The following is a 72,089-nucleotide window of genomic DNA, read 5'->3' as shown; positions in this document are numbered from 1 at the left end:
GACACAGATAATGCAGAATAAAATTAAGCATGTATGTTTACATTCAGGTCTTGGCAAGGAGTGGCAAAGCAGAGCATCAAACGTGAGAATATCCACATTTGTTAGTAGGCAGGCAGAGTGCAGTCATCACTACTTGATCAGGTGGGTTGGAGAACACAGTGATAAGCAACTGCAACAGATGTGGCAGGGTCATTGAATATGAATGTGGTAGAAATATACTGGGTGAGGTTATGGAAAAATCAGGTATCTCATCCTGTTATGAAGGGATCAAGCGGCTAGAAAATGAAAACTGGTGTTGACACTGCATTGGCTCGAAGTCTATGGCATAAATTGGACAATGGCAGGGAAGGTGTAGAACATGCAGCCTGATAAGGTGTATTGTGTGCTGATCCTGGAGAATGTCATTGCCCACAAAGTAGTTATCAGCCATGAACTGAGATGGTAGGCTGTGTACCCTCAAACAACAGGGAAGGAGTAAAACTATATGAATGGGGGTGTGTGCAGCAATATAAAGCATTTCAGATGTTGGGCAGTGTGATTGGCATCGACCAAGACATAGAGGCCTGCCTCAGTGTGACTCTTATCCATCACACAGTTTGTTATTTTGGCTGATGTACTTTACCAGACTGGACTCCTTCCTAAATTCTGCACAGCCTTCCCAGATTCTATAAAACTACAAGTCTGCAGAATCTTTATTGAAATTCGTCTGTTCTGCAGTTGTAAATACTACAGATTCTGTAAAACTACAAGTCTGCAGAATCTTTATTGAAATTCGTCTATTCTGCAGTTGTAAATACTACAGATTCTGTAAAACTACAAGTCTGCAGAATCTTTATTGAAATTCGTCTATTCTGCAGTTGTAAATACTACAGATTCTGTAAAACTACAAGTCTGCAGAATCTTTATTGAAATTCGTCTATTCTGCAGTTGTAAATACTACAGATTCTGTAAAACTACAAGTCTGCAGAATCTTTATTGAAATACGTCTATTCTGCAGTTGTAAATATTACAGATTCTGTAAAACTACAAGTCTGCAGAATCTTTATTGAAATTCGTCTATTCTGAAGTTGTAAATACTACAGATTCTGTAAAACTACAAGCCTGCAGAATCTTTATTGAAATTCGTCTATTCTGCAGTTGTAAATACTACAGATTTTGTAAAACTACAAGTCTGCAGAGTCTTTATTGAAATTCGTCTATTCTGCAGTTGTAAATACTACGGATTCTGTAAAACTACAAGTCTGGAGAATCTTTATTGAAATTCGTCTATTCTGAAGTTGTAAATACTGCAGATTCTGTAAACCTACAAGTCTGCAGAATCTTTATTGAAATACGTCTATTCTGCAGTTGTAAATATTACAGATTCTGTAAAACTACAAGTCTGCAGAATCTTTATTGAAATTTGTCTATTCTGCAGTTGTAAATACTACAGATTCTGTAAAACTACAAGTCTACAGAATCTTTATTGAAATTCGTCTATTCTGCAGTTGTAAATACTACAGATTCTGTAAAACTACAAGTCTGCAGAATCTTTATTGAAATTCGTCTATTCTGCAGTTGTAAATACTAAATTGAGATGCACAAAATAGAGAAGACTTTTTAAAGAGCCAATTAGCATGGAAGTTATGCTAAGAATGTTACTTCTGAATTACTGCCACAGAACGTTGCAGTAACTAAACACGTTGGCAGCAATGTGCATGTTATTGTGACTATGACACGTGACCACTATGTTCTTCCATTGGCATGCATACGTAGGATCATAGGAGGTTACTAGGCTGATGGCCCCAGGGCCCTTACAAGCCTAGCCAAGTTCAAGCCATGTTCTCAAGGGTGTCTGGTTCAAGCAGACCCTAAAATCAGCACCTATTGCCCTTGTCCAAGAGGGACACAGGTGGAACCCATGGGGTAAATTTCCAGTTACACATCCAGTTATTCAAATTACACTTAAATAGGGCCAATGAGGGCTTTGTTTAACATGAATATGAAGCTTGTTCCAAAAATGGGATAACCTCTGTGAGACAAACCTGTCTCTCCAGCCAGTTCTGTTGATGTCACATATCAGGTTAAGGTCCTTTGGGCGAGTGACCCATGTGCCATTTGACTTGTGAATGTGCAGCATTTCCATTAAAGCTGGGTCAGAGATTGCTCTATATGCTAAGCACAGGTCACCTCTGATATGACACAGAATAAAGCTATAATGATTTCAGTCTGTCTCCATAAGACAGATCTTGAAGACCCTGAATTTTCTTTGTAAGAAACCTTTGTCATCTCTCCAATTGCTGCAGGTGTTTGGAAAGGAACATACCAAAGGGAGCATTGTACTGTATTATTGGCCTGATGAGGGAAGATTACAGGGAGGGTTATAATCTCTTTTTTTCTTGAGATTTTCAACATAAAATGCCCTCTTACCACTGTGGCGACTTGCTGATCGAACTTAAGGCTGCTGTCAACCTGGGTGCCCAGAGCTATCACCATTGACTATCTACTTAGGGTATTGGTATTGATGTGGTAGTTTGCAGGAACATCACCCTTGCTGAAGGGGATGATAATGCATTTTTTTACATTAAGTTTAAGACCATGACTTTGGCACCAGTCATTAGTCTGCGTAAGACCTTATTTCAGGATGTTGACATCGCTAGTGGTTTCAATGATTGCTCCCATGTTGCAGTCATTAAGTCACAGTCCTTTAGTTTTAGCCTGTACTTCAGAGAAGTAGGTTCTGAGCAGTAGGGGTCTCAGAAATGATCCCCTGTGATACACCACTGGTTAAGGGTCTGCTGGAGGAGATGGGGTCCCGTATTTTGACAGTATGAGTTCCATCCAATGAGCCAGTTTGGAATCCACCTGACAATATATCAATTGATACCCAGCTGGGTGAGTTTATCAATGACGCCTGAGTGGGGAATTCTGTCAAAGGCCTTGAATAGGTCTAGGTAGGCTGTATGCACAGATTTACCCTCATCTAGGGATTTGGTGACTGCCTCAAAGAAATCCAACAAGTTTAACAGGCATGATCTCCTCTTGACAAAACCAAACTGGGTGGGGTTAATATGTGGAGATTTCCTATATCTTTGTTAATAAGGTCCATGATGACACATTCCATGGCCTTGCAGATAAGGCTGCTCAGACTAATGGGTCTATAGTTCCAGAGGTCTATGGATGCACCCCCTTTGTGCAAAGGGATGATGGTAGCTGTTTCCCATTCTGCTGTAATGAAGCCTGTGATTAGGCTGTGATCGAAAAGCCTGCCCAATGGTGATGCTAATTCCTATTTTAACCCATGTAAAACACAGCTCAGGATGTTGTCTGGTCCCATAGAGTCTGTGTGAATGGGTATTTAAGACCTACTCCTTGGAGATACTAGGCTGGGGACAGGTGTAAGGGATGCTTTGGGGTATATGTGGTGTGGACAGGGAAATGAAGTTTTCACTGAACCTGTCAGCTAGCAGGTTTGCTATATCACAGTTTATGTATATGTAGTGCCATTAACTATGAGTTTAGTGCAAATATGGACCTTACCTTTTAGGCTAGGGATGTAACTAAAGAACGCATTGTGGTTACACTTAGTTAGGGAAGCTAATTTGGATTCATAGTTAGTTTTGGAGGACTTCATTAGGAGTCTTATTTGCTTGTTTAAGTTGAGAAGGGAGTGTTCCAGTTTTGAGACTGTTCCTTCCTACTCATAGACAGCAATTTCTTTCTCCTATTGTATGACATATTAATGGTAGTTGCCCACAAGGCAGGTTTGTTTTTCCTTGAAGGTCTTGCTTTGGTTCTATCAGGTACAGCAGACTCAATACCATTGTATAGGTTCTTGTGTAAAGCATTGTTGTATAACTCAGCATAGGTGTCTGTTCCATCAGTAGGAGTAGGGGCTATGAAGCTATTTATGCTGTCATGTAAGAGGTTGTAATTGCCCTTGAAGAAGTTCTTTAGTTTAGTCATTGCTAAAGGGAGTCTTGTATTATAGTTACTTATATCAAGACTGATCTTTGGTCAGATCTCACCAGGGATGCCCACACACTGGGAGTGGTACAGTGGTCCCCCATATTGGTGAGCACCAGATCCAGGATGTTTAACCCCTTGTGAGTATGTCAAACAGCTGGTCCAGGGCATTGGAGTTAACAAAGTCCAGGAATCTTTGGGCAAGTGAGTTTAGAACACATATAATTTACCCAGTCAATGGATGGGTAATTAAAGTCACCCAAAACCAAGGTGTTTGATTATATCTTGATTGTTCTTGATAGATCCAAGTAGGCTGAGTGGATGTCCTGATTAATGGAGGGGATTGTATAGCTGGCAATGACCTGAAGAGGTGTCTTACCTATAGTCAATTGCACCTGAAGTAATTCAAGGGAATCATGCTGTTTAACCAATCTACAGGTGTATTTATCTTTAATGAATATTGATACACCACCTTCTTTAATTCTTACATCTTCAGTTTGTGGTCTGAACATGTGGAAGGAAATGCAACCTGGTATAGCTGGGGTGCTCTCCGCAACCTTAACCTAGGTCTCAGTCACTGCACAAATGTCAGCAACTTCTAAGGTGAAGACTGCTTCCAGTGAGTGCAGTTTCTAGTTTAAACACCTAGCATTTAGCAGCATAACCCTGAAGTTGCTTTTAGAGGGTATTTTTATGTCAGGAATTTTGTTCTTGTGACATTCCCTAAAAAGGCACTATGGGGGTGGCAAGTGCCTTAGTCAGTAACCAAAATACCCCCAGTGGCATGGAATTATCAGTTGCTGAAGTGTTAGCTGCATTAGCTGCTTCGGTTAAGGACTTGAACAAAAAAGTGGATATTTTATTTCAACAGGAGAACGTTGAAATTAATAGGACTTGAAATGCCTGCACCACCTCGGAAAGTATTGTTTTGAGTGATTCTTTCAGTATCACTCCTACACAGAGAACCTGCAATAATCTTGTTTCAACACTTGAGGGTGCTGTTGGATCGAATTTCCCCTCTAGTAGATCTGCGTGTTTGGGTCCTGGCTGTGATGACATCAATCCGACATCTTTGTCGACGGAGGAATGGCTAAGAAGTGTGATGAGGTTAGATGACAATCAGTCACAAACTGATGTCCATTCTTTGAGTTTGGAACAGCAGATGAATTGTTTTCAGGACTTAATCTTTAAGGATAAGAAATTACAGCTCGAGAACTCATATCTGCGACAGTGTGTTGAACATGAGCAAATTCTGAAATGACTTAGACTGTGGAAATATCCTTCATGGTTAATCAAGAACTCTCAGCTACACCGGGACTTAATTATTTTTTTAACAAAAAGGGATGTGAGTTTTTGAGAATTCTTATAGCTGATAATAATAGAAAGATGGCGTTGCTTATTAGGGATATTGACAAAATTGAATCTAATATTAAAAGCGATTTACTGTTTGCTAGTAGAAGAAATTATTTTGTTGGTATTTTTAAACATGAGGATGATGGTTTAATTGAATTCAAAGTTAGAAAACAATGGAAATTAAATAGAGATAAAAATGAATGTGAAGCTGGTAAAGCCTACCACGACCCTCCTAGAGGGCAAGATTCTAGTTATTTTAATACACTAAGTAATGTTGGGAATGTTGAGGCCACTGATAATTTTGGTGATAATGAATATTTAAATGGGGATGTTCCTGTCGACCCCAGTCCTTTGAGGAGATCCGAGAGGATCAGGGAGCGGGGGGGGGGGAGAAAGGGCCAATTTTATTACAGCAACAACTACCAATACCAACATTGGAGGGGATGGAGGGGGGCTTACCAGAGTTAATTGAACCGGAGTTTATTGAACCAGTTGAACAAGTTTTACAGATTGTTCACAATGTTGATGCTGATTATACCATTTACAATTTTAGTCAAGTTAATGTTGACACTGACTGGGCTAATTTGTTTTCTAAAGGAATGAATTTTGTCCCAGGGAGACCTGCTAATATTGTGAACAGTATTTTGAACCTTAAAATGTATATTAGGAAACTAAATTTAGGGTTGCTTTTTGGTAGTACTTCTAATTTTGATAGTCTATCAGTTGCGTAGACCAAGCACTTTTATTCCACCTGTTCACCCTCTATTAGACATTTATGAGACATTATATGAAAATTAATTTAGGAAAATCATTCCTAACAACAACTGTAGGGGCTATGCTAACTTGGATGAAAAAGAAAGACGATTATTGCAAGATATTATTAGTAACAACAGTATCAGTCTTATGAAACACGACAAGGGGGGAGGTCTGGTAATTATGAACAATTTGGACTACAACAGTAAAATGCTTGATTTATTGTACACTCACACTTATTGTGAAGTGTCTATTAATGAAATTAATCTAGCTTTTAGGAATATCGATCTGACCATTGAGGAATTGTTACTTAATTGACAGATTAGTATAGAAACACGATTATTTGGATTGTAAGACCCCTAGGACTCCCACCATTTTTGGCATACCAAAGATAGATAAATCTATCCAGAATCACCCCTTACGTCCCATAGTGGATGCCAAAGCATCAAATACTTATGGCTTGGCCAAATATGTGGACCATCAACTGAAAGGAATAGTGGAGAAGACCCCTTGGATCATTAAGAATTCATGGGATTTTCTAGGTAGAATACATCCAGATATGTATGCTAATGACTTTATTATGATTACTTTGGATATCAAATATCTATTTTCAGTAATCCCGTATGAGGAGGGGTTGGATAGATTTTATGAATATCTTTGTAAATATTTGGATTTTGGTTTTGACATCAACCATGCCATCAGGACCTGTATGGAACTTGTATTAGAAAATAATTTTCTGAGCTTTGATGGGCACCTCTTTAAACAGGCTCAAGGGGTGGCCATGGAAGCATGTTGTGCCCCAGTGTTTGCTAACTTGGTTTTGGCAAACTGGGATGAGGAATTTATTATGAACTCATGTTACAAGGACCATTGGGTCCTGTACGGCCGATACTTGGATGACATAGTCCTTTTGTGGAAAAGTGGGAAGGACAAACTAGATGAGTTTTTTCAATACCTTAATAATACCACAGAATTTTTAGAATTTACATTAAATTCTGATCTAGATAGGTTGAATTTTTTGGATGTCAGTTTAGTTAAGGATTATTCAAACAAAACTTTTGTCTCTAAATTGTACAGTAAACCCACATATTCTAATACACTACTACATTTTGGGATTTGGCACCCGATTCACCAGAAAATATCTCTAGTCAAGGGACAGTTTATTAGAATTACTAGAATGGTGTCAGACAAAGGCGACTTCCAAGTAGAATGTGATAAACTGATTAACATGTTTGAAAGAAGGGGATATCCCTCTAATTTTCTACAAGAAATTAAAAATTAGGTAGTTGTAAAAAGACGGAATGGGGTAATAGTTAAAATCTTATTTAGTGGTAGTGGAATTAATAGTGAGTGGGTCAGAGACAAACTATATAATGACAGCTATACAAGAGCCTGTATTTTACCTTTCTCCTTGAATTTTTATGACATCAAAAATATATTGGTGAGATTTTGGCCAATTTTGTTATCAAATCAAAATGTTTGTAAAATATTAGGAGATAAACTGGTTATTGTCTATAAGAAAGATCATAGTTTCAAAACATTCTTAGAAAGGCAGAAAAGGGAGAATAAATCCAGTAGATGCCTTAAATGTGGTAGGTGTGGTCAATGCCCTTTTGTCATGGAGGGGGATTTTATTTATATTAAGAATTTTGGTCATATCTACCCTAGCAAGAAATTTTCTTGTTATTCAAAAAAGGTGGTATATATTGCTAAGTGTTGGCTTTTGCAATATATTTTATGTGGGCAAAACAAAAAGGGCATTTAAGCAGAGAATTTACGAGCACTGCTACTACATTAGAAGTAAGAATCAAGGAAATGCATTATATAATCATGTAGAACAATTTCCTACACTTTTTTTAGGTTTTTTGCCATTGACCATGTTGATTTAGGACCTAGGGTTGGCCCTGAAGATGATTATTTAGAGCTATTGGAGTTAAAAAGGCAAGTTAAGTTGAATGCAGGTTCATATCCTGGCCTTAATGAGCGTATTAGTCTCATGCCCCTTTTAAAGCTTAGAGCTATGTTCTGTATTTAAATGGCATCATTAGTTCTTTCAGATGGGTGTTAATGTGTAATTGTTGGCACTCATAGTATGTATATATACATATATATATATATATATATATATATATATATATATATATATATATATATATATAAAATGCATATAAAAATACATATATATTCATATTCACATTGATGTGATTGTATATAAATATATATATATATATATATATATATATATATATATATATTTTTTTTTTTTTTTTTTTTTTTTTTTCAAATGGTTTTAATATGTCAATATTGTTTTTACTTTGTCTTAGTATGATATTCATTAAGCTTATAATAGTTTGGTTACACAATTTTTACTACTGGCAATGTGGTTAAATTTTTTAATAGCAGGATGTGATGTCAGGGTACCTGTGTGTAGGGGAGGGTATATAAGTGTCTTTAATTGTGTAATGTTTATTCTGATGAAGTTGGTGTTACCAACAAAAACGTTTAATCAGTGTGGAGGTTATTGGTGTGGATTTATTTACCAGTGTGGATTTTATCAGTCAATGGATTAAAGTGCGTTTCCAAGCAGCCGCTGAGTGGTTTGTCTAGTACTATTCTTCCTTTTGTATTTACTCAGTAACCAAAATACCAGGGGTGACAAATGAAGACCACCTTGGCTGTGACAGATACTAGATCCCCTTTGAATGACACCAGAAATTAAGCCAGTTGTTGAAGTCAATCATTTTTTGTTTGTATTGAGGTATCATTCTAGGTGAAGGTAAAATGCTGCTTAAAGCTGGGGACATACCTGACTGAGACACATAATCACAGAGCTCAGTCATGTTTCTCTTCATATAGTCCACTGAGGTATGTCTCAAGTAGTTCACACCAGCATGGACTATGATGGAGTCATAACAATGCCTGTTATTGAAAGACTTGAGTGCATGTGTGATGTGGTAGATCCTGGCACCTGACAGACAGCCGACCATGACTTTTTCCTTATCCACCCTGGTGAAAGAGACATCTGTGTGCCTCACAACTGAGTCACATATGAGTACGATGTTTGCTTTTTGTTATGCTTTAGGGGCTTGACTGGTGAGACACTGATGTGTGATATATTATATGTACTATGTTCTGGAGAGGATCTATTATGTGAATCCTGTTTATGTTTGTGTTTGAGAGGTCTCTGATGTTTAGGTAACCTGATAAGGACCTCTGCATATATATATATCGGTGTATGTGTTGTTGGTTTGGTAGGTGCAAGGTGAGGTGTGCATGCTGACAAACTGCTTAGTATCAGATGGACTGACTGTTGAGTGAGAGAGCCTGGATTCCAGGTTCTTGATATAGATGTATCTCTCACATAATGAATTTGTATGGGCTACAAGAAGTAGGCTGTCAGCGTACATGAGGCAATTCCTACATTGCCTCAGGATGCCCATGTCGACCAGGCTGGCTGCAAAAACTGTGGGAAATTGTCCATCCATAATGCTAGGTAAGTTGATGTGGTCGGAAAACAGAGAGTGGGCAGGAAGGACCAGGTAAAGTAGAGGGCAGGATAAGTGGACAAAAAAATACAAAGGACTATTGGGTAAGATCAGTGTTTGTACCTCAGGAGCTTCAGTGAATGACTCACCCATCAGTGAGGAACAATTGTGAGAACTCATCAATGGAGTATCAGCAGAATACTAAGGGAAAATTTGCAGGCAGACGTGTTTGCATCTATAACCCCCAATGATGCCCACTGCTGCTCAGCAGTGAGTGATGTGCAAACAAGTGCAAGCCCATGCAAACACAGTGTCTCTGTAGCAAATGGGAGAAAACTGATTTAAACAGTTACAAGTTTTTTAGTTTAGTCATTGCTAAGGAGGGTCTTGTGTTATAGTTACTTATAGCAAGACTGATCTGTGGTCAGATCTCACCAGGGATGCCCACACATTGGGAGTGGTACAGTGGTCCTCCATATTTGTGAGCACCAGATCCAGGATGTTTAACCCCTTGTGAGTATGTCAAACAGCTGGTCCAGGGCATTGAAGTTAACGAAGTCCAGGAACCTTTGGGCAAGTGAGTTAGAACACGTATAATTTACCCAGTCAATGGATGGGTAATTAAAATCACCCAAAACCAAGGTGCTTGATTATATCTTGATTGATCTTGATAGATCCAAGTAGGCTGAGTGGATGTCCTGATTCATGGAGGGGATTGTATAGCTGGTAATGACCTGAAGAGGTGTCTTACCTATAGTCAATTGCACCTGAAGTAATTCAAGGGAATCATGCTGTTTAACCAATCTACAGGTGTATTTATCTTTAATGAATATTGATACACCACCTTTTTTAATTCTCAAGTCTTATGTTTGTGGTCTGAACATGTGGAAGGAAATGCATCCTGGTATAGCTGGGGTGCTCTCCGCAGCCTTAACCCAGGTCTCAGTCACTGCACAAATGTCAGCAACTTCTAAGGTGAAGACTGCTTCTAGTGAGTGCAGTTTCTGGTTTAGACTCCTAGCATTTAGCAGCATATCCCTGAAGTTGCTTTTAGAGGGTATTTTTATGTCGGGAATTTTGTTCTTGTGACATTCCCTAAAAAGGCACTATGGGGGTGGCAAGTGCCTTAGTCAGTAACCAAAATAGCAGGGGTGACAAATGAAGACCTACCCTGGAAAAGCATCAAGGTCTGTCAACCATGTCATCCTAGGCTGTGACAGATACTAGTTCCCCTTTGAATGACACCAGAAATTAAGCCAATTGTTGAAGTCAATCATTTTTTGTTTGTATTGAGGTATCATTCTAGGTGAAGGTAAAATGCTGCTTAAAGCTGGGGACATACCTGACTGAGACACATAATCACAGAGCTCAGTCATGTTTCTCTTCATATAGTCCACTGAGGTATGTCTCAAGTAGTTCACACCAGCATGGACTATGATGGAGTCATAACAATGCCTGTTATTGAAAGACTTGAGTGCATGTGTGATGTGGTAGATCCTGGCACCTGACAGACAGCCGACCATGACTTTTTCCTTATCCACCCTGGTGAAAGAGACATCTGTGTGTCTCACAACTGAGTCACATATGACTATGATGTTTGATTTTTGTTATGCTTTAGATGCTTGACTGGTGAGACACTGATGTATGATATATTATATGTACTATGTTCTGGAAAGGATCTATTATGTGAGTCCTGCTTATGTTTGTGTTTAAGAGGTCTCTGATATTTAGGTAAGCTTCTGGTAAGGACCTCTGCATATATATTGGTGTATGTGTTGTTGGTTTGGTAGGTGCAAGGTGAGGTGTGCATGCTGACAAACTGCTTAGTATTAGATGGACTGACTGTTGAGTGAAAGAGCCTGAATTACAGGTTCTTGATATAGATGTATCTCTCACATAATGAATTTGTGTGGGCTTCAAGAAATAGGCTTAAAGTGTACAAGAGGCAATTCCTACATAGCCTCAGGATGCCCATGTCAACCAGGCTGGCTGCAAAAACTATGGGATATTGTCCATCCACAATGCTAGGTAAGTTGATGTGGTCGGAAAGCAGAGAGTGGCCAGGAAGGACCAGGTAAAGTAGAGGGCTGGATAAGTGGACAAAAAATATAAAGGGCTATTGGGTAAGATCTGTGTTTGTACCTCAGGAACTTCAACAAATGCATCACCCATCAGTGAGGGACAATCGTGAAAACCCATCAATGGAGTACCAGCAGAATACTAAGGGAATATTTGCAGGCAGACGTGTTTGCATCTATAACCCCCAATGGTGCCCACTGTTGCTCAGCAGTGAGTGGTGCACAAACAAGTGCAAACCCACGCAAACGCAGTGTTTATGTAGCAAATGGGAGCAAACTGATTTAAACAAATTAACCAGTAAAAAAGCTCAAAACTGAACCCTGGTCCAGTAACCTTCAGTCAGATGAGTTCTAACTGCACACTCCTGCCACTAGGCTGCATGGGAACCCTCTCCAACAAAAGATGGCTTGGTTTAGTTCTCAAGTTATATAAACAGAACTAGATTTAGCAGGTCTGAATCTAGTCTGTGCTACAGCAAACAAAATGCAACAATTTCAGGAAAAAAAAAACAGCTCAAATAAGCAGTGATATGGTAAAAATGCAGTTTAAAAGTACAATGTACAGTGAAAAATTCTACTTAAGTTTTGCAGAGATCAGCAGATATCTTGGATTGATCAGATAAATACAGCAGAGTAGTAGCTGGTCACCAAACTCTGAGGAGCTTTGCTAAAACAAGTGCAAACCTACACAAATGAGGTGCTCATTTAGCAAACAAGAGCAAACTGATTTAAATAAATTAACCAATCAAAAAGCTCAAAACTGAGACCTGTTCCAGCAACCTTCAATCAGATGAGTTCTAACTGCACACTCCTGCCACTAGGATGCAGGGGAACCTTTTCCAAAAAAAGATGGCCTGATTTAGTGCTTAAGTTATACAAACAGAACTAGATTCAGCAGGTCTGAATCTAGTCTATGCTACAGTAAACAAAGTAACAATTTCAGAAAAAAAAAAGTTCAAATAAGCAGTGATATGGTGCAGCGCTATACACATTCTTAGCACTATGATGCAGCACTAGTGAGAAACAGTAGTACCACAGTGCAATGTCACATTGAACGACACCGTATCTACAAAATTAATCAGATGTTGGGTCAATTGTTGTAAGTGTGTTAGAGTGGCAGAAGAACATATTATGGTGGAGTCATTTGTGTACTGAATAAGAGTACCTTGTCCTGAGGCTGTATGAAAGTTATTGATAAATATGTTAAAGAGTTAAGGTCTGAGTATAGAGATAAGAGATTTATTTTATTGTTTTCTACTTCAGTTAACTAATTAGAAAACTACTGCTTTATTTTTGCTTTATTTATTCATTTTGACTTTAAATCATTCTAAAATGCTAAAGGTCCCTAATACTTAAAAGTGCTTTGTCAAGGCAGTTTGTTTTGTTGTAGCATTACGCTCGCAAGCAATCTTTCTTGGTGTTACTTCATCAAAAGGTTAGCATTGCCCTGTATAGATACAAACACCCAGAGTGTAAATTTTAAATATAAAACTTCCCTTATAACTAAAACCTGTAACTCAATGTGCCTCAAACAAAGTTATTGTGCATAGACAAGCTTTGAGCAGCTAGTTTACCCAGTAAAGAACACCTCTATCAAATCTTAGCACTATGTGAGTGTATTGCCAAACCTGAGAGACCACCCAAAGAGGCCTCTGTATAACCCACACCATGACCTAAAGTAGCTCACCAAATACAGGCCTTAACAATATAGGCATGCAGTTTCCTAATGGCTTAGTAGCTGGCTTGGTAGTTATGGGCATCCTGAGACAATGTAGCAATTGTCTCCTTCCATTTAGTCCTTAAAAAAACAAACACAGTATGAGAGATATGCACATACATAATTTCACTGGAGGCAAAAATCTTGTATACAACAAAAATTGTCAGGTGAAGAATACATACTTACACACACTACATCAACCACACAGTGTCCACCACATACATAGACCAACGTATGCTGAGGCACTAAAAAATCAATCTTCTCAAATCCCAAAGACCTCCTAAGCCTCAGCACTCTCTAAAAGCAGCACCAAACATCACATTTACTTCTACACCCAATGGAGCCCAAAGATCAAAGCCCATAAGGAGAATATAGACATATGTGCCATCACTGAGACAGGGTTTAAATCTGCAGAAAGTACTCCAGCAGTGCAAGGCTTCAGTGCCTTCCACGCATTTAGACCATCAGCTGCACAGGCAGGGACAAAAGGTGGAGGAGTCTCAATCTATGTTTGCAGCAAGCATAACTGTACATTGGTTAAACAGGATGATGCCCTGCAATTTATCCACATGCAAATCACCATAGATAAAGTCCTGCACAATATTCTTCCAAGCTATAAGTCACCCTCTCTGTCCCTGGAGTCCCATAGCTCATACCTAGACATACTGGAGACAGTCACCAGTAAACCAAATGCCCTCTTCATGGGAGGCTTTAACTACCCCTCTATACACTGGGAAACATACACTGCCTCATACTCACAAGCACAATGATTCCTAGACTTTATTAACACAAATTTCCTTGACCAGATAGTGCACACACCCACCAGACGTTCAAACATACTGGACCTGGTACTCAACAATATGAGAGACAGCACTGCACACCTGGTGTCACATCAGTCAGACAACAAAGCTGTCTCCTTTCAAATAAAAATCAACTTGGTAAACCCAGAAAACCCTGTAACAGTTAGGAAGTATTCCCAAGCAAACTACATCAAATTAAGTGATAGTTTATCAAAATTCAATGCACTTCCCAACCCCAAGTTCACAACATCCAATGCAAAATTGTTCACATAGACCCTGTACAACCATATAAATAAGTAAATGGCTTTTTAGAGGATGCTGTACCTTCTAGAAATAAGCTGAAAAGAAACGCTTAGAAGTAAAAAAAAAAAAAAAAAAAAAAAAAAAAAAAAAGACCAGTGGAATTCTAACCTTAATAGGGTATATCACAAAAGGAAAAAGTCTTGGCTAAAACCAGGAACAGCAACTCCCATAATATGAATAAAGTTCTCTAATTAAACTAAACAGGAAACTAAGAGGCTTAATTAAGTCCAACTTAGCCAATTACAAGGTCAAGTTAGCTTCACAGGCTGATGACAGCCACAAGGCTTTCTGCAGCTATGTCCAAAACCTCAAAGGCAGCACATATCGGTATGCTTAACTGGTGGTTAATGGTGCCACCTTCACCGAGGAGAGCAGCATAGATAATTTGCTGACTGACAAATTCAGTTCAGACTTCACCTCTACTCCTCCCCTCCTGCATCCCTCCATGTAATGCCTATTAGTATAACCCCCAACTATTAACAGGGAGCAGGTCCTGGTGGAGGTAGCTAAGGCCAAAAAACAGTCTCAATGAACCCTGCCAATATCCTGGGATGCTCCTAAATAGCTGGAAACATTTCCTATCAAGACCACATGAATCAGTTTTCAACTATAGCCTCAAAACAGAATGGAAGACTGCAATGGTAATCCCACTTCATAAGGGTGAACAATCAGTTGATCCCAGAAACTACATACCTTTTAGTCTGACAAGTCTAATATGCAAAGTCATGGAATGAATTATCATATAAATGATAAACAAAGACATTGGCAACCTTCAGACACTGGACCCAACCTAGTTTGGTTGTCAAGGGAAGATCACGCCTATTAAATCTGGTGGACTTCTTTGAGAAGGTCACCAAGGAAATGGATGAGGGGAAAATGGTGCATACTGGGTAATGGATGAGGGGAAAATGGTGCATACTGCCTTCCTGCACCTAGCTAAGGTGTTCAATACAATACACTATTTAAGCTGACAAACTCACCAAACAGGGCATAAGCTCCTATATAACTCACTGGCTTGCTAGCTGACTCACAAACAGGACCTAAGATGTCAGGATTGGTGATAATACTTCCACTAAGAGACAGGTCACCAATGCAGTACCTCAGGAATCCTTGCTGGGATTGTGTCTAGTTGATATCTACTTCTCAGAGGTAAGGGCTAATGTCAAGGGATTTTGGCTGACATGCAAATTGGGAGTTATCATATATTCCCCCCATGACACAAACATCTTACAAGCAGGTCTAAAGGAGACAAAATAACTGGTGCCAAAGTCATGGACTAAAACTCAGTGCCAATGAATACATTGTATTGCCTTTTAGGAAAACTGCCACCCACCCAAGCTAATTACTCCATCAATAAGACACCTCTAAGTGTTGACCCAGGAGTCAGGGATCTGGAAACATAAGCAGACAGCAATCTGACCAACATGTGGCCAAGGTGGTATGGATATCATTCTATGTCACCCCAGTTATAAGTAAGAGAATGGCATGCAGGTTCAACAAAGTCATAGTGTCACTTTATTTGGCCCTTGTCAGACCCATCATTTAGTATAGGGCCCTCTTCAGCATGTATCTGATCAGACACATGCAACAGTTGGAAAGCCCACAAAGGTTCCTTCCAGGAGAATCCATATTATGAACACATTGTCCTGTACAGATTGCCTTAAATCCATATTTCTGTACTGTGGCTCCTATAGTTTACTGAGAGGCAATCTATGCCTGGAATACAAGGTATGCTTGGATCCTGCTTTGATCGGGCTTTTGCACATCTGTAAAATAAATAGCACCAGAATCTCTAGATCCAAGGATTTAAATTTTGTTTGTGGCATAAACAATTCTTATTGGTGAGACAGATATTTGTTTCAGAGGATCCCCATGCTCTGAGACAGGCTCTCCATCTATGTGAAGAAGACCACATTGCTAACTCTACCTAAGCAAAACCTTTACCATAGGATGAAAAATCGGAAATGCACCCTGGATCTGGCCCCCATGTCTCTATTAGACAGAGGCAGACAGTAATGCCCAAGCTAACATACCCCCCCATAACTTCTAGAAACTTTCTAACTAACATACCCCCTCATAATAATCACCCATGATACATAGGGAGACAATTAAGTTGGCTTGCATGGTTAGGCTTATAAAGGCCTGGTGGTCATTGGCCAAGTATATAACTATGAATCTATGAATCTATGAACATGATGTCATGCAAACCTGAACTTCTTTGACAGTGGGAGTTAGAAATTCTAGACAGATCTAGAAATGTTATGTAGGCATTTTTCAGTGCTTTATCTTCTGGCATATTATCTCTTTTATATGAATATTTAGGAGTGCATATATTGTTTTACAGAGGTGGAGGAGCATAAGCATAACTTAGTTGGATGTTGTACAAGGTTGAAGTGACTCTCTTCAGCAGGATGCACATTATATTTTTGACAGTCAAGTGGACAACTGTAACTCAAATGTTAGCATATGTGTGCAATCATTATTTCCCTTTGTATCACGTCCTAATGCAAATTCATCTGTGGAAGAAGACAACATGATGCCATGCTCACCTTTGCCTGCACCAGCCAAAGGGTTTAACACTGGTTCACTGGTAGTAAACAGGGCTGCCTCTTTGAAGGGAATGATGATTTGGTAACCTGAAAGATCACTGGTGCCCACTGTGACAGTTCTTGAGGGATGGCAAAGGCACCTCTTGTGATAGTGGTCTGAAGGGGTCTGCCTTGGTCTCCCAGCATCAGTTGCCTAGACTGCTAGTGTCTGAGATGCAATGATAACCGGATGAATCCCAACAATATGTACAGAAATCTAGCATGGCTTTTGGTGTCATATGTCTTGCAAGCCACACTCATCAGGACACTGAGAGAGCAACCACCACCCTCTAACATCAGGAATTCAAAAGAGTAATGTCTGATTCTGTTGCCCACTGGACAAACATAGCATTCTGCAATGCCAGAACACCACCTTATCCTCATCCTAGTGTTTTCCATCCTTTATTAGTCACTCCCCATTTCTTGTTTTTTGTCCAAACCCCTGATCACCATCTGTTCACTCTCTGAATGTCTGTGCCAATTCATTCTCTTTCCAAACCTTTGCATTCCTGCCACCCATATATCTCTGACTATGAACATCATATGTCACTGCTTATGTTATTATACTTAGGCGGCACCTGAAATAAATCCCTTTGGATTAATGCTGGACTCTGGTCAATAAATCTAAATAAATAATTGCATAACTCACAGAGCAGAAGGACAAGAGGAATATGATGCATAAGTTTTTTTCAGAAAATTGGATACATACCGTGAACTACTAGGTAATATGATAAGTATGTTATTGAATCTATTACGTTTTATAACACTGATTGCTCACTGTTTATTATTGACTATACCTGCCCATCTCTCTCCTTTTCATACAGAGACTTCACTAGTTTTCTCAGCAACCCTTATTTTATATATATGAAAAAACACTCTTTCCTTAAAAGAATTGCCATTTCTTCCTCCCTAATTTTCATGCCTTAGCTCTACTCTTGTGCATTTCTCCTTCATTACTATTCTCTCCTTTCTGACATTCATACCTTATATGATGAGCAGGGTTGTTACTTTGCTGTATATCTGATGGTTGTTATGCTGCCCTTCTTATTCTCGGCATGTACAAGCTGCAGTTATTTGCTGCTGCACTGCAAACATTAACATGCATTGACTTGGACCTCCTAGCCTGCCTTCCTTGTGACATATGTCACATCAGTCACATGACACACTTTAGCACTGCTCCAGCTGTTGAGCAGCAAAGTGTGGAAACTCCCTTTAGTGCTAAGATAGGCTACTGGTGCTATTCAATGCCCTGTACATGCCTAATTAGCTGTGTAGATGTTCATACCGTGGCCCCCCTTGAAAGTGATTGCTGCAGTCATGTACAGTATACACTATGACTAAAATCATGCCCTAAATTAAAGCACAGCTCTACTTTTTGAATGATACAGATCTCAACTTAATATATTTCTATGATATTAAATACATTCTGAAGATATCAAGGCATTACATATTAATTACTCATATAAATGTTTTCCTACTAAGTAATACATATCTTACCTAGCATATCTAACATGAAACTAAACTTGCAATGTACATTTCTATATAATTAATCACAACTTCTTGTAAATATGTCAGTATATATGAATACAAGTACTGTATTATTTTATACTTGCATTTATGTTTCATTTATATGAGTGCATATGTATTTGGCAGTGTACTTATCTGACTGAAAAAAATATATAATCTCACTGTCATAAACATTTAATCATTCTTCTCATTTTACTGCTTATGGCTTAGGACATGGCTGAAAATAGTCCATGGACCACCCACATGTCTTGTCAACAAATGCCCAATAAATCAATTCAACACAGGAGGGACTGGAGCAGTAAAATTCAGAATAGTCAGGAGTATGCCTTGTCAGATGAATTGTGACTGTGACGGTGGATGCTACTCTGTAGTGTCTCAGTAACTGCAACCAGATCAACACTAATGAGTTATGCATCTTGGACTCTTTTTATAAAATAATCCATAGCAGTCATGCCTAATGAGAGAAGAGGCTTCTTTGTCACCAGGGTTGGGTTATAAATTCATTTGACACTGCTTTGAGAAATGATTCTCAGTGGCTCCATGCACTTAAGCAGAGTCTTTAACTGTGCCAAATGTGTCATTCATAAATTATGTCAGTTCCGTTATCCCACACCCTTTTCTCCATTTCTAGGTTTGTTTATTATTTTAGTCAGTTGTAAGACAATTATCTTTTATTTACCTTGTTCATTCATACCTGGAAAACATTTCCATCTGATTGTCAATCTAGTTTTCCTACAAGTGGGAGAGGCATACCTGTCTACTTTGTTTCCATAAGCATAGTTAAAGTTATTTTTTATCAATTGCTTTTCTACTGTTTCTGCTTAATCTAAGACCACAGCTGCTCAGAGTAGAGGAGATATTTTTCATATATTGTTCACATCGCTCTTTCTCCTAGCTGGTATAATATTAGAAGGAGAATAATAGGTAAGGTGGTTAATCATAGTGAGTCCCCTGCAAAAATGGAGTTTTACTTCATGGTGATGATGTTTATATTGCTGATTAGGTGAGATGAGGTTTGAATGGTAGACAATAAGGAGTTTCTCCTCAGGAGTCTAATGTCTGATGATTCATAGTTAGACTTCATAATTTATTGCCAATCTCTGTCTACCTGACTGTTTATCTATCTATCTATCTATCTATCTATCTATCTATCTATCTATCTATCTATCTATCTATCTGTATATCTATCTATCTATCTATCTATCTATCTATCTATCTATCTATCTATCTATCTAATCTGTGTGTTTATCTCTATCAATTATTCTGATTGCATAGCATTACTTTATTAATTTGTACATTGTGACATGCTAACTTATAGTGAGATGATTTTCTTTACCAGTATAACCTGATGAGGTGTGGAAGACAAAATAATACACTTGAACAATGTGTTTAATAAAAACATAAGTACTACTAACGAGGCACGATAATGCACTAAATTAAGCTTATAGTGAATGGTCACATTAAAAAATTGCTTAGAGTACATGTGGGCAGTGGTGTTTGCATGTTTCTCTGATGCTAATATTGATATTTACATATTAAGATTTATTCTTCATGTATATTAAAGTTCTAGAGAGCTATCATATTGTAGGCATGCTGTTTATGATATATATTGTATTTACATCTTTAAGCTGAGATAAGTTTACACCTTTTCTGCATGAGACAACATTGTGTAGATTTAATATTACATTGTATATTTCTTTATGCATTTATTTTGTATTGCAATCTCTACATCTTATGGGCAGGCTTGTGGTATTATACCTGAGGTGCATGAAATAAATCCCTTTAGATCAATGATCTACCACAGTCAATAAATCATATAAATAGTTAAATAAATAAATAACTCATTAAGCAGAAGGGCAACTGAAACATGCTACATAAGTTCTTTCAACAAACTGCATGCATACTGCGAACTACAAAGTAATATGATAACTATGCCATTAAATCAACCCAGTTTTATAGCACTTCTTGCACACTGCATTCTGTATTGATTAAGTTTCCTTCTTTTCTGGCATTTTTCATAAAATATGGATTTAATATGCTGAGATGCCATTTGAGTTTATGTAACTCATGCAGTCTACTTGCCGGATGAAAGTATACATCAATATCAAAATCTAGTAGAAATAAACTGTATAATGAAGTATATATTATAATAAGTAAGGAAACTGCAGTGCAGTGCAAGTTGTTTAGCTAATATACCATTCTAATGGATGTGTGGTTAGTTTTATATATATATATATATATATATATATATATATATATATATATATATATATATGCTTATATAAAATGGACTAAAAGCTAAATTTTGCATGAAGTATTTACTATTCAACAACTTAGTTAAATACATTATGACCTGATTTCTGTATCTAAAACTCTCTTTTTATAATACTTTGTTTTAATTAAATGACCAATTACGTGTATCTTTGTATCTTAATATTCAGGTCACTTGAAACAGAAATTGCATATGCATTTCTTTGGATTTGCAGAAAAGTAACTGACAGTAAAATGCAGGACTGATTCACGTTACACTAATCATTATCTTGCTCAAAAAGAGATGTTAACATATATCTGTTGGTAACTTTCATGACTGCACTTCTTCTATTTACCATTCAATAAGCAAATAGATGCAGTTCATCACAAAATGCATTCAGTGCATTTCTACTGGCACCATACTGCTAGTAGTTCTAATCCTATTTGTGCAGGGTTGAGGAAGGGTGCTAGCTATGATACGTTTTTGAACATTTCTTGCTTTAATCATGTTACTCGGGGTAGGAACAATGATATTAAAAGCGTGCAATGCTCCTGCCTTCATTCAAAAGCTTTTAGCTCAGTCATATTTGCTTATGCATGAAGCTGACTTTATGACACTTGCATTCATGTTCTCTTGTCAAGAAATGTAGAAATGACATCGTTCATTTCTTCCATTTAGAATTATATTGCACTTCCAGGAGTTACTTTCAGTGTCTAGGGCAAATCTAGACTATGGAAGAAAAAATTAAGTACATTAGGAAGGGTTCCAATATGTGCTGAAATTGCTAATAAATCAATCATAAAACTCATAATCTTAAACAGCATGCAGCTCAACAGTGAAATAGAAAGCAGCACTAAATTATTTTAGATGTGTACTACTTTATGTACACATTCCAGTCCAAATACTGCTGTTTCTCTTGTTTTGCAAAGGTCAAAATAATGTAATTTCCAAATTTAAGGACAGCCAATATATGTTGCATTTTCCTCAAGGAAATACATGCATTTGTTTTAAGTAGAGTTCAATATACAAAGCAATACATGAATAAAAACGTTTCTTATCCAGGAAAAAATGTTGATGTGCCCATCTGTTTCTCTGTGAAAAATGTTTTCTCATATTCTCCCTACAGCATATACATATTCTCCCTACAGCATATACACTTTATCATCAAACTTGCTCTCTTGTCCTATTCTATCTTTTTCTGGAAGAGCTGAATGCCTTAAATTATTGTGATGCATCTGAAATAGTTAACTTTTCACTATATTTCTGATTTTTTCTATTCTTTTCATCCACATTCAGAAGCTCAATTTGGACATCTCTGTTTAATGGCTGGTATACTCCAACATTAGTTAGACTGTTGTCCTTTGAGTTGTTTTAGTTTTTTGTGGTCTCTATATCTTTAACCAAGTAAATCACCAAGACAACCTACAACATTTTCAGTGGGACCTCAAATGTACAGTTCAGTTGTATAAGTGCACTATAACAAGCTCGGTGAACTTTTATTTGAGCACATATGGTAAGTAATTCAAGATTTTGGGGAATAATGGTATATTCCTGACTGATTATAGTGGATTAACACACGTAAGAACCCACAATACTTATTTCAGCACAGACACACAAAAAATGTGATTGCTTACTTAATTAGTAGGCTATATTTCTACTGTAGAAGAATGCTCAAAATTGCCTTCAAATAAATAAACTTTTTTTCTGGAGTGATTTTATTGCCGGTGATGGAATTAATTCTCCAAACAGTCATAAACAAATAATTATTCGCTCTCACATGCATAATTTCTTTGGATCATTCTACCAGTCAGTTATTAGGAAGGAAGAGCTTCAAATAAGATGACTGCTTAAGTCCTAAGCTCCATGGGAGATCAGAGAAGTGCAATATGCATGCACAAATTGGAAAGTTGAAAGAGTGATAAGTTGAAAGAATGAGAAGCACGAAGTGTCTGGGAGTGCACATCGATGAGGACTTGTCTTGGAACACAAATACAAATGCCATAGTCAAGAAAGCGCACCAGAGGCTGCACTTTTTAAGAAGGCTGAGGAGAGTGAATCTCCCATCTGCAGTTCTCAGTACCTTCTACAGAGGTACGATAGAAAGCATCCTGACGAACAACCTCATAGTATGATATGGAAGCTGCTCTACCTCTGAGTGCAAATTCCTCCAGAGAGTGGTGAAGACAGCTGAGAGGATCATTAAGACCACCTTACTACCTATACACAACATGTACTTATCCAGATGTCTCAGCAGGTCTAGAGGAATAATTAAAGACTGCAATCACCCTGCTCACAGACTGGTCCTGCATCTATCATCTGGAAAGCACTTCCGAAGCATACATTGCAGGACTATGAGATTCAGGAACAGCTTCTACCCTAATATCATCAGGCTACTGAATTCTAATAACCACTACACTCCATGATGTCCAACTGGGTCAGTAGAAACTGTCTCACTTTGTGCAAGAACCTGGTAACCAGTCTCACCTAATACTTAGTGCAATATTCACCTTGACTGTAACTTACAGGTCATCTAGGACAGTAGTAATGCAGTAAAATATATCTTCTTTCAGTGCAATACATACAAATTCATAAATTAACCATAGTGCAATACTCTAAGGTCCATAGTGCAATCCTCTAATGTTCACAATGCAATACTTAGGTGTCTGTTTCTATGCAAGGATCAATGCAATGTCTTAACCAAGTACCTGTGCAATACTAAAGTCTCATGCAAGTAAGTATTCAATACAAAAAGTGTTAAAATGTGTTTCTAATTATGTGCAATATTAGTCTGTCTACCTGCATGTCTGTGATATAATAGCTAGGTGTTATATGTGTAAATGTCTGTGAAAATAGTCTATATGTTGTCTGCACATTGAGTCTGGTGATATGGAATTTCGTTCAGTTTTTGCACTTGTGTGATTTCTGAATGACAATAAAATTTACTTTGACTTTGACAAGTCAGAAGGATCCAAGGTAAAAAATGGTCTTAATGGAAGCTAAAACTACCTCAAAAGTGGAATAAAATACATAAAAAACTAATAATGCGTACTATCGGTAGGACAACAATTAAATGTAGAAGATAACAAGGAAGACGTTCAGTGATAATTAAGTAATTCAAAACTAATTTGAAAAAAATGTTCCTAATGGTTGCAGTAATCCAGTTTGAAAAGTCAGTTTAATGATCAAGAGAGAGAGAATCTGAGAATGTTCAATATCTCAGAGAAAATCCTAAATTATTCTCTAGTGATTGCTTTAAAATAAATATTCTGCCATCTAAGACCACCAGAGCACCTGCCTCAAACCACTGACAAAATCAATAACATTAGAAATAAAGGGTTTCCATGACAGATCTTCTGTACAAGTACACCTTTATGGAAAAAACGTGGGTTCTTATAACAGCAAAATAATGCAATATAGTAAATAAAAATAAAAATATCAGCACTACTGAAAACAGTTCCAAAATGGAGTGAATCATATGACTGTACAAAAGATGATGTGATCACAAAGCTTAGCAATGTCTCAACCCTATGACTCAACAAACACATTTCTGGTTCATGATTATGGGACAAGAATACTTTTCAGAAATGTAAGAGAAGTTAAGGATGTATAGACACTAAAAGGAAAAATCTGAATGAAAACAGTTTACAGTTGATAGTATCACTTAGGGGTTAATATAATGGTTATGATGTTTCCCTTACATACACAAGGCACAAGATTTGATTCTCACATTTGAAAATATATTGGCTAGGCTTAAAATGGCCTACTGGGGAAGCTAGTCTCACACTTACCTATGAAGCAGACTGTTTAAAGGCCTGGGACTTATTTTCTATTGGGAGTCACCTGGTCTTTCTGATTACAATGGAAGGCTTTAAGTAAGACTGCTTGATTGTTTGGAGAGCTATTTGCTGTACTTAATCATTTGTTTCTATGCTTTTTGGCTAAGATCAAGTCTGTAGTTTTCTCTGCCTCTATAAATTTGGTGTATTTGCACAACTCTTGACTCATTTCCATAAAGCCTTTTTTAGGCAATGCCAAATTGACAGACCTTCCTACATAATAAAATCAGCCCTTGGAAATCTAAAGATGTTACTGCTCATTTTCAAGAGTTTAAACAACAAGATCCACTGCCTCCAAGTTTTCCTCAGCCTGGATATTGCAGACATCTTTGCAGTTACTGAGACATGGTGTATAGCCGCACATTACCCCAGCAGCGCAAGGCTTCAGTGCATTCCACACATTTAGATCAGCAACTGCACAGATGAGTACTAAACGTGGAGGTGTCTCGATCTACATCAATAACAAGAACACATCAGTGTTGGTTAAAGAGTACGATGTGCTACAGATTCTCTATGTAGAGATTACCATAGACAAAGTCCCATACCGTATACACTCACCACTTACACAAATACCATACACATGGGGGACTTCACTTACCCCTCTTTCAACTGTAAAAATCCAACACAACCCCAAATTTGCAGGCACAAAGATTTCTGGACTTTGTAAACACAAACACCCAAGATCAGATAATACATTCACCCACTTGAGGTACAAACATAATAGATCTGGTACACCCAAAAACAGGAACTTACCCAATATCATGTTCTGTCTGGTAAGATCAGATCACAAAGTGGTCTCCTTTAAAAAAACAAATTGATTCTGCAACCCCAGTAAACCCTGTAATAGTTAACAACTATTCCAAGGCAAAGCACATTTTATTAAGTGAAAACCTCTCAAAATTCCAAGCCCCTACAAACCCGATAACACAGCAGCCAATGCAGAATTGCTCACGTAACTCTGTACTACCATGGCACTGGTAACATCGAGGCTACTCTATCTACCAGAAGTAAGCCCAAAACAAAATGTAAATACCAACCAGGTGGAATCCAAAATTAAACAGGCTGTGCAACAAAAGAAAGGACACACAGCTAAAATTATGAATAGTGGGTCTATATTATATCCTCAAACGCTTAAAAAAGAGAACGCTGATTGATCGAACTTATTTTCGCGAAACTGCAAAATATCGAAGCAGCAGAAACTCGAATTTTTCCTAGGGAAAGAATTTGGTTGTCCGTTTCTGTTGCTTTGGTATTTTCAGTGTTATGGTGGAAAATTACCGGTCGGATTCAGGTAAGTGTACGATTGTATGGATGTAAGTGTTAGGGTGATTTAGGTGAGTTAGGGTTAGGGCTCGGGTTAGGTGTGTGTGCAATTGAGTGGACATGAGGGTTAGGGCGGATTTAAGTGAGTTAGGGTTAGGGAGCGGGTGAGGTGAGTGTGCGATAGTGACGGACCTTAGGGTTAGGGTTTGGGTTAAGGTAAGTGGGTAGTTAGTGGTGTGTGCATAGTTTAGTGTAGGGTTAGGTATCATATTTTAGGTGTATGTGTGTGGATTTCTGTTTGTTTGGTGTGCTTGTGTTGTGTGTATGTGTTTTGGATCAGCGATTTTTTTCTCTGGGAAAAAAATCACTGATCTGACAGTTCGAGATTGTAAGCTTTCGCTTAAATTATGTCGATCAATCAGCGTTCGCTTTTTTAAGCGTTCAATGATATAATATAGACCCTGAATAGTAATAGCAAAAAATAAAACTTCTCTTATAAAACTAAATAGACAACTAAGTTGGCTAAGTAAGTCCAAGAAATCCAGTTTTAAGGTAAAAATAGCTTCTAAGGCCAAGGGCAACCATAACACCTTCTTTAGTTATGTCATGCATCTCAAAGGCAGCATACAATAGTGTGCCAAACTGGTTGTCAGTGGATCAATGTTCATGCATCTGGGAGGTATAGTAAATCTAGTGGCCAACAATTTCAGCTCCAAATCCCCCTGCTTGTCCCCAGCCACTTCCTAGAAAATTCCATCTAATATAACCCCTTCATCTATCAACAAGGAGCAGGTCCTAGCTGCAATCTCTAAGGCTAAGAACACTGTTTCAGTGAGCCATGATAACACTCTAGGATGCCTCCTAAATAGCATGAAATATGACCTATCAGGACCACTATAGTCACTATTCAACTATATTTTGTGAACAGGCTTTGTGCCACTTGAACAGAAGACTGGTAATTGTTGGTCATCACACTTCACAAGGATGAACAATAAACAGATCCCAGGCACTACAAACCTAATAGTCTGACTATTCTCATATTCAAATTCTTGAAAAGAATTATCATGGAAATGACTAATAATGACATAGTAAACCTTCAGACACTAGACCACACCCAATATAGTTTCATCAAAGGCTGTTCAAGCCTGCTAAACCTTCTGGACTTCTTTGAGAAGGTTGCAAAGGCAATGGATAGGGCAGAAATGTGCATACTGCCTAACTTCATCTGCCTAAAGCATTTTATACAATATCCCACTTGGGTGTTGCAAACAAACTCAAGGAACTAAGCATAAACCCTTATGTTACATGCTGGATAGCTTCTTCTGACACACAGAGAGGACTCAGGAATTTATAATTGGAATGATCACCACCATAAAGAGAATGGTCACTAGCAGAGTTCTGCTGGGCTCTGTGCTTGGTCTCCTCCTTTTTGGCATTTACTTCTCAGATTTTAAGGCCAACAACAAGGGCCTGTAGCTACATAGTTTGCAGATGATTGCAAGCTAGAAGCAGTCATTAAATCCCCACAAGATATTAAAATCTAACAGGAATGTTTAACGCAAACAAATGACAGAAGCTATAGCTTAAAACTCAATGGTAAGAAATGCACAATAGCACCTTCCAGGATGTCAGCCACTCTAGGAAACTACCTTATTGATAAACAATACCTAAGATTAGACCCAGTAGTCAGAGGCTTGGGGATGAATGTAGATAGTAACCTTGTCTTCAATCAACATGTGTCTAAGGAAGTAAGAAAGCAATTATATGCCACTCAACTTACAAGCAAGGACACTGCATCTAGGTCCATGGAGGTCAGCAAGCCACTGTATTCATCCCTCATCAGACCCATCATTGAATATAATGCCCCCTTCAGCATGTACTTGACCAGGCAAATACAACAACAGGAGTGTTTACAGAGCTTTCTCACAAAAAGAATACAGGGCATAAACACAATGACCTATACAGATCACCTCAGAGCCTTATCTCTGTACTCTATTTCCTACAGACTGCTGAGGCTAGATTAATGTCTGGCATTCAGGGCATCCTTGAATCTCACTCTGATAGACCTTTAACATATCCACAAAATAAACAGTACTAGACCTACAAGATCTGAGGACATAAACTTTGCTTACAACATAAATAAGATATTTGGAAGGGAAATGTATGTATCACAGATAATTTTCATTTTTTGGAATAGACTTCACATCCATGTGAAGCAAAGCCCTTCCCTAACCCTATTTAAGCATGACTTGGACCAGTGGATGTGAAATCAAAAATTTACCCCAGGTCCTGTGCCTATGTCCCTGGACAGAGTCAACCATTAAATCATGCACTAGCTAACATGCACACTTTAAAATACCCTCTAAGATACAATAACTCTTGAGATACATTTGGGGTGCATAGATAGGTATATGAAGGCCCTTTTGGTCATTAACCTTGTATACACCTAAGAATCTAAGAGATAAACAAGAGACTGACAGTTATCAGCATCCATATGTTGAGTCTCCAAATTTAAAGGAAGATAAGAAAAGGAAAAGAGATGAGAAACCAACAAGGAAAGAGGAGTTAAGCTTGAAAGGAGGGAGGCAACAGGACAGAAAGCTGTGAAGACCAAAGACAGAATATCACTTAACTGATTATAAAGAAAGAAGTCCCACAAACAGAGAGCATGGAAAAACTGCAACTAAGTGAAGCCATTTTAGAAACATTAAAATATTAGTGAGTAAGTGATCAAAGTAACCATAAGAGGCCTTTAGCCAGCTCCCCTATTGAAATGTCATCACTGGAAATGCTTACTGCTGAGAAGACAAGACAATAAAAAATGATACAGACTATGGGAAATGAGTGTATCTCAAACATCACTTGTCTCCTTTAAACTTATTTTTTGCAGAGGGCAAGTTCTCTTGCATCCTCCCCCCTGAACTTATATATATACCAACTCTAAGATCACAATACTTCAGAGAAAAGGGAATATTCTGGAAATGGCCATCTCAGACTTAGTATATACAAGTCCATTTTTTTCTGCCATTCAAGTGGGTCCCAACATTTCAGGTTATTACCAGTTTAAGCATAGACACCTTTAAGTAGACACATTTAAACGTTCTTGCCAGACTTTAAAAGTGCTTTGCGGTGCCCCTCTTCCAAATCAGGCAGGGTCATAACATGATAATCCTGGTGTAAAACTATGTCTACCCATCCAGTCATCAAGACTAGCCTTAAAGACATACAAAGCAGTACCTCTCTTGACCTGTAGTGGTAACTTATTCCATGGACAGGGAGTACACTGAGTTAGGAACTTATTCCTCTAATGAGTCATATTTGTTGGTGTCAATTCAGGTCACAAGTACAGTTGTAGAGCCACTGGTTTTGTGAAAGACTCAGAGAGGACTGGCTTTTTTAATGGCTTGAAAATTGAGATGCAAGTTACCTCAGAGCAGCCAGTAAGAGTATAAGATGAGTTGTGTTAATGTATCAGAATATTTTGCATATTTAAGGCCTTCATTTTTTTTTCTGTTAAAAATTGTAGAGGTCTTTCCAGATGAGTGATATGCTTGGATTTATACATACCAAAGGGACATTGTATTCAGTGAAGTGTGATAAGGGGAGAGTATAGTGGTTGTTGTTGTTGTTTGTCTTTCGGCTTTTCCCAGTTAGTGGTCGCCACAGTGGAACTCTGGTCCACTAATGATTGGCAGTAGATTTTCACGAACGCCGAGGTGCTAGTTCGACGTTCAACCTTCAACGAAGGCACAGCCATTTACGCATGTCTTTCGAATGCCCATCCAACAGTGGGGAGGATATGCAGACTCCACACAGAAGGCACTCCCTGCACTCCAGAGGAGAATCGAACGGGAGAACCTCTTGCTGTGAGGCAACAATGCTACTGCTGCACCACCGTGGGGAGAGTATAGTGGTAAGATGACCTATTAAGATCTTGAAGCTATTCCCTTGGGAAGTAAATGGACCAGCAGAAATATTTCCTGATTATGGTAGAGATATGATGATCAAATGAGGGAGATTTGTCCACATAAGTACCTAAGTCTCTTATGATAAATCTGTTTGAAGAGGAGTACCACTTAGATGAGAATGGTGTTTTTGCAGAATGCTACTATGCTGCTCCTTTTGTTTCACAAGAAGAATGATCATAACTGCAAGGAGAAGGGTAACAAAAAAAAGCAAAACTAAAGTTCATGTGATACAAGGTTCAGTTGTGACTGGCTGACTAGCCTGTTATCAAAGACAAGATATAACTGTGGAAAAAAAATGGGACAGTTGGCAGGTTCAGGTATAGAACTTGAAAGTCTGAAGAAGCATAGCTTTAAAAGCAAAAAACTGAAATATAGATCATTACACCATGTACGGTGAAGTGCCCAGAAATAAAGCTGAGTGTATACTACTTCAACATTTGGCAAGAGGGCTACCGTCTTGGAGTGTTCAGATGTACAGCTTGGTGGGCTACTGCCATGAATTGCAAAAAGGACTTTCCACATACACAGCTACATAACTATGTAGGAGAAGGATGTGACTACAAAATCTTAGTTCTATACACACACACACACACACACACACACACACACACACACACACACACACACATACACGCACACACACACACAGACACACATATATATAATGTATATATATATATATATATATATATGTATATTCATAGGTTCATAGGTTGGTACTAGGCTATCAGCCCTAGGGCCTATACAAGCCTAGCCATAACAATTCCCTGGCTATTTCTTCCCACACTATTTACTTCCCTGGACCCCTGCCTAACAGGGCAACTGACATGATCCCCGGGGTGAATTTCCTTTCACCCATCCAATCGTCAAGGTTCCTTTTGAAGAGGGCCAAAGAGGCACTCTGCTTGACATGTATGAGCAATCTATTCCAGAATCTGGGGAGTCTCTGGGTCAGGAACCTATCCCGCCAGCATGCTTTGTTTTTTGTGATGACAAGGTTTAGATCCCTGGAGCGTGTGGCTCTGAGGGATTGGGATTTCTTTAAGTGTAGCATGTCCAACAGCTCTGGGTTTGACATGGCCTTGTATGTTAAGCAGAGATCGCCTCTGAGTAGATGATATGCGACAGAGTATAGCTGGTGTTTTTTAAGGCGGTCAGCATAGGGCATCTGCTTTAGGCCTGTGATTCTTTTAGTGAGGTATTTCTGCGGCCTTTCCAGTTGTTGCAGATGTCTTGAGAGGTACATACCAAACGAGGCATTGTATTCTATAATGGGTCTAATGAGGGATGAGTACAGCGGGACAATGACCTCCTTTTTTGTGGATGAAAAGCCCTTAGTCATGAGGTGTGCTACATAGAAGGATTTCCTGACTGTTGCGGTGATGTGGTTATCGAAGGTGAGGCCACTGTCCACCTGTGTCCCTAAGCCTCTTATCCACATTTTCGGTGTTTAGTGTACTGCCACCTATATGGTAATTCATGGATGCATGTTTTTTTCTCAAAGGGGATAACTATACATTTCTTGGCATTGAGCTTGAGCCCATGGCTCTGGCACCAAACATCTGTTTCTGTAAGGCCCTTTTGTAGAGTATCCACATCATTTGGGGATTCAATAATGGCTCCCAGTTTGCAGTCATCTGCGAACATTGTTAGCCAGAGTCCCTTAGTGTTGGCCTGTACTTCAGAGAAGTAGATGCCAAACAAGAGTGGTCCCAGGACTGAACCCTGAGGTACTCCACTTGTCACTTGTCTGGAGCTGGATTTGGAGTCGGCTACTTTTACAGTGTGGGTTCCATCAGTAAGCCTGTTAGCAACCCATTGGGTGACATAGGGATTAATGCCCAGCTTAGTAAGTTTATCTATGATTCCAGAGTGGGGGATGCTGTCAAAGGCCTTGGCAAGGTCTAGATAGGCTGTGTGGACCACCTTACCCTTGTCCATGGCTCTGGAGACTGATAAGAAGAAGTCAATCAGGTTCAGGAGACAAGATCGTCCCTTCATGAACCCAAACTGGGTGGGGTCCAGTGTTTGAAGGTTGCCAATGTCTTTCTTTATAAGTTCCATGATAATATGCTCCATGGCCTTGCAGATAAGGCTTGCCAGACTGATGGGACGGTATTTTCCAGTATCCAAGGTGGATCCCCCCTTGTGGAGTGAGATAACTGTAGCTCTGCGCCACTCTGTGGGCATGAAACCTGAGGTGAGGCTATGATTAAACATGACACTTAGGTGAGGTGCCAGTTCATATTGTAGTTCATGTAGTACACAGCACGGGATGTCATCTGGTCCCATGGATGCTGTATTCTTAGCTTTGGAGAGTGCATTTTTTACCTGTTTGGCCGTTATTACCGGAATTTGGCAATCTTCCGGTATTGAGATGGGCCATTTCGGGGGTGAGAGGGGGGTGAAGTTGGCACTGAATCGATCTGCCAGGATATTGGCAATATCCTTGGGATCAGTATATTTAATGCCATTCTGTTTTAGCTCAGAGCAGATCTGAGCATTGCCATTTAGATTCTTGACATAGTTATAGAATGCCTTGTGGTTGTCTTTGGAATCTTTGGCAATTTTATTTTCGTAACTAGCTTTGGAGGATTATATGAGGGATCTCAGTTTCTTACTGAGGCTGGTAAGGGAGTTTTTTGCATCCTGGGATTTTCCTCTTTTCTGCAACAGTTTCTTCCTTTTGTTGTAAAGTTTGTTTATGGCAGGGGACCACCAGATTGGCTTCCTTTTTTTGGAGGAGAGCATCTTGGTTCTATTTGGGATGGCACGATTCATGCATGAGTGGATGTGCTCGTACAGTGCCTTAGTGTAGGATTCAGCAGTTGAACTTTCAGTTCTCGTCTGCATGGGTGTCATGAAGTTTGTCACTTCTGACTTGAGTAGCACGAAGTTGGCTTTGGAGAAGTTTTTTATGGAGGTTTCCTTACTGGGGGGTGGGGGTGGGATGTGGATGTTAAGGGTGATTAGCTTATGGTCAGACCTGACTAACAAGGGGGTGACCATAGGTGTGGAGCATCAATTTCCCATGTTGGTAATGACCAGGTCTAGGATATTGGAGCCCCTGGTTTGAGTATGGATTAGTTGATCCAGGGCGTTGGAATTTATGAACAGTGTTTTTGCAGAATGCTACTATATATACATTTATATATATATATATATATATATATATATATATATATATATATATATATATAGAGAGAGAGAGAGAGAGAGAGAGAGATAGAAAGATAATCATAAGAATAGGAATAATTACTGCTGTACATGGGAGGTATGGGGAATTGGAAAACATATTATTTGTAGGTAGCTAGTTGTTCAACACACCTGATATCATTACTGGAAGGTCAGTGGTGTCTTGTAATGCTAATTTGCCTTAATGAAAATCATAGAGGTGAGTGATACATATAGCATTTTTTCTCTTCTCTGGGTTTGTGCAGTCTTGGTGTATATATTGATTTATCGAAATACACTCCCACTCTGTTATTATAAATAAACTCTCAAAACTGGACATAAATCCCTTACATCACCAGATGGATAGCCAATTGGCTCATGGACAGGACACCATGTGATTAAAGTGCGTGAAGCTAAATCCAGTAAGAGGCCAGTTACTAGTGATGTGCCATAGGGTTCAGTGCTGGGACCACTCTTGTTCAGAATATACTTCTCTGAAGTCAAGGCTAATGTGGAAGGCCTCTGGATTTTCAAAGTTTGCCAACAAATATAAGCAGGGGACAATCACTGAATCTCCCAATGATGTTGATATTCTTCAGGAGGGTCTAGATTAGGCAAACAATTGGTGCCAGAACCACAGCCTAAAACTAAATGCAAAAAAAAAAAGCATTACCATACCCTTTGAGAAGGGAAATACCCCTAAAATTACAACATTGATAGCACCTCCCTTAGAGCAGACGTAGAGGTGAGAGATCTTGGTACACAGACAAATAGTAGCCTGAACTTTGACTGCCATGTGACCACAGTGATGACAAACTCCTTTTATGTTGCACAACTTATAAGTAAATGTATGGCATCCAGATCCAACAATTTTTTGGTCCAGCTATACTCAGCCCTCATTAGACCATTCGAGTACAATGCAGCATTTGAATGTACTTGACTAGCAGTTGGAGTGACTTCAGAGGTTCCTCATAAAGAAAATATTTTGTGTAAACAGCATAAAGTATGTGGATAGACAAATAGCCCTATCCCTTTACTTTGTCTCCTACCGATTATTAAGGGGAGACCTATGACTAACCTATGAGGCACTCACAAATCCAGCCCTTATTGAGTTCCTACACATCTGCAAGTCAAACAGTATGAGGGCCACCTGATCTAGAGATCTAAACTTAATGAATAACTCAAACACAACATGCTTGAGAGACAGCTATTTGTCTTAGAGACTGACACTTCTCTGGAACAGGCTTCCTATTCACATTAAGTACAGCCCCTCCCTGCCCTCTTCAAATGTAGGTTGGATCAATGGATGGGGAATCACAAATTTAGACCTGGTGCCTATGTTACTTATGGATAGGGGCAATCTGTAAAATACTCAATGCACAGGCACAAATTCTTGCCATTCTCTTGACCCTAATGACCATATATTGTGTAAAATTGGGTTATGTAGGCTAAGCTTGTAAGGGGCCTTCAAGCCATTGGCCTCGTAATCTCCTATGAACCTATGAACATATTAACACTAGAGTGATTAATACCAGCACTTCAAGAATTATCATAATGAAAAAAAATGTAAAAGGAAACAAAGTTTCTTTTGCGATCTTATCTTCCAAACCACACCACACATTCAGGCTTAATTGTATGAATAGTAGTAGCGTAATGGAATGGGGTTTTTGAAGGTAAACTGCAGGATAAGCTTAAGCAGGGTAAGGTTAGCAGTTCTATATTACTACTTCGAAAGACCTTTATGTTGAACACATCTCCATCGACACAAAACCATCGAAATTTATTTTATCTATTTATTTTATTTATTTTACATTTGTTGACTGGGCTAGTCTAGCTGGATACATGCCCATTTTCAGTAGAGGCCCAAGGAGATAAGCTCCAAACATAATAAAATTACAAAATAGAAATTAGACAATAAAAATTACAAAAATAGAAATTACAAAATAAAAATTAACTACTTACACTAATAGCTTTCATGTGGAGATAAGCTCCAAATATAGCAAAATTACTATATGTAATACTTAAAAGTTACTAAAGTTCTACTATATAAGAGAATTTAATAGTGTATGGGTTATAATTAAATAAAAAGTTTGTCTAAGAAGAGGAAAAGTAGTTTAGAGTCTTTGCATGGGTTTCAGATATAGGAGGTACAGGTACACTTGAGGTTCTAATGTTGCCATTTGTAAGTCAAAGTAGGGGAACACGAGTTGAGGGTAGAGAACAAATGTTACACATGAGGGCTGGAATAAAGTTAGCTTCTAGGATTAAAGTTAGAGAGGGGACAACGCCAATAAGGAGGGTATATGGCAAGAAGAGTTAGTAATAGGAAAAGTGAGGTTCAGTCAGGTTTAGTGCAGGGACAGAGCCAATGATTTTTCATAAGTTCTTTGAGGTGTTTTTTGTAGAGAGATGTAGATGAGAGAGATGTGAGTGACATAGGAAGCTTGTTCCATATTTTTCCCACAACGTTCTTAAAAGGGGAGTCTCCAGCTTTATTATTAGATTTGATATTGGCGATTAGTAACTTATTAGCTGAACGAAGTGTCGCAAGATTTTTATATAGGGTGATTAGGTTAGAGAGGATTGGAGTATTATTTGGGTGATGAAGGATTTTTTGTGTGATCACTAGTTGATTATACACCCACTGCTTTTGTAGTTCAGACCACCTGAGTTGTTTAAGGTTGTGACAGTGGTGGGTTCTAAAAGGGGTGCCAGTGGCAAATCTTGCTATATTGTTATAGCTAGTTTCAAGCTTACTTAAATTAGATTTTGATAGATTGGTATATATAGCAGAAGCATAGAATAGGGTAGAAGTGAGGTGGGTCTGGGCAATGGTGGTTCTAGCTATAGGTGTGAGGTAAGGTTTAATTCTATACAAGGAGCCAAGTTTTTTTATTGACCATCAGTATAGTATTGTTGATATGATTGTCATAGCTGAGGTTATTATCTATAATAATGCCCAGGAGATGTGTAGTAGTATCAGGGGAAATAGTGGTACCATTGTTAGAGGTAATTGTGAAGTGGATAGATGGAGACTTTTGGGTGGGAGCAAAAAGTAACAATTTTGTTTTTTTGGGGTTAAGGAGGAGGCAATGGTCAGAAAACCAATTTTCAACAGTGTTAAATACTGTTTAGGTAAGGGTTTGAAGAGAGATTGATGAATTAGAAGAACATATTAGAGTAGAGTCATCGGCATATTGAATACAGGTGGCTTGAGGAAAAACAGTATTGAGGTCATTAATAAAAATGGAAAATAAAAGAGGGCCTAATATAGAGCCTTGTGGGACTCCAATGTTTACGGGAGGGGTATGGATAGGTTATTATCCCAGAGCACTGCTTGATGTCTGTTTTTTAGATAGGATGTAAACCAAAGTATTGCTTGAGGGTCAAGAGATTGTGCTTTTCGTATACTGATTAGTAAGTCGTGGTTAACCATATCAAAGGCTTTTGATAGGTCAATAAATAATGTGGAAGACAGATAATTATTATTTCAATTTCTGTTTATACAGTCAGCAAACGTTAGCAGGGCAGTGGTTGTACTATGAAAGGGCCTAAAGCCATGCTGGCAGTTAGCAAGTAAATTGTTGTTGAGCAGGTGTTGAAGTAGTTGATGGTGAATACATTTTTCCATTATTTTGGCAAGTGGGGAGAGTAATGCAATTGGATGGAAATTGGAGATATCAGTGGATTTGCCTCCTTTTTGTAAAGGGATAATGTGGGAGACTTTCCATATGGATGGGATGCTACCTTCTGTGATGGTACAGTTTATAAGGATGGATATGGGATAAGCTATGACTTTGGAAGCTATTTGAAGATATTCAGCTGGCAGGCGGTCAGCAGAAGGGGTGCAAGGCTTAAGTTTTTGAAGGAGTTTGCCGATAAAGGATGTTGGTACAGGTTGTATGTGGAAGGTGGGCATTGGACTGTTTATGTTTTGTAAAGGGTTGGGAGGACTGGGAGGGAGTGTCTTTGCAAGATTTTGAATAATTTCAGTGAAGTAATTATTGAAGGCATCAGCTATTTGCAAAGGATTGTCATGAGGAAATGAAGTTGGGGCTGGAGTTTTGGAATGTCCTGGTCGGAGAAGTTTATTGATGCCTGACCAGAACTTTTGTGGATTTTTGTATGAGATTGTTGAAGGTGGAGATAATATTTTTTTTTGTCTACGATAATGTCCTTTTTGGTTGCATTTCTTAGCTGTTTAAAGAGTAGATGGTCTGCAGAGCTCTTAGTGGCTCTCCATTTGGCCCATATTTTGTTTCATAGGAAAATGTTTTCCTTTGTGTGTTGCGTGAGCCATGGAGCTGCTTTGGTCCTGACCCTGGAGGATCGAAGGGGGCATGGAGATCCAGGATTTGTAGGAATTTAGTATTAAAGTAAGAAACAGCGTCATCTAGTTTGAGGTGTTTCAGAGGTGACCAGTTACAGGCTTTTAGTTCATTTTGAAAGCTATCTACTTGGAAGTGTTTTGTTGTACAAAATGTTATAAAGGTGTTATTGGTAGGATTATGAGCCTTTTGCCTTATTATATAGGTTAAAACATGATCGCTAATGTCATCAGGTAGTGTTCCTGGTATATAGGTTTCAGGATGACTATTTACAAGGATCCAGTCAAGAGTGGTTTCTTTATTACTAGGTTTGTGGATTCTTGTGGGGGTGTTTATTATTTGGGTGAAACCATAAAGATTAATGTGGGTGTTAGGATTAGGGGAGCTACAGGTCGTCCAGTCAATATTAAAGTCACCTAGTACTATTGTTTCTTGAGGAAGTAGGGTGGAAAGGCTACTAAGAATGTTTTCAAGAGTATTAGTATTATTTCCAGGCTGGATATAGGTACAGATTATAAAAAATAGATTTAGATTTATTAAGTTGTAGTTTAATAGTAAGGGTTTCGGAATTGGTATTAGGAGGTAGAGGTGCATTATAGGATGAAACATGAAGTTCTGATTTATACAAGATAGCTACACCACCACCCTTTTTGGAAGTATGGTCACATCTGAGGATGTTGTATCCAGGTGGGGTTATTTCTAGGTCATGCATAGAGGGTTTTAACCAAGTTTCTGTAAGACAAAGGATATCAAATGCATGAACTTGTAAAAGAGCATGTAATTGACTGAGTTTGTTGTTAATGCTACGGATGTTAAGTTGAGCTATTTTGAGAGAGTTACCTAATTGTGTGGAGGTAGAAATTACATTAGATGTTTGTGTTTGTGGATTATTGATATTTTGTTGGTCATTGTAAATTTGTTGATTAGGGCCAGGATTAGGATGAATATCTCCATCTAATAAAAGATGAATAGGATGTTTTAGTACAGTCTTTATGTTTTTAAAGTACTTGGGTGAGCTTAACTTGCTGGGGAGGTAGGTAATATGAGAAGATCTATGACACTTTGGGAGTAAGTAAACTGAAGTGGAGGTTATATTATATTATGGGAGAGGGAGCTGAGATGGGACTTTGGTATAGTTTGTTGGTGGGGATGTTTATTATTAACTAGAGAGAAGTGCTCATAGAGGGTTAGGGTGTAGGGTAAAGTTAGGAATAGTAATGAAGAAGTTATAAAAAGATAATTTTTAAGGTTAGAGTTATGTAAGAAGGTCATTTAAGAAAGTAGGTTTAGTGAGGTAATGTAAAAAGTAAGATAAAGTAAATAAATAAGGTGTGGTCTGGTAGTTTAGAGGGATAATTGTACCTTTAGTAAAAAAGGGTGGGGATGATTAAGGAGATAGTTAGTTATGGGAGGAGTTCTCAATTAGAAGTCTAAGGTGATAGGGAGATTAAATATGTGGGTGTGGCTTGTTATGTTCAAGTTTAACAGCACTGGGGATGGGTGGGAATTGGGGGTAGGGTAGGGGAGCTGAGTGAGCCCGCAGGGTGAATGGAGCGGGTTAGAGCAGGTAGAGTAAAAGATAGCAGAGACAATCAGAGATGTATCAGGTTCCAGGTGCAGTGAAGGTGGGAAAGTGGCAAGTAGAGTTTGGAAGAGCAGGTTGGAGGTAGAGATGGATAGAGGGGTGGGGTAGATAGAGAAGAAGTTTATGGAGCTATAGGGTGTAGAAGGAAAGGAATAAGAGCAGCAACACAAAGCAGGCAGTAGAGCAGCTAGTCTGGGGAGCAGTCAGGGACAAGATGCAGGGAAGAGGCTAGGAAAAAGTGGGGTAAAGAAGTAATGGCCTGAGGCTACCTAGGAGCACCACCTAGTGGGCAAATGACAGAATGGAACAAGGTAACTGAAATAAAGGTAGCAGTGAAGGGGAGCGACAGGTAATGCGTACAGGGGGTAAGGGAAAAGGGCAGTAGGAAACACAGACAGAAAGGGGTATGGCTGCTGGTACTCTGAACTCAGTGGCTTAAGTACTATCTCTGCGTGATACAGGATAAAGATGCACAGAAACAGTCTACCACCTATGCACTGTAAAATTAGGCATACACTCTTAGAGGTACATGATTAGGGTGTGACATACTTTCTAGTCCGTTAGGAACAGGTCATAAATAACAGATCACAGGCCAGGAGAAACCTTTGGCCAGGCTTTGGAATGGCTATAAAGAATGGAAGGGGTCCTTAAAGACCAGTCAGGTCTTTTAGTTCAGAATAGGAGGTAGGGAGTTTCTAGTCCGTTAGGAACAGGTCATAAATAACAGATCACAGGTCAGGAGAAACCTTTGGCCAGGCTTTGGAATGGCTGTAAAGGATGGAAGGGGTGCTTAAAGACCAGTCAGGTCCTTTCGTTCAGAATAGGAGGTAGAGAGTTTCTAGTCTGTTAGGAACAGGTCATAAATAACAGATCACAGGCCAGGAGAAACCTTTGGCCAGGCTTTGGAATGGCTGTAAAGGATGGAAGGGGTCCTTACAGACCAGTCAGGTCCTTTAGTTCAGAATAGGAGGTAGAGAGTTTCTAGTCCGTTAGGAACAGGTCATAAATAACAGATCACAGGCCAGGAGAAACCTTTGGCCAGGCTTTGGAATGGCTGTAAAGGATGGAAGGGGTCCTTAAAGACCAGTCAGGTCCTTTAGTTCAGAATAGGAGGTAGAGAGTTTCTAGTCTGTTAGGATCAGGTCATAAATAACAGATCACAGGCCAGGAGAAACCTTTGGCCAGGCTTTGGAATGGCTGTAAAGGATGGAAGGGGTCCTTAAAGACCAGTCAGGTCCTTTAGTTCAGAATAGGAGGTAGAGAGATGACAAACATTCCTCTGGGATCAGGGATACTCAGCAGCCAGGGCAGGAACAGAGTAGTAACTTACATGAATTGTGGAATTTTTCCCAAGGTAAGGAAGTAGTTAGCCAACTCCACATCTTTGACCTTTTCCCCACTGTAGTGTGATCTCGGAGTTGGCATATATAGTTGGGGGTGAAGTCCCCCACTTGGGTGGGGTTGATTTAGTGCAGTGTGTGTGTCCCATTGTTGTATGCAGCAATTGTTACACTACCCTGGGAAAAATTCTATGATTCATAGAATTGAATTTCAATGGTTTCATGTTGATGGAGAGATGTTCAGTGTAAAGGTCTTTCTACATAGTAATATAGGCCCAGGTTAGTGTTAGCAGTCATTATTAAGGTAGGCAGCGTGTCAGTAACCAAAAACTCACCCTTTCATTTGATAGCATTATCAGTATACTATAATTATCAACATAGTATAACTGCAGGTTGCTTTGATTTACTTCAAGGAAGATCTTAGGTCAGTTATTAAATTTAAAAGTGCCACCACTGATGTTTTGGGAATATGCATTGTTATTCAGCAACTGAGATGAGACATAGTTTTTATAAAAGCATCAAGCTAGATGTTGATTGTGCTAGTACATTTATTAAGGAGTTAGGGGTGTGTTTAAAAATATTCAGAACTGGCTGTGGATTTATTTGCTGAAATACCTGTTGTTATACACAATCATCTCATGAATCCTTTGAATATGAATTCCTGGAAAGCAGGAAAATACCTAGATTGTTAAAACTTCTAAGATAACAGCATATCCTGGACATAGTATGCATGAGTAAGAATACACTGGCTTCCCGATATTCCTTTGTATCCCAGATCCATGAGTACTCTACCTTTACTGCTTTCTATAATAAATGATCACTAGCATGGTGTCTAAGTGAGCATCAGAAGCATTTCCTGTGTTTTAGGAGATTTGTACCATCTTTGGTTTGCTACAAGTATGGAGTGGATAAATCAGAGTAAGGGGGTTCGGGGGGGGGGCATCTTTTTTTGAAATAATGTTTAATTCTGGTAGCCATTGTTTACTTAAGTTTATGCTTTGTTTCCTAGTACTTCCTGAGTTATTCAAATTTATGTCTAAGTCAAAAATTGTCATTCTTTGTGCATTTGATGTGTAATTATATTCTGATTCTTTTTTTCTTTTTCTTAGAAATAGATTCAAGTTCAGTATTTAACTATTTTTCAATCACTGCTATAACTATAGCATGTAAGTTTGCACTTTTGCAGAGTTTAATATCTTTTTCTTAAACATATGGCTGCAAAGGAATTAGGTACTGACATCCTTTATTACAGAAATGTTTGTAGAAATCTGGTCTTCTTTCTAACTCCAGATTTTACCCTGGCATAGTCTAACCTGGAAATATATGCTAAACATAAAGCATCTTATAGAAAGAAGTCAAAAATGCTATCATTGTATGAACACAAACTAACCCCTTACACCGATAAATAAAATGTGCCTTCTGACAAATAATCAAGTACTTTTCCAGGGATTATCTGGAGAACATGATGGCCCAAATGTACAATGCTGAGGTAATCAAGAGAAGCAGTGTCACAAATACTTGGTAACACAGGTTTTGGTTGCCCTATAAATGTGGTTAATACTTCAGTTGTTTTGATTTATCCTGTCGACAAATATGCCCTTCAGTATCTGAGGAATGGGCCCAGTTGGTTTCCAATGAGAACATATCTGACTGTGTTACTCAACATGATATTCTTAAAGGCTACTTTTTATGCAAGATTATACAGTAGTTCCATGTGACACATTTGCAACAACAAAATATATCATCTGGATATGTAGCAGATATGTGGACATCAGCTATAGTGGTCACATATGTAAGGACTCCTACAAAAATGACAAGAATGGACCTGACAAGCAATTCTATGGAAAAAGTTAGAGAGCATAGTACTGAATTTAATTCCATCCTGACAAGCAATTCTATGGAAAAAGTTAGAGAGCATAGTACTGAATTTAATTCCATCCTGACAAGCAATTCTATGGAAAAAGGTAGAGAGCATAGTACTGAATTTAATTCCATCCTGCTTTATACTTTTTTACAGATTTAAACCATCAGGAAGTTTCTTGAGGGGACCCTGTTTAATAATCTTGCTAAACTTTTATAATAGTTTAATTAATGATATAAGTAATACTTTACCTGCTTGTGTGATACATATTGATGTTTTCAAGACAGTAAAAACCATTCCTTACCATTTCATAATTCAAAGACATGTTGTCCAGCTGAAATGTGAATACTTTTATTGTTAGATGGACAAATAATTATCTACAAAATTGCACGTATAAAAAGATTACTGAGAAAAATGTCATCCTTGCATCCTGTGGCTATACATGACTTATGTGATAGCACATTCATTTTTGATACTGGAAAAACATAGTACTGTGGGTTCTATTCCCAAAAGCAGATGACTGGATTCATTTACCAGTACTGATGCAGTTGTACTGGAAAATAAAATCATGCACCTGCACTGATGCTGCCATGCAGCATAATGGGGTATAGCACTCCTAAGGGCGCTATACCTAGGACGAGACTTTAAACCAGGAAGCTGTCTGCCTGAGTTATCGTTAGCATGGGTGGAGATAAATGATCACACAGCACAGATAACAGTAGTTGTTCTTTTTTAAATATAAACATGAAACTTGCTTGTTCACAAGCAATGAAATACATTAACTTTTATACATACTTGCATATATACATGTACATCCATATGCAAGTCATCAGTTTTTATCTACTAACTCCTACTTCCACAACTAAAATCTTAAATCATCTTATATCATTAACATGTCTTTTAAATCCCACTGCCTTATCTGGATTCAGTACTAACAAATGTTGACATCTTTCATGAATTGCATTTTTATGGAAAATATACTAATGTGAGTACAATTTTAAATACACACAGCTGTTTTAAGTCACACTACACTAGAGGTATACCCAAGGCACATTCTTGCACACATGTACAAATACTATCATTAATATCCAATTTTAGTAAAGCAGTGTCTAAAATGTATAATAGGTTTTCAGGGATGCACTACAATGTATTTGCATTACTCTACCCTTATGTGCCTTAGGACTCAGTAGCAAATAATAAGGTCAACAGAGGTGCTGGAGTAGGAAGACTAAACATTGTCATTACAGAGTATTATTACATATCAAGATTGTAACTCAAAATATTGAGAGTATTATTATCCTTGGTGGGTACAGAACAAGAATCAAGATATAATATACACTATTTTATATCAACAGTTATCAGAAGTAGAGTTATATCGGTAAAAATGTGCTCAGTAAATATTGGGAATAGTCATCAACATGATGTAAATAATTTATACAAGAAAATAAATAGGTATAACTTACAGAAAAAAAGAGAACAGTTTTTAATTTTGCTGCAGATAATTACATACAAATATATTTACATAGAGCACTTTAATGCATTATCATTAGGTAATAAGTTATTTCTGCAAATGGTGCTGGCATCAATACACTGGGTGCCATGATAACCTTAAAACCATAAGAACTATGATGTTCAAATGAAAAATATGTCTGCAACCTAAAAGAGTTTAGGATTAAATATTTCTTTAGCAAAATGAATCGACTAATGACATGATTACCCCAGACTAATAGCTAACCAAATAAAACATTCCAAAATGAAATTTGAAGTAAGCTGGCATTTTATCTTTAGCACATCATCTCTGTTTTTTGCAAGCTTGTATTATAAGGGTTAGACAATTAATGGTCTTTTAATATGTGATATTAGTGGTAACACTGGTTGCCAGGAAACATATGATATCATTGTTAATGTCCAAGTATACCTTTACTGAGTAGTGACTGCAACATAGGACAGATGAGACGAAGGATGTTTTTTTCCTTTAAAAAAAATATCTATCAGTCCAGCTATGTATCTATCTATATATGGGTGTTGGACACCTGATCGAACAAACATTATGCTGACACCTGTCTGGTCAATGCAGGTGTACAGTATTGACAATCCCTGAGTATGGGAATGTTCCCTTTCCCCTGGGGATTGTGTGATCTTGAAGTTAGTATATATAATTATCAGGGGGTGTAGGGGGAACAGCTGTTGGTTTAGTCCACTCTGAAGAAATTCCTGGAGCATGCACAGAATGTGTCTATATTTCAGAATTTGATGTTATGACATTGATCTAGGAGGTGTCAGTGTACTGTTTGTTCAATCATATGTCCAGCATCCATTTAGATATATCTATATATTTATTATATATACATATATATGTACATACACACACATATTTAAACACATATACATCCATACATACATATATATATTGGAGTATCCCATAATGAACATGTGAGTGGTGCTAACATGTTCTGCATACAGACATTTGATTATTTGAGAAGTCTGACTGGGCAGGGATCATTTTTAGTGAAGGCCTGGTGAAAAAGCTCTAAAGTATTAAAAACATTTTAAGAACAATAATTAAAAAAAATTCAAGTACAGTTTAAATATTTATACCAAACTAGATATAATATGAAAACATTGGTTAAAAAAGATACAAGTTATATGATAATGATTTAATAGTTAGAGAAATGTTATCCAGTTTACAGAGAAATGAACGGTGAGTTAGTATAATACAAACAGGAAGTACAATATGAAGTGAGAGAAAAGCAGCCTTATGGTATATTTCCTGGCTTAAATGGGCATATTAATATTAATTTTTTTTAGAAAATAAGATTTTTTTTTAATGTTTTAGGACATTATGACTTTAAATACATTTTAGTTAATTGGGCACATGTCTCTTGATTCAATAGTATTTGAATGTTATTGTGAGTGTGTTCTCATTTTTCTGAAGAAGTTGTAACGAAAGTGGAGATTAAATTATTTTTACACTAAAGTTATAGTTTGTCAGTGCTTTCTAGTGAAATTTATTTTGTTTTGTTTTAAGTTGTTTCACTAGGCCCTTGTGGTGAATTGTTTTTTAATTTCTTATGGTATATTTTGACAAAAAGCCAGGGAGAGAAATTGATAGAAGTGAGGAAGTGAGTGAAGAAGGCAGAGTAAGGAGATGTGAGGTATGATTAGGAATATGATCACATTTAGGGATATAGCTTATCCTAGTGTTGAAAAGAACAGAGCCATCTTTCGGCTAGAAAGCCTTTCAGAATGCTTTTGAAGGATTAGAGGGAGGGTATTGACCTGATGTATACAGATAAGGAGTTCCAGGCCTTAGCAACACGGAACAAATTGAGACAAAGCCTAGCAGATAGGTTTGTGGACAAACAGGAGTTTGTGGTCATTGGATCACAATGACCAGCTAGGAATATAGTTGTGTAGAATGTTATTTAGTGTTGGACAAGCAGATGGATTCTGGATAATTTTATAGGCTGTATGAAGCTGTGTATATGTTAGTTAATGGGGCAGTGTAACCAATTTACACCTTTTAGTGCTATACAGTGCTGGGTTCTGAAAGGGGTATTTGCTGCAAATTTAGCAACTTTGTTACAGCATTGTTCAAGTTTTGATTTTTGTAATGCCTGAAGGTTAGTAAGGATGAGAGCACCATAAAGAAGTGCAGGGAGGAGAGTTTTGGCAAGTGTAGCTTTAGTTGTGTCAATGAGGAAGTTTTTGGCTTTATAAATCATCCATAGTTTTTGATGACTTTTTCTTATGCAATTTTGTATATTTAGGTCGAATTTATTATCAAGAGAGAAATCTTTAAATTTTGTTTTTTTTCATGGGAGAAGGATTGGGTGAAAAAAGTAGTAGATTTTTTTTTAGGGTTGAGCATGAATTGTGAGTTGCTGTTAAAGTGTCCTGAATAATTTTTTGGAGGTGTACCACATTGTCAGCTGTGTAAAAGTAACCAAGCTATCCAATAATAGGAAAATTATCATCGGTCTGTTTTGTTAAATGATGCTTGGAATAGACAAATTTGTCACAGGACATCTTTAGTGGGGGGGGATAGATGAGTTGATGGGGGAGGATTGGGGTTATAAGGGTTGACAGGCTCGGTAAGCCTTATAAATGTAGGTAGAGCAAAGAAGGATTAATTTCTGCAGGGATGGAAAGAGGAAGTGAAGTAAGCAAGGGTTGGGGATTGGGGTATTTTGAGTGTTAGAATTTGTGATCTTGTTACCCACCCAGCCCTCCCAGGTTGCTTGATTTGATAGGATGGTTTAGTTGGGAGGGGTCCGGGGGCAGACAACAGGGGCAGGCTTGTCCCTCTTCTGTTCCTGCTCTGGTGTTCATTTGGAGTAAGGAAGTCTGGAGTGGTGGAAGTGAGTGGTTGAATGCTGCTTGAAACCTGGTTTGTGGATGGAAGTGAAGATTTGGGATGAATATGAGCAGTTGCATGCTGCCTGGGGTATAAGAATAATTGAGTGGGTGAAGGACGCTGCTTATTCAGGAAGGATGAGCAGTGGTACGCTGCCCTTATGGATGGTCAACTGAGGTTTTGATGATGTGCAAGAAAATAAAGTTATAAATAATAAAATTACGATAAAATTGTTTTATATGTTGATTGAATAAAGGTTGTTAAATCTCTTTTGGTATTTGCCTGTTTAATTTGAGTGGAGTGTGACAAAGGAACTGTTTGTATCTATATTTGTAAAATATTTTACTCTTGACAAGAATTGCTTTCCCTTCATCACAGTGCAACATTCCAGGTGTATTCAGTTGGAAAGTGTTTAATGGAATTAGGAAAATAATCTATATCTGAAAACAACTGAATGTCATTGTAGTCTGTCAGTGTTAGTATTTATAATACAACTGCTGCTTCATATTGTTTGTCATTTTTGTCCTTTTAAAAGTGAACTCAGATTTGTGTGGAACAATGGGTCAGATTCATTAATGCCTACACTAAGTGCACACTAAGGGCCGGATTCACGAAGGCTTGCACGGAGTCAAAGAGTAGTGTAAGACTCCATGCAGCCTTCGCGATCCAGGAACAGCCCAAAGTCCGTGTAAGAGTCAAGCTAAAATGGCTCTTACACGGAGTGGGCGTGGATAAGCTAATCAACTCACTTGCAGCCAAATAGCATGCAAATGAGGCTGATTAGCAATCCAGGAAGCCCAAAACAGCTCGTGTAAGAGCCGTTTTAGCTGCAGAAATGTACTCAGTTGACAACTGAGTATGTTTCTGCAAACACGGCAATGGAGCCATGTCAGCTCCAAATAAAGGGTGCATATGTGATGGGCAGCATGCCAATGGCCAAATATATGGCCATTAGCAAGGTGACCCCATGCAAATATATTAAAAATATAATTTTTTTTTTCGGCGATTGCCGATGTTTAAACCAGCGCAGCCCCAAGCAAACGGGCTGCGCTGCATAAACATAAAAGCGAAGGTTTTAAACCCACAAATGTAGGTTTTATGCAATACATGGAATGTCAATGGAGGGACCAGCAGAGCAAAACCAACATGGCCACCGTGTAGTGGTTGCTAAGGGGGGAAGCTGAGTCTAAGAGATGTAACTAAGCATTAGTAGGCAATCTGATGCAAATGAGTGTAAGGATACTGAATTCCACTGTCACATAGCAAATGAGCACATTCTGAGTAGTGTAAGATTTACATACGGGGAGGAACAGAGTAGGAGATAGGTGACATCACAGGGGGAATGGTAGAAAGAGATGCAGTTCATTGGAGGTTAGAGTTACATGACAGATGTCAGACAGATATCAAGGAAAGAGGTGTGCCACTAAGTAAACATGAGAAAGTCAAGAAATGGAAGGTGTACACTGTTGCCTACACCAAAGTTTCTTGCTGGGCGTATGCGCATGCGCACCAAGCGAGTAAGGCAGTGTGCGCGTGTAAGGCAGTGTCTTGTGGCGTGTAAGGCAGACTCAGCATGTGGGAGCATGTTGGGAGATGTTTAACACCGCGTGTCTTGGGCGTGCACGTGTTTAAAACCAAATAAGCAGATTCTGAACTGTGTAAGTATGTGTGCGCGCGTGTAAGCCACTGTGAGCATGTTTCTGCTGGTTTGCACACGGCTCCACCCTGAGGAAACAGAAAGGAAAAAGGAAGCAACAGATGTAGTAGGAAGTTAGCAGGGAATACTGCTGGAGCTAGCAGGTGAAAACAATTAGATGCAGGCAATTACACAGGCAGAATACTAGGCCAGCCCAGCACTTAAAACTCTGCAAACAGCAGTGCAGAATGTTTCTCTCAAGAGACACTGCAAGACAGGAGTTAAGTTATCAGAAGTGAAAACTGAAAAAAGCTGAACTCAGAGCAGAAATGTTAGGGGCTGCCATAGCTGTCATAATGAGACATAGGCGACTTGCTGAGGGTGGTGACAATGCAGATGGTGCCAGACAACCCACAGTGAGGAGATGGAGAAGAGTGTACAGGCCCAGGGTCACCTACCACGGGTTACATGAGCTGGAGATAGTAGAGCGCTATAGAGTGGACAGAGACCTCCTGCAGCAAACAGTGGAGCTGTGCAGGCCACGCCTCACACACAGAACCAACAGAGGGGAACCCATCCCAGTGGAAACCAAGGTATGTGTTGGCCTAAGAATACTAGCAACAGGTACCTTCCAGAGACCAAATGGCGATATGATGGGGATATCACAGGCATCAGCTTCCAGGGTACTGCACCAGTTCCTGGATGCCATGTCAGCACATGTCGGTGATCATGTATACTTCCCCAATGCCTGTGAGGTATTGGCCAGCAACAGCGTCTCTTCCAGCAAATAGCGGAATACCCCGAGGTAGTGGGTGCAATAGACTGCATGCACATACGCATCAAAGCACCAGCCGGTGAGCAGGGTAGGGCATACATCAACCGCAAGGGCTTCCCCTCCATCAACTGCCAGGTCATGTGTGATGCCCAGGGCATAATAATGAATGTGTGTGCTGGCTGTCCTGGGAGCTACCACGATTCCCACATCTGGCATTTGACGCAGCTGTACCAGACATTTGCCAATGGGGACATCCCGCACAGACACCTAGTGGGGGATGCAGAGTATGCACTGGAGCCGTGGCTGATGACACCCATCAGAAACGCACACACACTTGAACAGGAACGCCATAATGAGGCACACGCACAAACACGTAATGTAATAGAGCATGTGTTTGGGCTGCTCAAGTCATGGTTCCGGTGTCTGGACACATCTGGTGGAGCCTTGCAGTACACACCAACTACATGTACCCAAATTGTCATGGTATGTGCTATGCTACATAATATGATCTTGCGAAAACAGCTGCAGCAGGACCAGCATAGGGCTGGGCCAAACAGCCCCCCACCATTGCCAAGGCCACCACAGGCACAGCGTGACTCGGAGGAGGAACAACCTGAGCCTGCCCCAGTAGGCAGAAGGAGGCATGCCCAGTATATCCTGGCCTTGGCAAAGAGGCAACACATAGCACATACATTGGCTCAGTAGGAACCTTGGGAATGATACCCCTCTCTGACTCACTCATATAGTAACAGGGATGCCTAACGTGACACAACCTGCTCTCAAACATGTACAGGGAAGTGTAATATGCGCATCCGACAGAGGCAGCCCTGCAGCACCACCTGAGGCATGAATGCTATGTGTTAAGTAATGTAACACCAAGTACCATATGCACACCTGAGGACCCTGACTAACATCCTACCCTCAACAAGCAGCATGCCACAACATGACAACGAGATGATCAAGTGCAACAATTGACTGAAGTATCGCAGTTACTCAAAGGGGACCCAATGTGTGCCAGTCTGGGATGACATGCTGAGCATGACATGATGCACCACCTGCTAGGACTGGTGTGCACCTATCAGTGCAGGCCGTATGGATACTGGCAAAGGCTGTTGTCACGCCCAGTGTGCCCTGAATAGGTAAGGCTCAAAACACAAACCCATCTCCATAGGTACCAGAAGGGATAAGAATAAGATAAGGGATAAGTTGAAACAGCAAGATGCATGCAGTCTAAGCTCACCCAGTATGGAGAATGTTGATAACTGTGCTGTAACAGAAAACTGAGGCAAGGCTCACAACAGCACCCTAACACTACCAGGTTACACCTCATACTGTGCTGTACAGCCTCAAAACTTGGAACAAGCTACAAAAGGAGGGTGACTAGCAAGAATTGTCAAGGATAACCACACCCCATGTTGGTACCACCACAAAAAGCAGCATGGACTAGCCATGCTCAAGTAACAGTGGCTAAAACTGCCCCCCAGTTTATAGCCTGCTACAGACTACTGGCCCAACACCAGGAACTGCATCCGCCTATGCTGGAATACATGAATATATCAAGTCCTCCAAACCACATTATATTGGGCGACTGCAAATACCCAGACATATAGACTGGGAGCATTATACCAGCTGCAACATTGTAGGACAAAAGCTCATCGAATCCACAAACCAAAAGGCCCAGGAACAACGTACCACCCCCACAAGAGGGGTAAGCATACTGGATGTGATAATCAGCAACATGGGTACGGGATGTCAAGATGAGAAGTGTATTGCTCACTGGTAAAACCAGACCATATAGTAATCACACTGGATATACAAATCCTGACCACAGTCCCTGGCTGGAAAACCACAGTGGAAAACATGTGCTAAGCAATATTTGCACACCTCCAAACTGATGTCGAATCCATTAAAGGTCCCGTGCAGGTGCAAAATATGGGCCACACCTCAGAACCTGTAATACAGCCATTCCATGAACACTGCCAGGAATGCTTGGATTATGCAGTCCTAAATTAAAACAAGACACAGTGCCTAAATCTGGCATGGTGGACACCAGCCATAATCAAAACATGCAAGAGAATGAGAAAGCTACTACATGATAGAGCAAACATGAACAATGAAGTAATTACTGATCAGTAGTATGGCAATAAAATCTGTCCACACATGCAATCCACTAAGGCCAGCCACAACAAGTGGAATCTGTGAATCCTGAGGCAATGTTACACCTGCCCCAAGTACACAGACAACCCCCAACTCCACCCAAGAAATACAAATATATGTGAGAGATGCAACCATCCATCCAAACTGGAGGCTGAGCTCCCTCAACTCAGTATTCCCAAAACAAGTCAGTAGGAGAAGGTAACCACACACACCACAAACACATACCCACATAGACCTATCACAACTGCAAACCAAACACATAAACACAGAAATACATTCCCGGAGGCAGAAATCACAAACACAGCACACCAACAGAGGCCTCTAAAGCAGACACCCAATGAAACAGCCTCCAAACATAGCACATGCAACACATAGCACACAAAGCTGGTGTGCCAAACAGTCACAGGCCAGAAGGAGAAACAACATGCCTGATACAGTTGTAATAGGTGACTCCATAGTCAGACACACTGCTGTCCCGCACCAGACTGAACAAGGGAAAGGGTACAGTAAGCTGCCTGTAGGCTGCCACAATATGCCACATAACAGAAATATGTAGGTCACTCCAAAGCAAGTAGAAATATGATGCAGTCATAGTCCATGCTGGTGTGAATGACCTGAGATGTACTGCCCTAGACTACATGTAAAGAGACACAGATGAGCTATCCGATTATGTAGTCAGGCGGTATGACACTCACCGTTGCAGCATCCTACCCTTACCAAGAATAATGCCACAGTACAAACACGGAATGATCAGTCATAGCAAGTAGCACACTTACTGGTGTCATTCCAAGGGGATCAATGTCTGTCTGCTCGAGATGTCATGCTTGACAAGCCACGCAGCTGTCCTTGGGATGGCCTGCACCTGTTACCCTGGGCGTCTGAATATTGGATAAGGCCTTTGCCACCTCCATAGAGCCTTTTGTAGGCAAGGCTGAAAAGACTGACCCACCACCCTAGAAAACATAAGTGGGAAGAAACATAAGGGAAATGCTGACCAATGCCAGATGTGTACACCCCAATATGCATGCTCGAGGCCATCCCCAGAATAGAGAACATCGATGTCTGTGCAGTGACAGAAACCTGCTGCAAGGCTCCTGACAGCACACCAGCACTACCAGGTTATACCACGTACCATGTGTCATGGCCCCAAAACCTGGAACAAAACATAAAAGGAGGGTGAGTATCCATAGGCAGCACAGACACCCATACATCCAGGTAACTGACAATGCACAAGGCAGTGGAGTTCACCCATGTGCAACTAACTGTAGGCAAGACTGCTGTGCAGTCTGTAGCATGCTACAGACCGCACTCTCACACACAATAACCCCCCCCCAACCGTCCTGAAGACACTGAACAGTATGAATGTCCCACCAATTACCAAGCAAGGTACCACGAATTACCACATAGGTGGTAAACCATTATGTATGGAAGGAGTAACCAGGGACCTAGGGACACAAGTGGACAGTAACCTGTTATGTGACACCCACATTGCCAATGTGGCTTGGAAGACTGTCTACATTTGACACCGTATCAGGAAAGGAGTCACATCTATGGCAACAGAGGTCACTGTGCCCCTATACTTTTCTCTAATCACACCCATAATCTAGTACAATGCCTCTTATGGGATCTACCTTACCTGACACCTGCAGCAGTTAGAAAGACCTCAAAGGTACCTCACCAAGAGGATAAAGTGTCTCAAATATATGTCATATGCTGCCTGGCTGTAGACACCCCAGCTGAATCCAGTCACATACTGCCCACACAGAGGCATTGCATGCCTGTTGTAGGAGGCCATGCCCAACACAGGAGTAATGGACATGCTCCACCCCAGAAAACACATATCCATTGGAGCTGCGAGAGTGAGAGATGTCAACCTCAACAAATAATGAAATAGGATGTGCCGGTGGGACAGATACATAATCCAGAGGCTCCCCACACCCTGGACCAGAATCCCACTCCATGTTAGGCAGAGCCCCTCACTGACACTGTTCAACAGGAATCTTGCCAAGTGGATGGATGATTGTAGAGTTACAGTGGGGGTCTTCACTGTGTCATGTCCAGACAGAGGCACAGCAATGCAAATCATAAATGGCCATAATATCCACATAGCAATGGGTCTCAAAAGCCACACACACTCTGGCTAGGCTAACAAATGCCCAGGGTGGATAGCCTAGTATGAACCTATGAACCTATGTATATACAAATTGTACAGGACACTAAGGATAATCCCAAGGCTTACACAACTGATGGGAGGAGCCATGTTGGGAATTCACACATATGCCCTGAATCACACAAATACCACAAACACACACACATATTGCCAACATACATCCCGACAGGTGCAGTGCAAACCCCCCCACCCCCACGAATGCAGAATATCTATCCCAGCAGACTGCTGGCCCCCTGACATTGCAGATGCTGAGGTAACAGACAACATCTCCAAAGCAAAACACACAGCAGCAATGGTATGAGATGGTGTCCTGGGCTTAGTGCAACATGGACTCTAAGATGAATGGAATGCCAAACCACACTACTGCTCAATGTCAGCCTTACCACAGAATATGTACCCAAAGAGCAGTGTACAACAACAGTGGTCCTTCTCAACAAAGGTGTTGCCTGAATGGATACTGAACAGTACTACCCCAGAATCCTGAGAAGCTCAGTTTGCACAGCTATGGAAAGGATCAGCATGTACCACAGACATAAGGATGTTGGGGACCTACTGACATCGGACCCAACCCAGTGTGGCCTTCTCAAGTGCAGATACTGCCCCTAACCATGTTTGACTCAATTGAAACAAACAATTAAATTTGAGAAATTTCCCAAAACCCGGGCCTTGCAAACTTCTTAAACCACCCAAAAATGGTCCCTTTTAAAAACATTCGGAAAAAACCGCCAAACGCGAATGGGCCCCCCCCCCCTGAAAAACAACCCCCCTTTAATTGGAAAAAGAAACCCCAAAAAAAAAAGAAAAGGAAATTTCCCACCGGGAAAAAAAACCCCACCCCCAACCCAAAGTTGTGGCTTCCCCTTCCCCAAAAAGGGGGCCAAGGTTTGCCCCCCTTAAACCTTTTTGGTTTAAAAAAAAAAAAAAAAAAAAAACCCCCCCCCCCCCCATTGGTCCCCACGGGACTGGATTGGGCCTAACACCCAATTTTGACTCACCAGCAAATATAAACCCACAGTTAAGGGGGAAAACCCAGCCCAAGGAAAAACAGAAGGTCAGACAGCTAGCCATTGCTAAAAACCAATATAACCATCCCACAACTGGGCCCTGTAAATTCCCATAACGGAAAACATGGAAGGACTGTGTCCCCATTTTGCAAGGACACAAACTGCTCCCCATTGACCACCACTGAACAGACCCCAAAAAGGGCCAAGAAAAAACAATTTAAGCCATGTAAAAGCAAATGGAAACATTTAAGTAAACCCCCCGGAAAAAAGGGCCCCCCCCAAAAAAGGGAACCCCAAAAAACATGTAAAGGATCAGGTGATAATATCCTAGGACAAAACTGTGTTTTTACAAAACATACCAAAACCCAAATTCAACACAAAGGGTCATTGTGGTCCATCACCCATGTGGAAAACAAAGGGCCCCCGGGGGGCCCCCCACCAAAAAAATCCCATTAAAAATCCCCCAATTTTCCGGGTTAAAAACCCCGACAAAAAAGGGGCCTGGTTCAAAAAAAAAGACCTAAACCCAAAACCCCCCAAGGCCAACCCCCCTAAAAAAGAAAGAGGGGATCCAAAAAAAGCCAATAAAATTTGGGACAAAACTGCCCAAAAACCCCAATAATTTGGGAAGTGGAATTTTTTAAAATTTTTACAAAAAGGGGAAGAAAACCCCCAAAAATGCCCCCCCTCCCAAAAGGGGTTTGGCACAACCTCAAATGGGAAAAAAGGGAATTTTTTGAAACCCCTTTGGAAAAAAAAATAAAGCCTTTTTTTTAAAAACACATGGCAACCCCCAAAACGCCCCAAAAATTCCCAAAATAAAATGAAAAAAATTCCCTTTAAAAAAAGTTTAACCCCAAAAAATAAAATTTGTTGGCAACCTGGTGGGTGTTCATACTGAACAGAATCAAAATGGCAGATGACACAACGGCCCCCAAACCCGGCTTTTCCCCCCTAAAAAAACAGGGAAAAAAAGGGATACTGTCCACCACAAAAAAAGGGGACAATGTTATTTTCATGAAAGGATGCCTTTGAAAAATTAAAACCTGCAACAAAATCCTGGTTTACACACAAACATACAATAACAAAATACCCCCACAAACCCTAAATGTATTGTTATTCCATCCCAAAGGGTGTCAGAAACAAGGGAAAGCCACAGGGATGCCACACTTTTACCAAAAAATGGGAACACCTGTTTGGGCCCTGATGACACACCCCGTTTTTGGGGTTTTTAAAAAACCCCTTTAAAAAAAATTTCCCATGCACACATTTTAAGAAATGTCATGGATCCCCAATGCAAAAATCTTCCACAGACAATTGTTCATAAAACAGAATGTATGGCAAAAAGTAGCAAAAGTCTTCAGCAACACTAAGTGCATTTACAATTAAACTAGTGGGGGAAACAGGCTGTTTGCCCTAAAGGGAATGAACAGCATGTCTTTTTGTTCCCACAGGATGCACATTCCCCTTTTTAAACACGATGTGTCAGCACCCTATATCAAAGGGGAAAAAAAACTCCCCGTAATAATGGGGCCCGCTAATGCCGTAAATGTTATAAAAAGTTGGGAGGGGTTTAAAACCCAAAAGCCAGTGTTTGTTTGTTTGAGTTTTTGGAAATTCCCAAAAAAAACACAGGATGCACATTCCCTTTTAAAAAACCATGATGTCAGCACCCATTTAAACAGGGGAAAAAAATCCCAGTAATGCAATAATTTCAATGGGTTCTCAAATGTCAAACATAGTTGGTAGGGTTTGAAGTGGGAAGGGGGTGGCTGGGGGTTGTGTGAAAATGTCCCCCTTTGGGAAATGGAAAGACTACAGGATGCACATTCCCTTTCTAAACACCTGATGTCAGCACCCCATAAAACAGGGAAAAAAAACCCCCGAATGGTGGTTGTTGAGTCTCAATGTCTAACATGTTAGGTAGGGGTAAAATTTTTTTTTAAAAAAAAAGGGGGCCCCCCAAAAAGCGGGAAAAAACCCCCGGAATTTTAAAAACCCCAATGCCCCCAAAATTTTAAAAAGGGGGGGGGGGTTTTTGTTTGGGGTGGGGGTTTTTTTTGGGGGGGGGGGAAAAAAGGGCCCCCTTTTAAAAAAAAACCCCCTTTTCCCTTTTAAAAAAAAAGGGGTTTTTTTTAAAGGTTTGGGGGAAAACCCCCCTTTTGGGGGCCCGGGGGGGGGGGGGGGGTTTTTTTGGGCCCCCGGGAAAAAAAACCCCCCCGGGTAAAAACCCCCCAAAAAAAGGGCCCGGCCCCAAAAAAAAAAAAACCCCAATTTTAAAAACCCCAAAATTAACCAAGGGGGTTTTGGGGCCCCCCCCCTTTTGGGGGGGGGTTTTTTTGGGGGTTCCCAAAAAAAGGGGAAACCCCCCAAAAAAAAAGGGGGGGGGCCCCCCCCAAAATTTTTTAAAAAAATTTTTTTTGGGGGGGGCCCCAAAAACCCCCTTTTTCAAAATTTTCCCCCAAGGGGGGGTTTTTCCCCGGGGAAAAAATTTTGGGGGGGGTTTTTTTTAAAAAAAAATTTAAATCCAAATTAAAAAAAAACCTTTCCAAAAAAAAGGGGGGGGGGGGTCCCAAAAAACAAAAAAAAAAATTTTTTTTTTGGGGGGGAAAAAGGTTTTTGCTTAAAAAAAAGGGGTTTTTGGGGGCCCCAAAATTTTCCCCGGAAAAAACCCCCAGTAATGAAAATAGCCTCTGCTAAGGGCCCCGTCTCAAGTGTCAAACATAGTGGGGGGTTTGAATCCTTTGGCAAGTGTGTGTTTTTTGGCTGAGGGGTTAGTGTGTGTGGAAAATGTCCCTTTGGCAACTAGGTGAACAGACTACAGGATGCACTTTCCCCTTTTCTAAACACTGTTCAGCAAAGGTGGCTCTCACAAGTTTTTGTTGCTATGATGCCCCTTTGGAAGATGCTTGTTTTGGGCTGGGAGAGTGTTTGGGGGAGTTTGCAGTCATCTGCTTTTTGGACAGACAGTCCACCCCTTTGGCCGGGGAAATAAATATATACCAAACAAGGGGGTCCCAGGACTGAGCCTTGTGGGACACAACCCTAACTGTTAGGGGTCTGGCATGGCCCCAACAATGTAACCATGTGGGTTCTTTTCCTTGAGCCACTGTGCAATCCATCTAGTGACATAGGGGCTTATATTTGCTGGTGAGTTTCCCCTAGAATGCCCAAGGGGGGTATTTTTTGAAGGCTTTGCAAGGTCAGGTAGGCTGTGTGAACCACCTTCCCTGGGCAATGGCCTTGGTGACTTTTTCAAAGAAATAAACCCGGGGTTAAACCGGTAGTGCTGGGGGCTCTCAGTAGCCCTGAACCAGGCATCTGTTACTGCACAGATATCGATGTTTTCCATGCCAAGGGGGGTTTTGGGTGCATGCATCTGGGGGTTTTAAACTTCTGGCGTTGGGTAGCATTCTCTTAGTGTCTTATCCCTTGTGATACCTATGAAGGTGGGTTTGTCATTTGACCCCTGCCTAACATGGGCCCTATGGGGGTAGCAAGAGCCTTTGCCAATATCTAAAAGGGCCCAGGGGTGACAGGTGCGGGCCCTGTCCCTAAAAAAACAGGTAGTTCAACAGAAGATGAATTGTGAAGGTGTAGTGCCTGTGTTTGGGTTAGCAGTAGCATATATGACTGCTCACTGGACACATGCCAGGGGGTCATATGCACTGTGTCACAGGCAATGTACATGTGAACAGGACAAACAGTGAAAACCTGTCAAGTGGGACATGGACATACATATAGTAGGGGGGGGGCCCAAAAAAAAATTTTGGGGGGTTTTTTTTGGGAATTAAAAGAGAAAAAAAAAAAAAGGGGGTTTTTTTAAAAAAAATTTTTTAAAAAAAAAAAATTCCCTTCCCCTTAAAAAAACCGGGGGGGGGCCCCCCCAAAAAAAAAAAATTTTTTTTGGGGTTTTTAAAAAAAAAAAATTTTCCCCTTCAAATTAAAAAAAAAGCCCCAGTGGGACATGGACATACATATAGTGGGCTATGCAGATGGCACTAGGAGTCCACAGAAGCTCTATACCTATGCATTGCAGGTGTGATCAGTATTCCAGGGTAATTGCAAGCAAACATGCATGCAAACAAAGATACAGTAAACAGGGCTCCATGTAGTCCATTGTACAACAAACAAGCTGTACCAGTTCCAGTAGGTAACACTGCAAATATGCAGGCACTATGCACATGTACATGGAAATACATGGGTCAGATGGCTAGGGTCCAGTCTCAGTGCACACTAGTGTACAAAACCATGTACTGTCAGGATGTACAATAACTGGATAGAAACCCATGTGCTCATACCTGCAGAAAACACATGTCAAATAACAGACACTGAGCCTTCACTCAGTGGTTCCATACTTAGTAGGATGTTTTCCGGGCCCCCACCACAGTATCCCTGACATATATGGGGACTCCCCCTCCTGTGACAGTTAGTTATGTGTGTTGGGGCTGTCTAGCATGGTATGAGATGTGAGCATGCAGTGCTAGGGTGCTCCTGTGTGTCCTGTACCAGTCGTTTAGTACTGCACACATATCAACATCCTCAAACATCTGCATTGCAGAGTCTAGTGTGGGCAACATGCCACTTGCAATTTACATGTCCATCATTGTGTATTTCTACATTCATTATTTCCCTGTGCTACCTATGTATGTAGCCTTCTGTTGACATCATTACCACCAGTATGCCAACATGTGCAGATGATACACTATGGTACTTACCATGGGTGTAGACAACAGGACATGACAATCACACACTTACTGCATCAGGCATGCTGTGATATACCCACAATTAATTCAGCACACAGTACTGTTAACTACATGATACTATTACTAAAATCTATGTGGTCACCCTGGGCATCAGCAACATGTTAACCTGTACCTGCACAGTTGTTACAGATTGCAGGAGGTCGCACAGTTTCATCATATGCACAGGGTGTGAACTTGGTATGCCTGAGTCAGCCCCCCAAACCACCAATTGACATGTAGGTGTATGTGTGTTGGTGAGGGACAGCAGAAGAAGGTGGGGCAATGTTGAAGCAGAGTGTGCGGGGGGTAGCGCGAGGTGTTGTCAATTTGCATGTGTGTATGGATGCACACAGTTCCACCTCATGGCTGCCATATACTGGTGTTTGTGGACAGCCACAGACTGTACCTGCCAGGTCATACAGATCAGTGTCTCTGGCCACGGACACGGTACCTGTGCCTTGCAGGGTGCTGGACCGTATCCGTACCAACCCAGACTGGGTACTGTCATCAGAAGCAGGTGTTCATTGACTGGACACAGATCCCTGTCGGGCCTGGCCAGAGCCACGTGCACGTGGTCTCCTGGGGCGGTCTGATGACAGCACAGACCCAGCATTGCTGGGGCTGCTGCTGGCACTACGGGGGGCCCCCCCTTTTTTCCCCCCGCTGCTGTTTTCTGGGGGCCCCCCCCCCCCCCCCCCCCCCCAAATTTTTGAGGGTTTAAAAATTTCCCCCCCCTTTTTCCGGGGGGGGGCAGCCCCAAATTTTTGGGGGGGCCGGGTTTCCCCCCCCCCGGGGCCTTCCCCCCCCCCAAAAAAAGGTTTTTTGGGGGGGGGGGAAGGGGGAAACCCCCGGGGCCCCCAAAAAAACCCGGGGGGGCCCCGGGCCCCCGGGGGGGGGGGGGCCCCCCCTTCCCGGAACCCCCCCCCCGGGGTTGGGAAATATATGACCAAGACACTTCCACAAAGGGACAGCATCCTGGGTCTGGTGGACCCCAGCCATAGACAGATTTCTCAGGCTATTGTGAAGATGGAAGCTACTGCAAGACAGCGATCATCTTCACTGAAGGAGGGCATGTCTGAGCAGCACCGGTAAGACCTATTTCCCATCATACTGACTACATGGGCAACGCTTGAGAGGGAAATCAAGAGTGACACACAGATGACCAGGAAGCCTTCTTCAGTTATGTTAGCAACCTGGTCAGGAGCCATCCCCATGCCCATAGGTAGTACACACAACACATATTTTCACTGACACCACAGATATCGACAACACTGTGGTGGACAGGTTCAGTGCAGGTGTCACCCCTCGGCCCCTCTCCCCTGTAATAAGCAGCATAAGCATTTCCAGCTGACTGTAACCTCCCCTCAGCCATCACAGATGTCCAGGTGAGAGACACACCTCAAGAGGACAGCAGAATACACAACATGGATGGACCCGATGGTATCCCCAGCTGCATGCCACATAACCTCTTGACAGGAGCCAACACACATATGGGGAAGTGGGCATGTAACACTAGCCTGACTACAGGATATGTACTCACACTGGCACACAGCAGCAGTGGTTCCACTCCATGAAGGAGGCACCTCACCATACCAATAATACAATACAACACAATACATTACAATACATAATACAATACTATACAATATATTGCCCCCTGTGTCTACAGCAGCATACCACCTGCTACCCCACCATTGTGACATATGTGGTGTGATGGTACCTGCTGCCACACACAGTTACACAGGGTGATTCATATGGCATATTACCTATCTGACTAACATTCAGCAGGGTATGTGTGACATGTACTCATGGGGAGTCTCGCCTAAACACTGTGTGGTTTATTGCAGGGTGTGTCTTATCTGTGAGTAGGAACTTCTTCTCCACATGTGCACACCATTGCAGTGGCACGGACGACACACAGCAGACATTTAGGTTGTCAGATGGTGGGAGATGTTACTATGGTTGTTGGACGCATCTGTCATGGGTGTGACCTCCATATGTAAATCTGGGAGTGGTAACCTCTATGTGGGTAGCATATATGTGTACTCTGTGGTGTTGTCAGTCACTGTGCATTGGTAATGTGTTTGAGTGCGTTAGTCACAGTGTTGTACATGTCATCTCGTGTCCTTCTCCATATCTGGTTGCTGTCATGTGAGGTCCATACCATGGCATCCATTATGTGGTGTGGGGTACACCGGGACCTACAGTCCATACCTGACTCACCATGTCTGCGGACACATACCATGTGCAGGTATTCCAGGGATAGTGTGCCACTGTGACTATCATTGGGGCCACTATTGTACATATTTCTGACCCTGCTCACCCCTGACACATGTGCAGTGGTGGGCTGTGCCAATCACATATCTGGTGGTTACTGGTGTTGGTGATCTGGGAATGTGGTATGATATCTCGGATTTGACACTGGTGTTCACTCCATGCCTTTGTCACCAGGCACCTGTTGCAATACATCTGTACACATGTGCCTCACTCAGACTTTATATACATCTCTCTCTCTCTCTCTCTCTATATATATATATATATATATATATATGTATATAGATATATCTATATGTATATATATATATATATATGTCCGTATACATATACACATATATATATATATATATATATATATATATATATATATTGATGTACATATATTGCTATAGATGTGGAGGGGGGGCACAGAGGGGCTGAGAGTGACAGAGGGGTGGGACAGGCTATGTTGCAGGGCATTATATACAATCATACCTGTAGGTAGTCAGATCAGTCTGTCTATGTATATGTATCTACATATATCTATATCTGCATGTGTGCATTGGCATAGATATGTTGGTACAATATTCTATCGACATCTGTCTATGTATTCCTACATCTCTCTCATCTATGTATGTATACATATATGCATATCATATATATATATATATATATATATATATATATATATATATATATATATAGTATAGATATATATATATATATATATATATATATATATATATATATATATATACATATATATATATATATATATATATATATATATATATATATATATATACACATACATATGTTGACATACATACCTTATCCATATGTTGGACAGGTATATCAACATATTTGTCTACACCATACTGTATACACACACTAACATACTGCTAAACATACATAGCTGTGTAACCTAATTTGTACATGGCACTACAACCTACAATCAAAACAACATTGATATGTGCAATATAGATGCTCTCACATACAAATGTATGTACAGCCTTCACTGATAGTTGCTGTATGTCTCCTGCCCTTTACACATCTTCATATACTATATGGATACAGACCAATGACACATATGGAGGGTTCACAGTATGTACACCTTTATAGTATTACTTTACATTACCTGTGTTTGTCACAGCTGCTTCTGCTGCTGTCTGGTTCTCTGTCCTGCTGCTCCACTTCCCAGTTGTCAGCTTTCAGGTAGCTGTTGCTGAACAATTCGTTTCTGTCTGCTTAAATTGCAGTTTTCTCTGTCTCTCTCTCTCTCTGTCTCTGCCTGTCTGTCTCACGCCCTTCTCAGGGTGTGCAATGAAAGTATTGCATGCGTGGACATGGAGTACAGCATACTTTTGTAGAGTATCTGCATATGCCCATGTGATGGCTCCTGCAATCTCAATTGTTAGCCAGCATTTGCTAATTTCATGCAGCCAGTTGTGTACTGATTGCAGATCTCACTGTAATTTCAGAACAGTGCTATAAAAAGGTGTGTGAGATAGGCGTAGCCCTTTCAGATGTTAAGGGCAGAGACCATGCTGTTATGCTGTGGACAATGTTCTGTGAGTGTAAAGGTTGGTATCTCTCTCATATTTCCAGGTGTGTTGTAGATTAACATTCTCCATTCATTTCTCTCCAGTTTCCTGTACTAATTGTGTATGTACACTGAATTTGGTTTAAACTACAAGTACTACTATTGTTAATGTGTGTGTCTGTGCTTTCCTTTCACTTTTGCTTGCACTCTGTTGCTAAGGCTTCAATAGTTGCCCCCTTTACAGTCACTACTTGTATGCCTGCTAGGAAATTGTCTTGACTGTAGTGTGCTGCTGTAGCTTTCCTATTTTCCATGTACATTCACACCTTTGGAATGCTTGCTATATCTGCTAGGGTGGCTTACAGCACGAGTGTGGTCCACAGCCATGGTGTGGGCCTTGACATCTATTAGGAGTATTTGAGTATGCTGCTGAGCAGGCCCCAGAGACTTTCAGGTCTCATCAGTTATGTGCCTCATGGAATGGTACATATCAGTGGGGTTACAACTCCATTAAAATGTCTGGTATGTTTGCCGTGACTGTGGGTTGGGGCATGAGCATATGTATTACTACAACTTTTTCTGCCATGGTGCGTGAATACTCTTCCGGACTCCATAGTTACCACATTGCATGTAAGTTACACCTTTCTGCCTACTGTTTGTACATTTCCACATGGGGTCTGTGGGCATCCCCTAAGTGATATCTACTGTTGCTATGTCTATAGGTTCTTGAACTCATTCAAATATGGTAGTGTTGGACCCGCCATGTGTACAGAGATATTTCGCGGTGGCTGTCCACATTTCGGGCCCTTCATAATTTGGTTAATATCTCATGCACACCCTTTGGGTATCTATGCAAGTCAGTCTGGGCTCAAAGTCAGAATATGGCATAACATTCAAGTTCCAGACTGCATACCCTTCCAAACATCCCACAAGGTGTAGACCCTCGTTACTTTCTGAACTGGTTCATGCGCTTGTTGTGAACTTTTATTTGTAATGTGTCCCTGGTTTTGGGCCTTGCTCCACATATTTTATTACTTGGTCCGATGTGTTCCTGTAAGAGGTTGTGGGGTATGGGCAGTGCTTATCCTGCTGTGAGTATGTGTGTCTTGCAAGGTGCTATGGTGACATTATTACCTACTAGCTTCCAACTAGCATGGCTGTTTCTGTTCACACACTACTATTATGGAAATCCACCAGTTTTGTTTGTGATTCTAAATGTCATGCTTTGTGTACTACACATCTATATTCCCTTTACATTAATTCCTACTGTTACATGATATATTTACTTTAGTACAATGTTTTTTATATAAGAGTCATGGCTTAGTGGTAAGTCATGCAGACTATAGTTGCCAAGGTCCTGGGTTCAGGGCTCACAGTGGGATTTTATTTTTCTTTTGAACTGAGTACAGGACCTGTCAATCAAAGTGCCTAAGGCACTTTTAAGCAGTTGTAAACGGGTTAGCGCTGGTTTGCGCTGAGCTCACGCAGCACTGGCGGTTAGCTCCGTGCACACACAAGCACACCTGATTACAACCACTTAAACGTGCTTACTCTTGCGCACACCAGCTATTTTCCTTGAAAGAAAAGAAAATGGGGAGACAGGAAAGTGGTGAAAAGGGGGTCACAAAGAGGGTAAGACAGTAGGGAAACAAGCTTGGGATGTGCAGGAGGGATGTAGGTAAGGCCCATAGCTGCCCATTTCTTCAGCAGCAACAGCTGTGCATATGTATGTAATTTGGTGTGACATTTGAAACCTTACACCCCTGAGAGAGGTGTCAGGACAACAATAATACTTGTTGTACAGCCAATTGGAATTGATAGGTTCCATGTCCAGTAGACATGTGTGCGGAATGGGCAGCTATGTATGGGGTGTAATTTTTTTGTGGGTACAGAGTGCCCTTTTTTTTTCAGGTGAGAGTGGTATGTCAGGTGAAGGTAGTCGGTACAGCTGGGGAGGTAGGTTGGGTAGGTTAACAGACAAGACAAACAAGACGCATACAGGGGCGGTGTATGACATGTGTGGGGGGGTTACACAATTGGCGGGGACGGAGGTTTGGATATCCAGAGCCCATGAGCCCACAGATGGCAACAGTGGAACTGATATTCCCACCCATAGGCAGTTGCCACTGTTCCTTCACTGCCCAGGACGGGGCTGTGCTGGGGGCTGTGTGGGGCGGGGCCACGGGCATGCCCGTTAGTTCGGCCACCCGTGCCTCGAGCTGGCGTAGGGGCTCGAGGACAGAGTCCCGAATCTCCCTACACACCACAGTCCGGACGCTATGGAGGGTGAGTGGTGGATCTCCTCCGGCCACACTTGCAGAGGGGGGGCGAGCCCCATCCCCTGCAGCGCTTCCACCCGCAGGTGGCACAGGGCCACCTGAGGAGGGTCCGGACTCGGCACTAGTGCCAGGTGCACTCGCCAGCTGAGGTGGGAGAGGTGGGTCCGCTGGAACCCGCCTTCCCTGTCGTTCTATGTTTTGCATTATGTCATGACAGTTTGGGTTAGTGACATATAATACCATTCACAATTAGTTGTAACAGCATGCATTAGTATTCCCATTAACCAAACACCCAGATATTCACACCATTGAACAGCGTGCATAACACATGCATAATTTGAACAGTAATACACAGTCCAACAACATGCAGGGTTGATTGATGGCAACAGGCCATCAGGTGTGGATGTATGAACAGGGCGGATGCATCAACAGACATGCAAATATATATGACCCAACAGGACAGATGTCAGGGGTGGTAATTGTGATTGCACATACCATTTTCACGTGGAATGGGTTATAGGTGGTTAGAGGGTGGGGTAAATAAAGTAATATTAACACCTTCAAATACAAATACATATGCTGTACATTTCTAATAGCTACAGTTATATACACACTACTGTTCTAACTACAGTGTCCTATATGTTAACTACTTAACCTTGCAGATGGGACTGTTACTGCAACATCAATCTACATTTTATTGCTGTTCATACACATTCATATCGAGCTTTGTTCAGATACATCATCCTGTTACCTTTGCTTTATATACTTGTAGACAAGTGTGGATGTTTGGTATATCAGACAATCATCCTATCTTCGTATTTCAGACTGGGAGCAACATATCCAGATTTTAGTGTACACATTCCACATGCAGCAACACTTTGAACAGATTTTGCTGTTTGGTTCTGAGTCTCACATGCATTTAATTCTGTCCTAACTGCAGTATAGTTTATTCAGGGGTTATTACTACTGTATTGCTGTATTCCTGACACTTTCTCACACTCTCTCACTTGCTTTCATGTTACTATTCAGACTGGTACTTCTAGGCTTTATTGACATGTTTTAACAGTAGTTATTACAGTTCTTTCCAACAGTCTCACTTCTGTCATGTTTCAGTATTTCCACAGGGATATATTTCACACATGTGATTTCATCCTCTTCTGCAGCTGTACTTTACATGCTGCTGCAGGTTGTGTACTATTTTCTTACAGGCAGGGCAGTTTTATTTCGAAATATATGTTGGACAGTGTCATGTTTAGTTTACACTTACAGGCTGGGAACTGTTGTAATCAGGCAATACTTGCATACACTTTCACACTGTTACTTGCAGATTTAATTCCTTCCTGGCTACACTGCACTCTTTTGCTGACTGTCATACATTTATATATCTTTACAGTTACTAGTAGTGGATTACTGACCTGCCTGGTGGCAACCGCACCAGCCTATCGGCATAGGCTCTGCGGTTTGCAGAACGGACACCTGCAGCTGTAATATAAATGAAGTAATATTGGAATACACATCTCCATAATTTCAGGTAGTTTAACTTTCTACATACATAATTAATTGTTACTTACTCAGTGGTGGGGCGTTGGGTGATTGCCGGGCCTCCTGGATCCAAAGGTTCAGTTGGTCCTGCTTGCATCTCTTCAGGTCCGCATGGTGGTGACGGACCTGCTCACCTGTCCTTGGAATTCCTGTGGCACTGGTGAGTTCATGAGCCAACTGGTCCCACGCCTCAGCCCTGTACGCTCCCCAGAGGACCTGGCCCTGCATGAGTTGGGCCTCATGGTTGTGGACTAGGAGCCAGGCCATGTACCTGGACTCCTCAACACCCCACTTCTGCGCTCGAAAGTGACTACCCTCTCCTACACCTGACATTCTGCCTGCAGGTCTGTTCTACAATCGTTTATGCTGTGTATTCTCGCCTATGGGGCTTATATTGTCCATTTTTCCCGCACATATCTGTGATTGGCCATTTTAGAATTGTATCAACTTCAGTAAACCTGCATTGTTATGCTGTAGTTTGTATTCATTCCTATATATGAGCTATTATTGCATTTCTAGGTACTGCTGTCATGGCTTAGTGGTTCTGTACCTTGACTATGGTGTATAGTATCCTGGGTTCAAACCTGGCCACTGCTTTTTATTTTTTCATGACTGTCTAGACATGTTGAGGGGTGTGTCTGTGTAAAGGCAGTTTTGATACGGCTTGCTCAACGTTGCCCGTCGGTTAGCTTGTTTGCTTGGTGCGCAGCTCGCAAACGGGTACGCTGGTTTAAGCCTCATTTGGCTATCGGCACGCATATTCCGCTCAGCTCAGTTAGTGGCACATATATTTAGCATGGTAAACCATTGCTCAGCTACGGGCACTCATTTTGCACCAGTTAAACCAATGCTTATCTACGGCACATACACTCACTCTGTTGTACTGTAGCTCAGCTATGGGCACATCTGGCAGTTTATATTCATTTCTTAGCTCACATTTATTCAATATAAATGGGATATTTCATTACATTTTATATATTCTGGTTTTATGTGTACATATGTGTCAGGGACTTGTTTCCTGCTTATTTTGCAAAATTTGTGTTGTGGGGGCTCAGACCATGAATGCCTGCTCTTCAGCCGCATCTCTACTGCTACGCTATTGCTTCCTGGTTTATTTTGCATATTTAGTTCTTATATGCTTTCCCATTGACTGCTAACTGTAGCTGCGCTGGGCACCCGCTACAAACGAAGCACTCACGGTTAAACATCTTTACAATTTAAAAAAAATATGACATGTTCATTTAGATTGTTTTATGTTTAATAGTCTGTAGGGGCATGTGTTGTGTTGTGTTTATTCACATTTCCGTGGACTCTGTTGTGGGTGTCTACTTTGAGCACTTTTACACTTCTGGGGGCATGTCCGCTTGCAGGGCTCAGCCTACGGACACGCCCCCTACTGTCTTACACAGACCGTGTTTGACTTAGGTGTGATTCAGCATGCTCTCATGAATATGCAGAGCATGCTGACATCACTCCGTTTAACTGCAGCCTCCGTGTAAGAGTTATAACTCTTACACGGAGGCTTCGTGAATCCTGGGGTAAGTTTATACTATGTGTAAACTATCCATATTCAAGAACATCCCTAGCACATTTTTGTGTTTTCTAGTCACATAGAAAGATTACACTAAGTGTACATGTTCTCTACACTTTATGATAACCTTTATGAATCCCACTTAATATTTAAAATGGAAGAAAATCAGTAGAAAAATTAACATTAAGAGGAAGAAGTTGTGAGTTATGTCTTTGTTATCTGTTCACTCAGAATGGTCGGTATACACTTAGTGTAGGTGTTATTGAATCCCAAACAATATTTTTAAGTTCACTTTAAGCCACAATCATTCAGTTCCATCTTATTTCATCAATGTATTTTATTAAGTAGTAATGTAATGGACAGCTTGATATTTCCTGGCATCAGCATTAGTTGATAATTCCTGCTTGACTCTGTCAGACAAAAGAAAAAAAGGCTAGCTTTGGTTTACCCGTTTGAAAACACTTCATGTGTCAGAGTGTTTCTCGGATCTAATTTGTAACTTCTCTGAGAGAAATTTCCAGGAGCATTTTATATTTCATTAACTAAAGAATAGTCTGAAATAGGTGACATGCAAATCTACAATAGCTGCCTATGGGCTATGTAAAAGCAGGATGCTTACTAGCCCTGTGTACATAACCTCTTTCCTCTAAGCAGAAGCTGCAGAGCATTATTTTCTCATTTCAGATTTAGACCCTGTAAACAAATCCCATCAGACAGATAACTAAACTTAAAACATAAATACATATATGTCTGGATAATAAATATAGTAAATTATTAATATTCACAATAACTCATTATAAAATTACATCTAAAAATACCAAAAGTAATTCCACAAAATCAGTCATAGTCAAATTCTTATCCACTCATGATAAAGAAATCGTTTTGAAGACTGCTTGGTCTAGATCACCTGTCAAATACAAAGATAGCATCATTCATTTTGATAATGACTATTTTTCATCTGTCATAACTAAAAGGAAACAATTCTTACCACTGCTTAAAGAACTTAAAAAAACACAAATAAGGTCTCACCTGCTTTTCCCTGCAAGGCTGAAAATCTTCCTTCAAGATGGTCCAAAGATATTTGAAGAACTAGATTCAGCCATCAAATCCATAAAATCCAATAAACTATTGGAAACAATAGATGAAATGGACTGGGCTAGTTCAAGTCTTAGAAGGATTGCTGAAAATGGTACTTGGAAAACAGTTGAACACAAGCAGAAACTTAAAAAATAAATTTTTACAATAAGGATTTTATGTTTATTATTTACATATGATTTTTCTTATGACCCAAAGTCATGGAAAATTAAAATGGTTCAACAGGTGAGTGTTGTTTTAATATCTATTATATTGTGTTTTTTAGCTTGTGTTACCTATTGACTAGTTATTTAGATTCATTTAATAGCTATTAGCATATTGTTTATCTTATTTCCTTTTTAATAATGTTGGTTCTCCTTGTCTTAGATATTTCTAAAAATATAATATAGTGTATACCCTATATAAACATGCTTTACTAGCATTCTGCTTTGTTAAGGTTAAAAAAAAGAGGGAAAAAATAATAAAAAAAAATTAGATTTTTGCCCCATGCTTGCTTATACTTTTGAATATATTGACAGCACTGGTTTAACATTATTTTGTTTATAGATATTAAGAAGCCGTATATTGCTTTGATTGCATGGCTGGCATTCCGGTTGCTGTTTTACTTCTTTATCTTGTAAATAGAGTGTATATAAGAATATATTAAGGTTTACTTTTACCACAGTCTTTTTATCCTTCTGTCTAAGCTTTATTTTTTGTTACATATCTCGTTAAGGTTGTAGAAAATATATGTTAGATATGTTGTTGGTGATTTTTTTTATATAAATTCCCTATGGTGGTTTTGATTAGTTGCTTGTTTCTGTTTAGAGCAGTTGACTGTGTACCTTTATATGTGGTGCTGGGAAGTGCATTTGTTACTATTTTTTATACCTATGTTGTTTTTGTTGCATAATTAAGGCTGGAAACTTCTTTTTGGTGCCCTTTTGTTTAATGTTGTATTTGTCTCATTGAGTTTTTTTGGTTGGTGGCTTTGGGCTTGTAACGGATCTGAAGATTCAATAGATACAAGGGTCTTTTTTTTATTTTCTCTGCTTTGGCTTATAGTGAGGGCTTTGGTTGTTGATGGAGTGTCTCGAGCAGCTCTTGAGTCTTTGGAAGCCTTAAATTGTTGTTTGAACAGCTTACAGTTTTCCGCTGAAACATATGAAGCTGGTTTTACTTTCTACAACTCAGCGATTTGTCCGCAACCATCTCTGAACAACTTCAAGAGCCGCATGATGTCATCAACGACTCGACGGACTTCTTAAAAAGGCAGAATGCATTTTCTTGAAAAAAAAGAATTAACAGCATAGTACAGGCAAGCAAAGATATGTACATAGATATATATATATATATTTTTAAATCTGGTTACTCAATGCCTTGATAGTTTCCCAAGGTTCTTAGTCATTAATGCTGCCTGTGTTGCAGTAAAGAAACAGAGTCTAAGCTCAGGATACTGTGATATCACTGAAAGAGTTTTTATGTGATCCATAAATTTCCGTGCTGACCAAGAAGAAAGGCTATAAAGCAATGTGAAACACTCAGGGGTGGGCTTCGGATTCTGCTGCATTTCTAATTGAGTAAACATTTTATTAAACAAAAGTGTGGGAGTTCAAAATGATACCGAACATAAGGATAAATTACTCACATAATCTGTGTAAATGTTAATAGGCTGTGAAAGAGGGAAGAACAGGGACCTGCTGATTTGATCATTTTTATTTTCATTTACAAAAAAAAATACTTTGCTCACATCTTCTTAACACACTCTTATTTCATTGTTCATCTTCTCTCCACTTTGTTTAAAACACAAGCACACAGTGGATGGCTACAAGCATCATATGTATCTGAAAAGGTACATCTTTTTGTCAGCATGTGACAGGAGTAACTGGTAGGGGTGTCATGTGCCTGGGAAACAATGTCCCTTGCAAGTTTAATGCAGCATTTTACTGAATCACTTTGAATTCTTTCAGTCGATCCACATTCTTCCTATACAGCTGCACAGGTCCATTAAAATGTATCTTTATAATATTTTCTAGAAATCAGTAATTGACATTTAGCATCTGTAAAGACTGGTAGAGAAGGGTGAAGGCTGCCAGCCTAGCCAGTTAGAAGTTTGCAGATAATTCTGTCACTTGTAAATATGAATGTAAACTACAGGCTTGTTGTCTTAAATGTAAAGAAATACTGTTACATGTGGAATTGGAAATAAATGTGACAACAGTGCACTCTACTGACCAAAGTAAAGCATGTGGTGACACTTTGAAGTAGACAGCGGTGCTGAAAAGTCTAGATGAAGAAATTATTTCTATTGTTTTAACCAAGAGTTAAATGGCTAGATTTAAACATGCAAATGTCTTTTTATTGCTCTGTTCCTGACCAGCTGCAAGATAACAAAAGGGAGATGTTAAGAATGTAAATGCAGTTAATGTGTAGCCTGGGAACTCCAGGAAAGTGAAAAAGAATGATGTAATGTTTATCAGAATTGCAATATCAATTTAAACAGAGAGAATCAGAAGGCATTAAGCATTTTTGTCTCGATCATCCAACTCACAGCACTGCCTCTTGCTCACATGTAAGTTATCTCAGACTTGTGTTTTCTTTTAGGAATAGCTAGAACTAGAAAAATTTGATTAAGTGTTTTTCTGTGATGTCAGAACTGTACTACTGAATTATTTTAAGCATTTCTGTGTGATCTATGAACTCTTGATTAGCACTGACAGCGTAGTAAAAAGTATTGTCTTGTGTTTTTAATTATTTATTATTAAATATTTTGAAACCTTTTAACTGTGGCTGGTTTGCATAGATATAAGTTAAGCTCTAAGAGCATATTGCATGTATATAAGGATCCTGTACCAAGTCACTCTG

Source organism: Protopterus annectens, chromosome 5.part0 (genome assembly GCF_019279795.1).
Source record: "Protopterus annectens isolate FY-2018-M chromosome 5.part0, PAN1.0, whole genome shotgun sequence".
NCBI lineage: Eukaryota > Metazoa > Chordata > Ceratodontiformes > Protopteridae > Protopterus > Protopterus annectens.
The sequence above is the reverse complement of the archived record's forward strand: the minus strand, read 5'-3'. Positions refer to the sequence as shown.